The sequence below is a fragment of the Erpetoichthys calabaricus genome, chromosome 5, assembly GCF_900747795.2.
Source record: "Erpetoichthys calabaricus chromosome 5, fErpCal1.3, whole genome shotgun sequence".
Taxonomy (NCBI): Eukaryota; Metazoa; Chordata; class Cladistia; order Polypteriformes; family Polypteridae; genus Erpetoichthys; species Erpetoichthys calabaricus.
In genome coordinates, this window is record NC_041398.2 from 23,423,947 (window position 1) to 23,496,035 (window position 72,089).

General features: G+C 39.8%; 3 protein-coding genes across 8 annotated transcripts in view; 1 reads left to right on the forward strand and 2 right to left on the reverse strand.

The window, feature by feature from the left end:
* Positions 1 to 10,885: 10,885 nt before the first annotated feature.
* Positions 10,886 to 27,942, reverse strand: LOC114643584 (zinc finger protein 678-like). Its single transcript, XM_028792150.2, has 3 exons — positions 27,714 to 27,942; positions 18,070 to 18,448; positions 10,886 to 14,269 (listed from the first exon to the last, which is right to left on the reverse strand). Exons 2-3 carry the CDS (start codon positions 18,323 to 18,325, stop codon positions 12,315 to 12,317), a joined length of 2,211 nt encoding a protein of 736 aa, XP_028647983.2. The 5' UTR covers positions 18,326 to 18,448; positions 27,714 to 27,942; the 3' UTR covers positions 10,886 to 12,314.
* Positions 27,943 to 41,852: 13,910 nt separating this feature from the next.
* On the forward strand, positions 41,853 to 48,011 carry LOC114643576 (uncharacterized). The gene is made up of 2 exons (XM_028792141.2): positions 41,853 to 42,299; positions 46,814 to 48,011. The coding sequence occupies exons 1-2, from the start codon at positions 41,923 to 41,925 to the stop codon at positions 47,037 to 47,039; spliced, it is 603 nt and encodes a 200-aa protein (XP_028647974.1). The 5' UTR covers positions 41,853 to 41,922; the 3' UTR covers positions 47,040 to 48,011.
* Positions 48,012 to 59,909: 11,898 nt separating this feature from the next.
* The window catches only part of LOC114643575 (oocyte zinc finger protein XlCOF6-like), a 19,261-nt gene continuing 7,081 nt past the window's right edge, over positions 59,910 to 72,089 (reverse strand). For 2 of the 6 annotated variants that reach the window (XM_051927425.1, XM_028792140.2), the window contains exons 2-3: positions 70,152 to 70,510; positions 59,910 to 67,353 (exon numbers count right to left, since the gene is read on the reverse strand). In XM_051927425.1, coding sequence (XP_051783385.1) covers positions 65,621 to 67,353; positions 70,152 to 70,440 — 2,022 coding nt within the window. In that variant the 5' untranslated portion in view covers positions 70,441 to 70,510 and the 3' untranslated portion in view covers positions 59,910 to 65,620. The remainder of the gene's footprint in view (positions 67,354 to 70,151; positions 70,511 to 72,089) is intronic. The other 4 variants (XR_003714827.2, XR_003714825.2, XR_007934889.1 and 1 more) reach the window with 4 other exon arrangements.

A 72,089-nucleotide genomic window follows, 5' to 3' on the forward strand; every position in this document is an offset into this window, starting at 1 on the left:
TAGGGTGTTCTATTTGACAAGTCTGCTGATCAAACCCGATACAGTTACTTTTCTGTTTAGTACTTTTTCAGAAAGCCTATATAGTTATCTGAATAAGGAAAACAAATCAAAAGTCTGTGTTGGTTACAAGTATGTATTGCTGAGACCTAAACATAAGCTAAACCTAAAGCTCAAATTAAATTTTGGTCAATTTCAAGGGGCTGCTTTGACCATGTAGGGTCATCTGGATCAAATGTTTTAATTTCGTCACACACTATACCAATTAACGTACCAGCCTGCTCAGTGGTTTATGGACTTCTGAAATTTCATGAAAAAATGAGGCCGGATAAAATCGACACCCCACTCTCCTCCCAAAATTGGCTGTACCTTGAAAAGTATTGATCTTACATTAAAAAAAAAACAAAAAAAACTTACAGGGTGTCTCCTTATTAACATGGGTATACCTGGTCATTTTTCCAGAATTTTTCAGTGTGTGGGCCATTGGTTGATTTGACATGGAATGACCCATTTCGTTTTGCCGATCACACTTCTCTAAGAATAACAAATATGTGTCACACACGGGTGAACAAATGGAATTAAGCTGCAGTGTGAATGTCGTCTTGTTTATCCTTTCAAAAATCAAACACAAGGTTATCTGATCCTCTCTGCAGACGCTGTCGGGTTCTCGCGGTTACTGTTCTCATCAACACAGGGACGGGCATATACTGTAAATGGGAGTGACGTCACCACTCTAGTAAGGCGCTGAGGAAAGAAAATCCGCGTTGATTCTTGGGACTTTGAGTTCTTACATTAGCGCAGTACTAGATCAGTGATGTCACCGGTCAGAACTTCTCCAGTGATTTATATTTCTTATGATCGAGTACATTTTGCTATTAAAAGATAGAAAGATTCCATATTGGAAGACAGAAAAAACGTGACAGTTACTGTATGAATAACAAAAAAAAAAATGTGCTTGTTAAACGGGGACATCTCGACTTCATTTTTACCAGCACACTATTAAATGAGACAACGAGATCATATGTAACATTTACGTTTATAATGTGTTATTTAGTAACAGTTTATAGTGCATCCGGAAAGTATTCACAGCGCATCACTTTTTCCACATTTTGTTCTGTTACAGCCTTATTCCAAAATGGATTAAATTCATTTTTTTCCTCAGAATTCTACACACAACACCCCATAATGACAACGTGAAAAAAGTTTACTTGAGGTTTTTGCAAATTTATTAAAAATAAAAAAACTGAGAAATCACATGTGGGCGGCACGGTGGTGCAGTGGGTAGCGCTGCTGCCTCGCAGTTGGGAGATCTGGGGACCTGGGTTCGCTTCCCGGGTCCTCCCTGCGTGGAGTTTGCATGTTCTCCCCGTGTCTGCATGGGTTTCCTCCCACAGTCCAAAGACATGCAGGTTAGGTGGATTGGTGATTCTAAATTGGCCCTAGTGTGTGCTTGGTGTGTGTTTGTGTGTGTCCTGCGGTGGGTTGGCACCCTGCCCAGGATTGGTTCCCTGCCTTGTGCCCTGTGTTGGCTGGGATTGGCTCCGGCTGACCCCCGTGACCCTGTGTTCGGATTCAGCGGGTTGGAGAATGGATGGATGGATGGATGGAAATCACATGTACTGTACATATAACAAGTCTTATTTGTTTTCACCAGGTTTTACCCGTGACTCTTAATGAACTATTTTGGAGCTGTACGTTATAATAAATTCAGAGATGTCGTTATACCATTTATCGGTATGCTGATTGGTGTGTTTGAAATGCTTTGTAGTCATTATATGTAAATGAACCTGAATGAAACAGAATAAAGGAAGCTTTATGATTGATAAATAAAAGGTGCGAACAAAGAACATCCATGTTTGGAGTTCATTTATGACAATAGTTCGAGGCTCTTCTTTATTTAATGAGCATTTTTTTCAAGAGTTTACCTTTTAAACACAGTGAATTCACACCTGTTCAAATGGGGTTCTGACAAATCGGCGCAATTTCCTTCATTTAACACATTTTTTGTATTTAATGTTTTTAGTCAGTCCCAAGAAAACAGCTAAATGGGATTCTACTGCATATGGCATATATGCAAAGTGAAGAACAATCTAAAGAGCATGAGTTATACAATACAAGTAAGCCCGTGATTCTCTAGAGAATCGTAAATCCAAGAATGGCAATCAGTTTCTGTTCCGTCCGATATTTGGATGGATGACATATCATGGAGGGTGGGTGCGTCTGGGGAAATGTCATTTAATTAAATAAGCATATCTGCACTAAAGCGATTTCATTTTGTGGAGACGTGATTCCGTTGCCTTTGCTGACACCGACTGCTGGCAGAGTGGAGCACAGCAAGTTTAGTTTACAGGTTGTGGTGTTCGTGCGTCAGCCACTGAGTCTGGGAAGCCGCTGGGTTTGAGTATGTGACCGTTCTGTGATCTATATTACTGGCACAGTGGATTAGAGCAAGTGTAGTGAACAGGTTGTGTTGTGTGGGCGCCACGTACTGACTCTGGGAAGCAGCTGCGTTTGACTCTGGGGCGTACGCCATGGCGCAGTACATATGAGCCTCGGTGGGAAGCCGCTGCGTGATGAAATATCATGGAGGGAGGGTGCGTCCTGGGACAGTTCATTTCAACGCGCTTCTGTTATATTTTTTCTTCATGCAGTCTCGTTTTTGTTTTTTTATGACTGTGTCGTCGTATATGCGGTGGTGTGGCCGGTCGCGTCCGGGCAGCTGTACAACCTGGTGTGCACGCTTTACCTCAGGTTTAGTTCACAGGTCATAGGCATGGTAAAGTTTCCATTTAATTCAATAACCCTATTTGAACTAAAGCGGTTTCTTTGTGTGGGCGCCTTCGTTCATTGTTTTTATCCATGTTGTTTGGGCGCCACCTACTGACTCTAGGAAGCCGCTGCATTTGACTCTGGGGCACCGCGCCGCAGTGCGCATGTGCTTCGGTGCGTCCGCCGCATCCGCCGTGCATAAATTAACTGTCGTTTAGTAATATAGATGTGACACACCATAACTCAAATGAATAAAAGATCACTTGGACTCAACTTCTTCTTCTTCTTCTTCTTCTTTCAGCTGCTCCCGTTAGGGGTTGCCACAGCGGATCATCTTCTTCCATATCTAAACCGGTATGGAAATTTGCATTGTTGTACGCATATCGCTTTGGCAAAATTTTACATCGGATTCCCTTCCTAACGTAAACCTCCCCATTTATCCAGGCTTGGGACCTGGCACGAAGTAACACTGGTTTGTGCATCCCCTGAGGCTGGGTTATCACTTGGACTCAACTGCAGTTTGATAAAAATAGGAGAGGAAGATGCAGTTATCTACGGTACCTTCTCCACAAGACTTACTACCATCTGAACCAAGCTGGCAGCTCTGTAAAGACTATGCCTTTGATTTCTCCAATGTCTTCAATACCATCTGTGTTAAGGAGTAAACTCAGGGATATGCAGGTGGATCAGTCTTTGGTGTCTTGGATAATGGAATATCTGTCAAGCAGACTGCAGTGTGTGAGGCTAAAGAATTGCATGAGCAACACTGGTGCAGCACAGCAAACAGCCCTGTTGCCTTTTCTTTTCATTCTGTACTCCACAGACTATAAGTACTGTATAACAGCAAGACATGTCACTCACAGAATTCTCAAATGAGTCTGAGGTGTACTGATAAGGGGGATGAGACGGAGTATATTGTCTGCAGTTATTGACTTTCACTGTACCAAAGAGCATCAACATCTGGTTACCATTCAGAGAGTGGATGTAGAGGTGGTGCATTGCTACAAAAACTTGGGGGTCCACATCAATGGCAGGCTGGACATGTCTTGAAATATAGAGGAGCTATATAAGAGAGAGAAGAGCAGACTGCCTTTTCTTTGGTTACTGCATTTTTTAAATGTGGGTAGTGACATCCTTCGCATGTTCTATAACTTTGTGATGGCCAGTGTGATTTTCTATGATGTGGTGTGCTGGGCTGGTAACATCACTTCAAAGGAGACCCACCAAATCAATAAACTAATCTAAAGGGAAGGCTCAGTTATGGTTCGCACTCTCGACAGCCTCAATTTAGTAACTGAGAGAATAAAGACATCCACTGTACTGCCAAAAGTATTGAGATGCCTGCCTTTAAACACACATGAACTTTAATGGCGTCCCATTCTTAATACATAGGCTTTAATCATGGAGTTGGCCCACTCTTTGCAGCTCTAACAGCTTTAACTCTTCTTGGTAGGCTTTCCAGAAGGTGTAGGAGTGTGTTTATGGGAATTTGTGACCAGGAGAGCATTTGTGAGGTCAGGCACTGATGTTGGATGAGAAGGCATGGCTCACTCGCTGTCTCCCAAAGGTGTTCTGTCGGGTTGAGGTCAGGGCCCTGTGGAGGCCAGTCAAGTTCCTCCACACCTAACTCACTCATTCATGTCTTTATAGACTTTGCTCTATAAACTGGTGCGTGCACAATCATGTTGCCATCCCCAAACTGTTCTCACAAGGTTGGAAGCATGAAATTGTCCAAAATGGTTTCATATGCTGAAGCATTAAGAGTTCCATTCACTGGAACTAAGGGGCCAAGCCCAACCACTGAAACAACCCCACACCATAATCCCCCCCTCCACTAACCTTTACATTTGGCACAATGCAGTCAGGCGATCCCCGTTCTCCTGGCCAGACTTGTCCTTTTGATTGCGTGATTCGTCACTCCAGAGGACACGTCTGCACTGCTCTCGAGTCCAGTGGCAGGCGGTGGGCTTTACACCACTGCATCTGATGCTTTGCATTGCACTTGGTGATGTCAGGCTTGGCTGCAGCTGCTCGGCCATGGAGACCCATTCTCTCTCTACACACTTTTCTGGAGCTTTTGGAGGTCTGTAGCTATGGACTCTGCAGAAAGTTGGTGACTTCTGCACACCTCAGCATGCGCTCTCTCCGCCCTGTGATTTTACGTGACCTACCACTTCATGGCTGAGTTGCTGTTGTTCCCAATTGCTTCCATTTTGTTCTAATACCACTAACAGTAGACCGTGGAATATTTAGTAGCGAGGAAATTTCACGAATGGACTTATTGTATAGGTGGCATCCTATCACGGTACTATGCTTGAATTCACTGAGATCCTGAGAGAGACCCGTTCTTTCACAAATGTTTGTAGAAGCCGTCTGCATGCTGAGGGGCTGGAATTTATACACCTGTGGCCATGGATGGGATTGGAACTCCTGAATTCAATGATTTGGAGGGGGATCCTAATACATTACCTATACAATATCTATACAATGCTGCACATCCTTTCTCTGACGCACTAACATTAAGGACTTTCAGTCAACAAAATATTTAGCAGAAGTGCGTCAAGAAACACAATGGGGACTCCTTTATAACAACGACAATATGTCTGCAAAATGCCTCACTGGGTCTGCAATTGCTTTTTTTTGTCTTTTGCCAAGTCAGAAATTTACTTTCTTTTTAGTCTTTCTGGTGCATATTGAGAGGGGTGTTGTTGTTTGTCATAATATTTATTACGCTTCTGTGAAAAGCCAAATTTTTCCCGGGGATAAAGTGTTAGGGTTAGAGTAATAAAGTGCTATGGATCTAATCTAATAACTATTAACACCACATTATCCACAGTGTAGGTAAGTTTGATGGCTATGTGTATTAAAACTTCAAAACATTCGCTGTGTGATGGAGTCTGAGGACCTTCACATTTGACTTGATGTTACCTTGGAGAACTTAAATGAATGCGACCGGCCTTTTTTTTTTTTCCCCCCCCAAAATAGTTATATTGCTTAAATCCAATTGCATGTTGTACTCCTTGAGAAAACCTTCAACAGTAAAACAGTAAAATAATTTAAGAAATGATCAAAAGAGACAGCATACCCCAGTGATTTCCAAGTCCAATTCCCGGGGGCCGCTGTGGTAGTTTTTTTTCTAACCAATTTCACAATTAACAATCACATCATTCTTCTTTTTAATTGATCTCATTGTTTTGTGACCAGCTGTTTTCTTACTCACTTATTTTAACAACCTCTGAATTATCTGTATTCTTGCCGAGGCCTTAAGTGCTCAAGATTCCTTTGCCATTTTCTTTTTTATTCACCCATTCTTTCGGATAGCCAAATGCTGGCAGCACTGAGAGCTGAAGGGAAGCTGCAGTCACTGGTCTGCTTATTTATAAGGAGCACTAGGGGGGCTTTGCCCCCTGCTCACTTCGCTCAAAAAAACCGCCCCCCCCCAGCACTATGCACCATTATGAAAATGGGGGCTGAACGCACCCATGGGAGACACGGCCGCTCCTCCAAAACCCATTAAAATGGTGATGGTATGGGAAACAAATAAAGTTTTTTATTTTTTACCTCCTCTTTACTCGATCAGCTGCTGGCTTGCTGCTTCTGCCGTGATGTGTAATCTGCACTTCACTCACCTACCCCCACCCCCAGCACTGCACGCCATTGTGAAGAGGTGGGCTGAACGCACCTTCTTTAACGGTGATACAATGGGATTCAAATAACAGTTGTATTTTTTACATCCTCTTTGCTCGATCAGCTGCTGGATTGCTGTTGCTCCTATGCAGTGTGATCTGCATTTCGTTCAGCGCTTCGAACGTTTTACAGTCACTGCCTTGTCTCTCTTCTCCCCCCACACATCCTCAAACACTGATCTCTTTTTGCTGTTCCGTTATTTCACCGAGTAATATTCTCCGTTTGTTTGGACTAATGCGATCTTTACTCTCATTTTTTTGAGACTTTCCAATTTTCCTACATCCATTATCTCTACCCTGCTCTGCATGTGTATCACAGGACTTGCTTCAAAAGGTTGTATGACATGACCTGTCCATCTCGTGGAACACGAAAGTGTCTGTCTCTCAAAGATCTCTCTTCAAAATATCACGTCTCGTCAGTCTCGCTCCAAGTTTTTTTTTAAATATAGGGATTTCTGAAAGAGCAGGCTTGTGAAGACAGCTGTGAAGTGATGGCTCCCATTCAACATTCACTGCTGTCTGCACTGCTCATTGCTAATCATCAGCATACAATGAAGGGAGCAAACACTGCAGAAATGGAAAATGAAAAAGAAAATGGCAAAAGAAACACAAGCAGTTGAAGTTACAACAAAGAAAGCATTTCTTACAAACACATGTAGGCCAGACAACCACACAATAAGAGTAAAGTAAAAATAATGCACCGATTGTGAAGTTTTTTGAAAGCAAACGCGTCTGCAGCTATGGGGGTCTCCCTGGGCCTGAACTTAAAAAGCACCGATTCACACGATTAGTGTCGTGAGTCCCACTTCACATTCATGCCACATCAGGGTAAGTTACGTTTAGAGCAGCATCTTAGAGGAGTCTTTCCCACCAGTACTTTACAAACTATCACACCGACTCAAGGAACTCAGCCTCTTGAATTTCCATTTAACAATTTATTCATTAAAACAATGTACAATGACAGCAGACTGGCAATTTTCATGGAGGGCATTTGGCTTCTGTCTGAAAGTCTCAACAGAAAGATTTGTTGATAATCCTTAAGTCGGTTTGACACAGTGCATTTATCGTGTGTGCACACTCATATTACAAAATGTATATACGATATTTACATATAAATACAAGGTCTTTAAGAAACCACATAATTACAAGAAAATTTGACAGGATTAGTAGGTAGCTCGCAGTGCCACAGCAATATAAGTACTACACAAAGAGAGACAAAGACATGTGCAAACATCACAACATCCTTGTTACTCAGATTCACAGTTTCCCAGTCATAGCCTTTACCTGCCTTGAATCCTTCAGCATAACACAATCTGACATCAGTGCAGGAAGAGACAAGGAAAAACTGCACGGGTCTGGCCAGAAAGAATTGGAACCAACAGGAACATTGACTCCTCATAACTAAAAGATTCAGAGTCCAATGGCAGTAAATAAAGGGGAGCTCAGCACACATTTTGGAATTGATCAGAAGGTAAATTCAAGGTGTTTTCCACAAAAGCTGCCTCTTCCAGTAGAGGCATTCACTTAAAGTTCACTCATATGGACTGTTCACACTGAAAAAGTGGTGAAGAAAGCACAACACTGCCCTTGTTATCTCGGGCTGCTGAAGAAGTTTGCGATAATCTGCACCACTGACAGCATCCCAAGTGGTTGCTTCCTGTATGGGAACTCAACCAAAAAAGCCTTGCAGAGAATAGTTGTGTTCTGTTCAAAAATCATTGCAGATGCATTCTGAGCCTGCAAGACACATGTCGAGGGAAGGCCAGGAAAATCAACAGTGACCACCATCATCCAAGTCATGAACTGCTCACATCATTACCTTCAGACAGATGATACTGCAGCACTCAGATCTGCACCAGCAGGCTCCATAACAGCTTCTTCCATCAAGGTGTTAGGATGCTTAAAAGTGACAGGTTACCTTTATCAACGTCCTAACCATCCCTCACATTCGTGCAGCTGCTCCTTCATCTCTACATTCCACTGCACTACAACTATTTTGTGTTATTTGTATGCACTGTATAGTGTAATTTGTCGGCATGTCTGTTTATGTATGTAATGAGTTCACTTTGTACAACGTATTTATTATTTGTACTTGAACTCAAGTTAATACTGCTCTACCACTGTGGATCTTGCACACAAATTTTCACTCACCGGTACATTTGTGTTAAGCGAGATGACAATAAAGTGACTTGGCATGACACACTTTTGAGGTAAGGACATCTCAAATGAAATCATTATTGTAAAGATTATGGTCAGCTTTGATGTTTCAGGCCAAAATGTTCAACCCAAATAATAAAACTACCATAGAAAACCCTTCAGTGTATTACCTTAAAATTTTTAGAGCTGTCATTCCATTGGTCCTCTCTATTTCTTCTATCCCTGCTGTGCAATTATACATTACCTTAGGTTGCTGATAGGTGTTGCATTATTTGAATAGTAAATTGCAAATGTCACAGAAGATATATTATAATTGACCTTAGAGCTTCAGATAGAGGTCTGAAACATGGCAGCTACCCATGGTCAGTCATTCATCCATCCATCCATTTTCCAACCCGCTATATTCCTAACTACAGGGTCACGGGGGTCTGCTGGAGCCAAACCTAGCCAACACAGGGCACAAGGCAGGAACCAATCCCGGGCAGGGTGCCAACCCACCGCAGGTCAGTCATTCATTTAGCCAAAATACTTTTTTTATTTTTTTTAATCACAGTCTTTGAGTTGTGCATTTGAAAGTGGGGGTGTTGTTTGTTATACAGTAATCCCTCGCTATATTGCGCTTCGCCTTTCGCGGCTTCACTCCATCATGGATTTTATATGTAAGCATATTTAAATATATATCGCGGATTTTTTGCTGGTTCGCGGATTTCTGAGGACAATGGGTCTTTTAATTTCTGGTACATGCTTCCTCAGTTGGTTTGCCCAGTTGATTTCATACAAGGGACGCTATTGGCAGATGGCTGAGAAGCTACCCAACTTACTTTTCTCCCTCTCTCTCTTGCGCTGACTTTCTCTGATCCTGATGTAGGGGGATTGAGCAGGGGGGGTGTTCGCAAACCTAGAAGATACGGACGCTCGTCTAAAAATGCTGAAAGATTATCTTCACGTTGCTACCTTCTGTGCAGCTGCTTCCTGAAGCGACATGCTGCACGGTGCTTCGCATACTTAAAAGCTCGAAGGGCACGTATTGATTTGTGCTTCTTTGTTTTTGTTTTTCTTTGTCTCTCTCTCTCTGCTCCTGACGGAGGGGGTGTGAGCTGCCGCCTTCAACAGCTTTGTGCCGCGGTGCTTCGCATACTTAAAAGCCAAACAGCCCTATTGATTTGTTTGCTTTTCTCTATCTCTCTGACATGCACTCCTTTGAAGAGGAAGATATGTTTGCATTCTTTTAATTGTGAGACGGAACTGTCATCTCTGTCTTGTCATGGAGCACAGTTTAAACTTTTGAAAAAGAGACAAATGTTTGTTTGCAGTGTTTGAATAACGTTCCTGTCTCTCTACAACCTCCTGTGTTTCTGCGCAAGTCTGTGACCCAAGCATGACAATATAAAAATAACCATATAAACATATGGTTTCTACTTCGCGGATTTTCTCATTTCGCGGGTGGCTCTGGAACGCAACCCCCGCAATGGAGGAGGGATTACTGTACTTATTTATAGAGCTTAGATAAAAAAGTAAAAATTTGCCCTTATGAGATCTTGGTATAGTATGCTGGGTGTTCCATAGGCTCTTTCTTCTGAGAGTCATTAAATCAGCACAAAACATCACCACCACCCAGTTACCTTCACTAGAGGATATATACAGAACTCGATGTTTACAATTAGTTAAAAAAATCATTAAGGACCCATCACGCCCAGGCTGACACCTTTTCATTCTGCTGCCTTCTGGAAAGTGTTACAGTTCAATTAAAACTCACACTTCCAGACTACTGAAAAGCTTTTACTCAAACACTATCAGAGAACTACATTTTGTTAAATAACTGTTTACTGCATTTAAGTGCAAGGTTTTGATCTTGTGTCTTTCACCGTCACCTATATCATCAATGAGGCAATATCTCAGAAACTCACTGCAATCACAGTAAAATGGGACTACTCCACTATTTACTATTTATATTTTTCAACTTATGCTTTCGCATACAAGGGTGCTAAATGTTTTGTTTTATTGTTTATTGGTTTATATTGATGCATGTGGGTAATGTAAAATGAAGAGCATAAGTCGAATCTGTTGATGATTCTATTTTAATTATGTTGTACATACTATTCAGGGAAAAAAATGTAAATTTGTGCAATGACAATAAAAGCCATTCTAATTCCAAATACAGTGTTATCTATCTATACACTTTGCTGCAGACCCATACTGTACATACAGTATACAGCCTGCAAAAGGGCTTACCACAAGGAGATCACAATGGAAAATAGGCAATAGTAGAATAAATGCACTTAATGGGGTCCCATTCTGATACAATCATAATTCTGTTATCTGGGGCTTATTAAAAGTGCCAGCAACACTTCAAAAACAAAATACTTCCAAGTATCGGTATACCATTTTCATATTGATTTGAAACATTAGTGTTTGTTTTTACAGAATTACATTTTCTTAATTTAAAATGTTACAAAAATGTAGACTTGTGCAAGGTGGATGACAGACTTTGATTCCTTTAAATTTCTGTAAGGAATGAGCTGTGGTAAAGATAGTTCTGCAAACCCATATGTAAATGACAGTATGGTCCAAGTATTTAATTGCTCACCTGTCAAAGATCACATTTCTTAACTACGTAACATTTTGCTAGTCAAATTTTGTCCATGGTGCACTGCCAAGAAAGGTATCAACCTCACCAGTAGGTCTTTTAACATTCTGCCATGTGAGTGTCTTACAAGGACAGATTTATCAGGACACCGGAGGAACTGGAGTGAGAGATTACATCTGTATATGACGACAATCTCCATTTCTGTTTCCAGAACTCAAAAATGGACATCACATCAAGTCCTTCCTAATTCCTCCTCTTTTGGTATACAGACAATAAAATTACATTTAAACAAATTCCAAAAACCATCAAACTGGGGCCTCAAGCCTTTATCATCTCCTCTGCATTTTGTTACAGCTGCTTGTGTTGCATTTTGTCATTTGTGCTGGTCATTCTGAGAAGTAATTTAAAAAGCCTTAAGGAACTTGCTAAATAAGTAAATCTAAACACAATTTTTACTCTCCCATTTAGAAATCACATTGTTTGAAGGCTTGGTTTTACATTTCTGTCCACTTCAAACTGACAGAGAAGAAGTTTGCAATTATTTTTTATCAATATGTACGTATACCAAGAATACTTTTTTTTTCTTAGAGGAATTTAGGTTAATGTGCTTTTTATGCATTTTGGGTACTGTACTTGTTCAAAAATAAATAAGATCACATAAATGGCACACTCAATTTTTTACGAACCTTTGAACAACTTTGGGTGAAGAGTATGCTTCCAAGTCATCAGGAACTCTTCCTTCTTGCATTTTTCTCCCAGGGTCTTTTAGGTATCACAGTCATGCACTTTTGACAAAATCTGCACTGGCGAATTGGGCTGCTTTACTATTTTCTCTTGCATGACACAACTGTGCACCCTGATCATGAACAACATTTTCACAGAAATTAAAATTTACCTGTTCTTCGACTATTTTTATGAAGGATGCTTTTTTTACCTTTACTTTACTCTTCACAAAAGCCTTAATAAAAAAAAAAAAAAAAAAGATTGGGAGTATAAAGCCAGGAGACATACCATTTGCAGTCTTGTCCGTTGTTATTGTTATCATGCAGGCTATGTTGACTTTGTTAGTTCACAGATGTAACAGATTTGTAAAAGATGCACTCCTTTCCAATGACAGTTTAAGCGCGACTTACAATAGAGGACAAATTCATTTTTTCCATTTTGTTTTCTTCAGCATGAATTTTTCTGTGTCTATGAAGACTGTGTGTGTGCAAGAAGCGTTTACCACACTGAGCACAGCAATGTGGTTTCTCTCCAGAGTGAATTCTTTCATGTGTATAAAGATTGCTCATTTGTGAGAATCGCTTCCCACATTCAGAACAGCAATAGGGTTTCTCTCCAGTGTGAATTCTTAAGTGAGTTTTCAGGCGGCTTGAGCAGGAAAATTTCTTGCCACATTCAGGACAGCAATATTGCTTCTCTCCAGCATGAATCTGATTCTCTCCTGTATGAATTTTTGTATGTGTGTGAAGATTATTCCTTTGTGCAAATCGCTTCCCACATACAGAACAACAATATGGTTTTTCTCCTGTATGAATTCTCATGTGTTTATTAAGACTATCTAGGTGTAAGAATCTTTTACCACATTCAACACAACAATGTGGCTTTTCTCCAGAGTGAATTTTTTCATGAGTGTGAAGATTGCTTATTTGTGAGAATTGCTTCCCACATTGTGAACAGCAGTAAGGCTTCTCTCCAGTGTGAATTAATGCATGTGTTTTAAGATAGCTTAGTCTAGAGAATTGTTTATTGCATTGAGGACAGCAATAGGGCTTTTCTTTCAAATGATTTTTTTCATTTGTGACAAGATTTCTTATTTGGGAAGACTGTTCACCATAATTTGCACTGACACGTGATTTCCCTCTGGAGTGAATTTTTTTGTGAGTATAAAGATTGCTGATCTGTGAGAATCGTTTGTCACATTCTGAACAGCCATAAGGCTTTTCTCCAGTGTGAATTCGTTTATGAGTTTTAAGACGGCTTAAACAGGAAAAGTTCTTCCCACATTCTTGACAGCAGTATTGCTTCTCTCCTGTGTGGCTTTTAATGTGTGTGTAAAGACTGCTTCGTTGGGAGAACTGTTTTCCACATGTAGAACAACTATATAGTTTTTCTCCTGTATGAATTCTCAGGTGGTTTCTAAGCCGATCAAGGTGAAAAAACCCTTTGCCACATTCAGTACAGCAATGTGGTTTGTCTCCAGAGTGAATTCTTTTGTGTGTGTATAGATTGCTCATTTGTGAGAATCTTTTTCCACATTCAGAACAGCAATAAGGCTTCTCTCCGGTGTGTATTCTTGTGTGTATTTTAAGATAGCTTATGCCAGAGAATTTCTTACCACATTCAGAACAGCAATATGGTTTCTTTCCAGAAAAAAATCTTTGATATGGACTTAGATTCCTTATTTGTGAAGATTGCGCACCACACTTGCTGGTGAAATACTGTTTAACTTTAGAGTGAATTTTTGTGTGTGTGTAAAGATTGCTTATTTGGGAGAATTGTTTACCACAGTCAACACAACGGTACGGCTTCTCTCCAGTGTGAACCCTTGTGTGAGTTTTAAGACGGCTTAAATAAGAGAATTTCTTGCCACATTCAGGACAAGAAAACTGCTTATCTCTGGTGTGAACTGCCTTCTCACCAGAATGTGTTCTTTGATGTGTGTGAAGATTACTGATTTGTGAGAACTCTTTTCCACATTCTGAACACTGATATGGCTTCTCACCCGTATGAATTCTTGTGTGTGTTTTAAGGTGGCTTAAACTGGAGAGTTGCTTACCACATTCAGAACACCTATAGGACTTTTCCACAGTTTTTTCTTTCTTGGAGGAGCATGATGGAGATGTTCTCAAAGTCATCGCTAATGGATTTGTATTGTTAATCTGTTCTTGACAGTCTGTTCCAGTCAGCTTTAGAACAGGCAGACCGGCGTCTTGGAAATAGGCCACGTACACACTCTCTTTAAGAGGTTCACATTTCCTAGGACTTTGCATACAGTCCATCTGAGGATCTTTGCATTGAAGAGGGTTCTGGTGGTCTGGTGAAACAGCCGAGATGATGCCTCCTTGAAAATCTACGTCAAAAAAGAAACCTGTGATTACTTTAAATTTTAAAAAAGTGTAGATCAAAGATTAATAGCACATGCTATAAAATTCAAAACCAAAAATAATTTCTATTTACACTGCTTTTACAATTCAAAACTAACTATAAACTGTTGCCAATTTACAGGTAGTAAATACTCAGTTAAAGCCATACTTGTGATTTAAAAGGATGTAAATTACCCTTTACATTGAAATATTTGAAAATGTTCTTCCACTGGGCTTTTTGCTTATTATGAGAAAAGCAGATCTATTCAGTAATATTAGGGGAAAAAAATCTGGCATCTATTTCACCAATGATGTTTGTCAGAGTGGCTAGATGACGCATGAAAAGCCTGCTTGGGGTTTGAGAGTCCTTTAGGTGTCTTTTTGCAAACTATGAGAAACAAGATTCTCTGGTCTGACGAAACCAAGATTGAACTGTTTCTCCTTAATTTAAGTGTAATGTCCAGACGAAACCATCAATGAATCATCACCCGCGCAATACCATTTCAACACTAGAGCATGGGGTAGCAGCAGTGGGGAATGGAAAACTAGACAAGGTCAAGGGAAAGCTGAAGAGAGCAAAGTACATAGATATCTTTCATGAAAACCTTCTTCATAAGTTTTCTGGACCTCAAACAAGGCCTAAGTTTTACTTTCTAACAGGAAAAAGGTAGGGTGATGCAGGAGTGGGTTAGGAACAACTCTGGCAATGTCCCTTTGTGGCTCCGCCAGAGCCCAAATTTGAAGCCAATCCAAAATAACTGGAGAGACCCAATAAGATGTCCACCGATGGTCTCCTTCCAAACTCCCCAAATCTAGGTGTGCAAAACTTATTGTGTCAAAAACAAGATGACTCCAGGCTGGAATTGCTCCCAAAGAGGCGTCAACTGAATGCTGAATAAAGAGTCTGGACACTGGTATCAGTGTGAGATTTCAAAAGTCTTGCTTTCATTTTGGTATTCTGGGGTACTGAGTGTTGCTTGATGCAGGGAAAAAATAATTTAGATGATTTTAACACAAGGCTGTACCATAACAAAATTTGCAAAACGTGAAGGAGTCTGAATACTTTCTGAAGGAACTGTATTGATTCACACTGCCTATAAAAAGTATTCAACTCCTTGAAAATGTTCATATTGTTGTAATTTTAATTTCAGTGGATTTCATTTGGACTTTTTGACACTAATCACAAGAAAAGGACTCTTTAATGTCTAAGTGAAAACAGATCTCTGCACTGTGATCTACATTAATTACAAATATAAAGCCCTAAATAATTGAAGGTATTACAATTACAAATATAAAGCCCTAAATAATTGAAGGTATAAGTGCTAACCCTCTTCATGTTGTTATTTAGAAGAGATCACCATGATATTGTTAAGTTTGTGTACACAGATTTCTCTGTACTAGCGCTACGATTTTTCCTTATTCTTCTTCGACACACTGCTTGGGCTCTGTCAGGTACCATATTCATTGTGAGTGAACAGCCTTTTTTCAGGTTCAGCCACAAATTCTCCATAGGCCTGAGCATCTTCACAGCCTGATGCTGCCACAACTATGCCTGATAGTGGCAGTCTGATCTGGCAGAATTACAGCTGTGCCATGCTCTTTCCTTTTTTAATGATTGACTAATTGCACTGTGAGGGGTTGTTGTGATGTGAAATTTTGCATACAACTTGATAAATATTTTGTATGTCTTTATTTATAACTTAGACAAAGCAATGTAATATTAGTGTTACATTATTGATAACAGCAGAAATGGTTGAAGAACCCCCCCCCCCCCTTTTAGGAATGAGTCTCTTTGTAACTTTATAACAGGGTTGGGGAAGTGCCTCAAACAAGTTTTGGCAAGTGATTCTCTGCTAAAGTCTCTCAGTCAACTCCCACAGGAGAGCCTGGCTGCCTAACTGCCAAGCTTTACCTTAACACATGGTTTGGAGGGCAGGTGAGAAGGTGTTCTATGCCCCATTGGTCTGAAGTATGGCTGTTTGGAACTGGCTTGTACCAAAAGCCTTTAAGTACCATGACACCCTATTGGCTGTAGCGGTTGGACAGAAAATCTATAAATTTGCTTGCTTTACCCAGCTCTCTCTCGCTCTCTTACCAAACTGATGAACATGAACTAAAAAGGACAACATAATGGAGAGCACAGCTCAATAGCCATATTGAGACCGGCATGTGGCCTGATCTAAAGAAAGCTGACCACTAATGATGCCTTAACTAGAGACATTTTAAATAACTAACAAGTCTGTGTGCTGCCTGAAACTACACATCGACATTTATCAGGTTGTATTGTTGTCAATATTTAAATGTACTTTGCATATTGTTATTATTTATAAATATTATCAATAATACATTATTTAAATTGTAACTTAACTCCTGCTTGTCTTTTACTACACCTAATTGCCTGAGGTTATACATGTAGAAGGGAAGGTGGGGAGAAGTTATATGGTACAATACCTTATAAACAGTGGTAAGTCTGTGAGATTTGAGGCATTCTGACAAAGGCTACATCATAATAATAGAAAAGGGGAAAGTAGAGTAATATATTACTCTACCAAGACAAAACAGGGGTATATAGTAATTTGAAAATGTACTTGTGTCTGTCCCCATCTGTTCCTTTTCAATATCGCTGTCATGGAGTTGTCACAAGTGTTTCTTTGTTTTCATACTCAAATATTTGCCAGCTGTTGAACCTTCCAGATATAAAACTGTTTTTATACTGCAGTTATGTGAAACACCTAAACTGAACTAATGACAAGACTTTCTAAAACTGACTGGTAGAAACAGTGATGATCTAGGGGAGCCATAAGAAAAACAATCATTCATTAGGTGTCCAATAAATACAGATCAATGTGTAGAGCAGTGCTTCCCGAATTTAGTCCTGGGAACCCACTGTGGCTGCAGGTTTTTGTTCCAACCAACTTGTGTTTTTAATTGGACTCCTAACCCAATTAAGTGAGCTGTTATTTCCCAGTTTCTGTGTTTTGGAGTCAATGGAGAAATAACAAAACTAAGTTTGGTAAATTGATATTAAAATGTACTAAGCACTTATAAAGACATAGTTTTTTATTATTATTGTTTAACAATTTTCAGATTGATTTTCTGCTTTTCTAGGTGTTCTGATTGTTTAATTTTTTATTTACTAATTAGTGGGTCTGACGCTAAAGTTATTGCAGCCTTTCATCATTCAGTGTTGTTTGCCTGGCTGTCAATTCTGTTTGTTTTAATTGTCATTATTAGGATACAATGAAGTGTGCAAACTGCACAAAAAATAAAACAATAGGACAACAACAAAAGAGAGGTAAACGATTAAAGCAAAAGTAGAAATATTTCTAAATGACTTATAAATGTAAAAATCTTACTGCTATGCTTTTCTAAAGTCAGAATAAGAGAAGAGAAAAAAGACCATCTAAATGAATGAGATCAAAAAAAAAGACCATCTAAATGAATGAGATCAATTATTATCACTAATTGTGAATTTGGCTGAAATAAAAACCTGCAGCCACAGTGGGTCCTCAGGACTGAGTTTGGGAACCACTGGTGTACAGGTTTGTTTTCACTCTGACATTTAAAGGTCTTTTTTCTGCAGGTCAGTCACAAAAAACCCAAATTAAATCCACTGTGATTCAATTTTTTTTTTTTAAACAATAAAACATATAAGGTCCACTTTGGAAATACTGTTTGTATGCACTGTACCTAACCCAGCTTTCAATATTTCCCAATTTAAATAAGACAGAAAAGTTTGACAAAGAGTGTACATTCTCAATTTGTTAAGAGCTGTTTTATGACTTACCCATTACAGTGTGTGTCTCAGGTGACATCTGCTCATTTCTCTCTTCAGTTACCTCCTTGAACTCAGTCTTCACAGTTATTGGTCTCAAAACCTCCTCTTTCACACTAACAGTTTCCTCTTCCTCTTCCTTCAAACATGGTCTGTGCTGTAATACACTGGCAGCCTCACAATCCTCTTCCTTAATGAGACTTGACTGCTTTCCCATGAAATGTCCCAGATAGGATTTCATGTCAAAAACAGAGGTGTCTTTCTCCATGTCTCACCACTTCCTCACATTTGCAAAGTTCTGCTGTTGCCTACCTTAAGGTAGAGCCCTCTACATTAAAAAGGCATCCTCCAGTTTCTCTCAGTGGGGATGAAAAGTGTGATGTTGACACAACTGCAAACAAATAAATAAAAATTATTGAGGTAATAGAAGCAATAAAGCAGCATTAACAGCATCACAAGTGCAGATGCTGCATTTGTCACATGGCAGAACTGGGGAGTCAGAGGCTGCAGTTGCCCCATTTGCAACCTCTGCGCGTTTGTATTACCCAAGTGGCAGAGTAACACTGGATGTCCCCAAACACTAACAATTTGTTCTATAGTCCAAATCGAAGAAAAAACTAATCAGTAAAAACGGCACAAAAAGTATGTTATCTCTAAAACAGATTTTTATACTCATGGCCTTGATCAATAGAATTATTTCTGCTTGGAAGGTGCAATTAAAACTCTCAAAAAGCAACCATTTAGTGCAACATATGAACAGTAACTTGTATCAAATTAACATTGGTTAATCCGTTACTGTTCTTTCTGGTAATGTTAATGTTTAATTTCTCATTATTCAGTATTATTGAGGTGATTCATTTAAATTATTCTAATAAATTAAACACATAAAGTATTACTGCATGCCCTGATCACAGTGTACATTGCCATTCATAATTCAGGGTAGGTTTTCTTTCCATTATCCGAGTTTTAGTTGAATGACGCATTAGTTATAGTGAAATCCTTACTTACATGTATGGCCAAAATATGTGAAGGTGAAGTTTATAGTTTTATATGGTCAATAGCTGATACCTAACACTTCGCAATAATTTCACTAAAAAGTTGTCACATTAAGTTTACTAAATAAAATGTATAAGAAAAAAGAAAAAAATACGTTTACCGGATGTTTTATTTCAAATAAAAAAAGATTATTATTATTTTTTTTTTAAAAATCAGTTTCATACTAAGAACTCACCCCTTCTCAGGTTATTTCACAACAAACTGCAGTCTCAATTATCACTAATTGTAAACAGATAGTAGAAATCTGCTCATCAATGTGAGCTAAATAAAACTTATTAAAACACATTTTTATTTATTAGCATCTGCTTTTATATCTCATAAAACATTCATTAGACATCTTTCATAATAACCCAACAATGCTAATATTAATTAAAATGCTACTTTTTATATCTTTTTTAAATTGAATTTCTTTAATAGACTTATTTTTTTTAATTATTAAATAAATACTCACATACAGTAGTATATTTTTAATATTTAAAAACATATCAGGTCTTTATATTTCTGGTTATATGCGGTAAATCACATATTTGATTGCAACTTTTCCATAAGGGCCCTTTTATACTTTTTATTATGAAGATTAATCTTTTTTAATTGAAATTTGCATATCTCAAATTTCATCAATAAATGTTTATTAAAGTTGCTTCTTATATTTTCTTCTCCAACAACTTTGAATTACAGTGGAACATCGGGTCATGAAAGTCTCGGAACACATACAAATTGGGTTACGACCAAAAAGTTCGCCAAACTTTTGCATCTGTTCACGACTACACACTCGGGTGATGAACACCCGGTTTCCCTTCCGGTTCGTACGCACCGGTGATTTATGCACGTGTTCAGTCTCTCCCTGTACAGTACATTGTTCTTGGTCAGACGTGCATCGCGCAGAGGGACTTTACCTCAAAACTGTAATCTCCTCTCCACCCAGCTTCCTGTTCTCTTCCTTCATGCCAGAACTCGACTCATGCAAGGTTAGTTTTCTTGGTTGTTTATGGTTAGTTTTTGTTTAAATTAAGGAGTTTTCAAATGTTCACTTTTTTCCTGTGCTTAAAAGTCGTTAAAAAAAAAAGTGTTTACAGTGAGCGGTTCGTAAGGCTGTAGCGTGAACTCTTGCAATGTTAAGTTTTCTCTGTTCAAGGTTTTCTCAGTGTTATTCAATGTTTTTACATTTAGTTTATTATTACACTGTGCATTCTATGGCATAATTAACTATTTTTGTGCTTAAAAATCTTTAAAAAATATATATATATACATACAGTTTTTACGGTCTGGAACGGATTAATTGTATTTATATACAATCCTATGGGGGAAATTACTTCGGGTCACGACCAAATCGGGTTGCGACCAGAGTTTTGGAATGAATTACGGTTATGACCCAAGGTTCCACTGTACTTTATTATGTATGATGACCAAATTTGTAAAAAAAAAATACTTTTCCCTTTTCACCCCCTCAGGGGCAGAATTTGGAAAAATTCTTAGGGTGTGCCTACATCATAAAAGGAACATATCCTCCAAATTTCATGGTTCTAGGACCAATGGTTGAGGCTGGGCGTTAATATGTCACCCAGTCTGAATGGATGGATGGACAGACAGACAGATGACTTTGGTGGAGTACAAACAGAAAAAGGAAAATTAAAAAGAAAAAGTAAATACAGGCAATTATACAAAATCAAAGGTTCATAAAATTAAAGCTCTGAATGAATTAAAAAGAGTAAAGAATTTAAAATTGCAAATTCTGTACATAAAAATTATACCCCTTGGACATTTTCACATTTTATTGCTGTACAACCTTGAAACGCAGGGGAAGTGTTTGTTTGTTTTTTGACACTGATCAACAGAAAAAGACTTTTTTATGTCAAAATGAAAACCGATCTCTGCAAAGTTGTCTATATTAATTACAGATGTAAAACAAAAATAAAGACATAACTATTTAGCCCATTTAATATGACACCCGTAAATCATCAGTGATGCGGTCAAACAGTTTTAGAAGTCACTTCATTAGTTCAATGGAGATCAGCTGTCTGGAGTTTCAGTTGATTGTAGTTGTAGAAGAACATATGCTCAGTTTGTATAGGTCTATTCAGGGCTTGTAATCTACTCTGTTAACTTGAAAATCTCATCACTAGGAAAATATATGTTGTTGTTTAACAATAAGTAATGAATTGGGTTTCATGTATATTAAATAGTTTCATACTAGTTATTTTCTTTTAGTTGTTACCAAATCTGTATCTTTACAGGTACACAGTATATTAGAATTTCAAGGACAGCAATTATTGATAAGGCAATTGATGACCTCTGTAAGCAATAAAGCAGATGTTTGCTAACTAAGGGTCACCAGACATGACCTGACTGTTGGTTCAAATGAAGATTTATGGAAAGAGTGGGGGGGAGTTTCAAACTATAACGACTGGAGACTGCTTAAACTTGGATTCAGGACTTTAAAGTAAAGTTTTGGATCAGCATTAATAAAGACCTCCTTTTGTTAAATTAAAATATTGTGGCTTATTTTCATCCACATATTCTAAATGCACCCAACTATAGGTGTAAGATTCATCATGTCAAGAGTTAGTGTGGTATGCTAAACTACACAAGACAAAAGAACACTCCAAGCCACTCCATTAAAGGGGAATTGAAAAGCACTAGTCAGGAGATGGAGACAAGCAAATATCCAAGTTGGTGAATATCCAGAGAAGTCAAACATGAAGAAAGAGTACGATGCAGTTGTAAATCTGCTAGAGCAGGATACACAAACTGAAAAAGACGAGTGAGAAAGGCCACCAAGAGGACCCTGACAACTCTGAAGGAGTTATAAGCTACAGTGGCTTAGACTGGTGGAACTGTGTACACAAAACATGCTGACCAAGTGTTGCACCAGTCACAGTCTTATGGGAAAGAGGCAATGAGAAAAAAAATGCACAGGAATAAAAAGCACATGGGAGTCTCTGAAGTCAGATGGAAGAAGGTTCTATGGTCTGATGAGACCAAAGTGAGCTCTCTGGCCATCAAAGTTAATGCCATGCTTATACACTGCATATTATCACAAATGCACCATTCCTGCTGTGGCCCCAGAAGGCTTATGAGGGGAAACTGAAAGCAGCAAAATATACAAAAATCCTGGAGGAAAACCTGATGCAGGCTGCAAGAGGTCTGCACATCAGGAGAAGACCAGCAAGACAATGAAAGTTACATAGGAATGGCTTGTAAACAACAATGTTAATGTCCTGGAGTAGCCTAATCAGAATCCAGGTATCAGTTCAATGGAGAATTTGTGGCTGGACAAAAAAAGACACCTGACAGAGTTTGAGCACTTTTATATAGAAACAGCCTCTTTGCGGTTGTGCCGTTCGCATATGGGGATGCGGATGAACAATTTAAACAGATTTTTATCTTCATGGGAATTGTTACACATGCATTAATGCAACAGACAACTGCCAGTGATTGAATTTTGTTTCTTTCTTTCTTTCTATTAAATAAAATGACTTTTTTGAATGTTTGTCTCTGAGATTTGTCAATTATCTTTGCAAAAGCTATTCTAATGGGAAACTGTTAACATTTTAATATGAATGGCATATAAAGATCTCCTTTGTTGTCTAATGTTATCCCCTGAAGATGTACTACATTACCTTTCTTGGATACATCCTTCTTTCTACAGTAATTCCGCTGGTGGAAGACCGGACGGTGTTAGCGGTTGTAGATATTCTAACATGATATTGTAAGTTGATGCCTTCATCTTCCGCACCATCACCACCAACTGTTTCAGCAGAGTCTATTGATAAGCATTTAACCAATTTGCCGTGTAACCGATCGACATTTTTGCCATTAATTCATTTGACATCACCGTTTCCTGCTGCTAGGATTGCACATGTACTCATTTTTTCTGTTGATAACCCTTCGTGATGAAATTCTTCAATAAAATTTGGACATAATACGTCTTCTTTAATTGGGAACTTAAAGTGAGGAAAACACAAAAGTTTCTAAGAGCTGAGAGTGCAGGAAGTGTGTCTGACAAAAGCATCCACACGAAGGAGAGGTGAGAAGACTGTAGTCTTGATTGAAAATGTTTAAGAGGAGGGCGAGACTTGAAAAAATCTCAACGCAAAAGTCTCGTCTTGCGGGACTGGGGAAAAAAAAACCTCTCTTCCAAAAAGTCTTGTCTAGTCGAAGGATTTTTTTTTATATAATAGAGATGTTAATTTAGACCATTTTGCAGGGATCTGTTCTCACTTTGACATTAATTTTTTTTTTTTCTGTTGACAAAAAGCCAAATTAAATCCCCTGTCATTTTATGTTGTATAGCTATAAAACTTGGAACACTTCCAAGGAAATGAATACTTATTATAAGAACTGCATCTTGTATGTTCTCATTTTCACATGTACTGAATACTCTGAAGTTTTTACTTGCATGTGCTAATCATAAATGTAACATATCACCCCTCTCTGGCACCATGATAAATGAGTCGACCTGTCTTACCTCCAAACTTCTGTCTCCCTTAATTGAATATTAAGAACATTTAAGTTTAAAATATGTTACACATGACAAAGAGTTTAGCTTGCATGTTTGAAGAAAATGCAATATGCACCAGATACCAAGGCTGCATTCATATACAGAGATTTTCTGGAGTTCCAACTTGTGATGTTGCATCTTGCCCGTTCAGTGCATTTCCAGTTGGAATTCTGCGAAAAACGTGGGAGGTCACCGATGATTTGTTACTTGGTACCCAAATAGAACTCAAGAGCAAACTAAACACGTTCAAGGTGTGTGGGGTTACTCCTAATTTAATTACACCACAAAAAATGCCAAATCTGACTAAACACTTTATATTTTTTATTCTATTCAACTGACAAAGGTGAAAGGGCATTGCTGTTGCACAACTCTGAGAATTTGGGTAGCATTGTTTTCATGTGAAATTTCAGACTTGCAAACTGATAGCACAAGAAAGCAGTAGACTAATGTATCCAACTTCTCAACGTGACCTGCTTTTAATATCTGTACATGCAGTCCCTCAACTTCTGCAACTGACACAAGTTCACACCAAAAAATGTGATTTTCTCAAGATAAAAAAAGTTTTTCATATATATCACTATTGAATCTTAAATGTCCTTTTTTAACAGGAAAAAAGCATATAATTTTATTAAATCTAACACTTTCTAACCATAGGATGAACTGATTATGTAGGGTTATAAAGTAGGATAAAATGGCAGAACACTGGTATTGTGAATATCTATGCATAGGTTATGTAAAATATAAAAACAATGAATACAATTAGCCAAAAGCAGCCTGAATGCCAGTGCCAACAAGCGCCCAAACCCTCGATTATAGGATTCATGAAACAAGTGAAAGTAACATACATCCCTCAAATCATTTCACACTGTGATTTTTCCCCCTACATACTGACATGCAACAGCTGTGCTCACCTTTTTTTTTTTAAATTCAAATCATAGGAATAATAAATTCACCTGAAGCTGCACTAAAATGAATACACAAAAAAAGAATTGGAGGTATGAGAAATTAGTTTAGGACACTGAATACTCATTCCATTGTTAAAAGTAAAAAAAAAAAAAAAAACTTATTATACAACGAAGGAAATAGTTCTGACATACGAGGACAATGCACAGAGTCATCCTTGTTTATTCACATCAGGCCTACATCCTATGACAAATTTGCTAATAATGATGTTAATGACATTATATTCACAAAATGAAAAGCTCCAGGGTAAACCACACTGAAGCATTGTCAAAGCTGATCCTAATCATCAACTCCAATTTTAATGGCTGTAAGAAAACTGTGAATATTGTTAAAGCAAAATATTTAATATGAAATATCAAAAATATTTAACATGTGCATACATAAATACATATATATTAGCTACCCTCCATGTGGATCTTTAAGGAAGGAAACCGTGGAATGTGTAAATAAGAAAAAAATTGAAAGGTTCATTCTTCTTTAACAAGGGGGCTTCGCCCCCTGCTCGCTTCGCTCGCCTACCCCCGGCGTTTTGAACCCGTGCCCGCTGGGCAGCTACGTGTCCAGATGACGCACGTTTAATACGGAGCGTTTGCCCGTGTCATTCTGGAGTCCCCCACCGGTAATACAGAGCTTCGTCCGTACTATTACGTGGTGCATTGTGGACTACTGTGGACCCCGTAGTTTTTCTCGTTTCAGTTTGTATCTGTGGTCAGTTGAGCTCATGTTTTTCAAGCTTTTGAATTCCGGTCTTCATTATCTGTAACCTGCTGTCCATGTGCGTGGCCCCCTTGTTCAACCTGTTTATGACGTTTTACTTTCCTTTCTACTCTGTCTTTAATTTCTGACTGTGCTTTATTCTGGTTTTGTTTCAATGACACTTGGTCCGTGGTGATCATATGTAAAGGAGGCAGTCTAATTTTCTCCTTTTGACAACAACGTGTAAATTCATTATTTGTATTGCCAGTTGTTTCCTGTGGGAAGTTAAGTGAATGACAATGATTGCAAATAACATTCATTAATCCCAATGAATTTTCCTCAATAGTGGACTCATTATTGAAGGCGTTGTCAGCCAACTGGCGTAAGCATTTAGCAGGTGTCTGGCGTTGATGTCCGCGACGGGCATGTTTTGCTTGTGGCGTTTGACTACCGCGTTGTTGCATGTACATTATTTGTGACGCGCTATTTTGTAGTTTTAATTGATTTGCCACCGCTTTGCGAAAAGTCCGTTTCAGTCTACGTCGTGCATTGGATAAGTAATAAGGAGGATCGCACTCACTGTTAATATGTAGCCTTTTCTGCAGTTGAACGGTTAATAGTGCTTTATTGTAAGGAGATCCACCTATGCTCACACCTATGCCGCCTAGTGTGAAGGTGTTCAGATGACGTATGTTTAACATGGACGTTTCCTTTAGAAATGTGGTTTTGGGTGTCACTTCTTATTGATGGGGGGGGGTTGAGGATTGTTGTTGCGCGAGCGTCTTCTTTTTTTTTGTGTTCCTGTGTCTTGTTTGAATCCCCCTCTTTGTGTGTGTCCCGTCCCTTGCTTGTAGGATCTGTGGGGTGGTTTTGTGTTCTTTTTTTTTTGTCTTCCATGGGCTTGTTGAATCCCCCTCTTGGTGTGTGTCCCGTCCCGTCCCATGCCTGTGGGGGGGGGGTCGTGCCTTGCTGTTGTGCGCTCGTCTGTTCTTTTTTTTTGGTGTGTTTAGTTTCGTGTGACTCCTTTTTGTATGTGCTCACTCCTTTTTTCTGTGGTCTTGTCTGCCACTCGCGGCCCCTCATCCGCCTTTGTCGCCCTCTTTTGTCCGCCTTTCTCCGACTCTCGCGGACTCTTTTTGTGCCTGCGCCTCTCGCAGACCCTCATCCGCCTCTCTCGCCCTCTTTTGTCCGCCTTTCTCGGCTCCTCAGCCGACTCTCGCGGACTCTTTTTGCGCCTGCGCAGTACGTCTTTTTGCAGCTACGGCCCATGGCCGGATGTGCCTGCGTCCATCATCCGGTTTAGCATTCTCGGTTAGTAATATAGATAGATATAGATCATACGGGACATCAGTATTTACGTTACAGTATCTTCTTATATTACAGTGAGAAAAGAGAAGCCACACCTATGTACATCCCTGACTGCTACTTCGCCATTGAGAACATTCTCTGATTGCCGCTTTGGTGTTTCCCTTGGGCCCAAAACAAGCCGTTTAGCTATCTTGATTTGCACCCTCCTGAACTTTTTCAGTCCTGTTTTTTACTCGTTGACTCTTCCAACCCTGCAGCCTACGCCGCCTCCCCTTTTTAACTATTTCGTCTTTTTGCACAGAGCACAGCACGAAGACCTCTCTTGTAAAATTAATTGAGATCAGACCCGAGTTTCTCCCAGCAGTTTCAATTTGCATAATCTGAAGTCCGCAGAATAAACGCAGTCTGCCATTTACACTTCTAGACGTGCCAATACACAGCCGTGACACTACGATTTATATACTGTAGCATCTCGGTTGTATGCGCATGTGACGCGGTATTCACACTCCGCAAACAGAATGGAGAGGTTTCCTGTGACCTGCAGTCAGTGCAAGCAAAGGCCGCTAAGAAAATGTGCTGGCAGAGTTCAATGAACTCTGTGTTGACTCATTCTACAAACAAAGCAATGAGTTACAAATGGGAAGATGCAGAGGGTGGGGGCTGACGGAGACAAGCGAAACTAAAACAGCAAAAACGTGAGTGTTGTGGCGCTTCAGAAAAGTTGTGGGAGCCACAAAATTTAGCAAAACGTCGGAGTTAATTAGGACGTCCTCCAAGGCCACGACATCGTAGACGTATTAGTTAGGAATGTAAACCGTTCAACTGCGGTTTAATTTTGTTTATTGCCAAGTTTAATACACCGTTTCCCTTTTATTTTTATATTTGAATTCATTCAGTAAATTTACCGATCTTTCTATTACGGATATTGTCCATTGTGCCCTCCTTTCTTCCTATAATCACAAGGTGGGTCGGTACAATCTTATGTTTGCCTACTCAAGAAATGCACATTAAAATTTCATGTATATACTGTTGATTATATTTTGTGTAAATGTATCTGATGGATACAAAGATCCCCTAGTCTGTGGGCTCCTCTGCCTTTTGGCATTTGCTACAGGCTCTCCTTTAGCCTTACCTGCGGTTCAACCTAAACGCCGTCCTTCTGTAAAAACAGACGTCCTGTCTGCAGGTAGCCTTTCCCGTCGCTGAGTCAGTGTGTCTCTTAGAAAACGAGCTTCTTCTGCAGCTTAACGTCAATTTAATCACACACTCTCCATGCCTTTCCACTTCAATACAAACCAACAGTGTGATCGGTCTCTTTCCTCCTAAGCTTCAACAACACGGCAACTTCTTCTTCCGGGTTATGACCGGTGGCACGTGTTTCTGAATCATGTGACTGGGAAGCGTGAAATAAATAGAAAAGCGAGCCACAGTTCAGTAGAGACTCGGGGAGAATATATGTAAACTTTGAACTAAAGTGAAATCAAATGGGGAAAATATTGTTGGTTGCATAGATAACGTGTAATTTATAGAAGAGCTGAAGATATATTGCATATTGTAATCTTTTTTAGTTAACCAATAAAAGGTGTTATTTTACTTGACTTGTCACTAGAAGAGCTGACAAAGGCTGTCACTGAAGTTCAATTAAGGGCATGTTCAGTTCCATTGATTCTCAGTTATTTAAGTTTATTTGGAAAGAAAAAGCTGAATATACTAAACTACATTCTTCAAAAGTAAAAATGACGGTGACCCAAATGCTATGGATTTCCAGAGTGTTCAAATTTAATATTTGCTAGGCCCCATGCATTATACTGCTCTGGAATATACTGTATGGGGGTTGAGGTCACGGCGTCGGGGAAAAGGGGGTCTGGATGTTGAGCATATATTAAAAAGTGGTGTAATTTCTACACGGTGTGACCGAAATGCATGCAAATATCCTTAAATGAAAGTCTGCAATGTTAACTTTAATCTCGTCTCAACTGTTTGATTTGCAATTTTATACCGTGGAGCAGAGGGGAAAATCAAGCGAAAATGTGTCTTTGTCCCCAGCATTATTCAGGGCACTGTATGTAGTGGTACCGAATCCCAAGTGTGGTATATGAGAGTTGTGGTGGCTTAAAATTCTTACTCTCTAGTAATTTTTAAGTATAGTAAACTCCCACTCAAACTTTCTAGAATTTCAGAAACAAGCACTCGATTCATGGAAAATTGCATTTAATCACAATTTCTCTCCCCCACTTGCATAATTTGGAACAATGAATACATATTATCAGGCAACACATCTATATTAATAAAGGAGTGGGCTCACCAGATGTTTGTTTATGTATCTGAACTTCTTAATGAGCAAGGGAATTTTTAAAATTTTGATGATTTTATAGTTTTGACAGGGGCAAGTGTTTCTCCAAAAGATTACTTAAAGGTGACAAAGAGTATTTTTGTTGTTTAAAGCCCATTTCGGTTATTACACTTTCTGTATTTGTACTCCACTTTTTTTAAATCAGTGGGATCAGTATTATGGACAAGAAATGTAATAATTACTTATTTAGAAAAGCTTTTTTCTCTGATTACGGCACTTCTAAAGCTTATGCTAAGTGGAAAAAGTTATACCCCAAATTTAACTGGAGTAATATGTAAACTGCCTCACATAAGAAAGTGGATAAATGAAAGGAGTCCATTCAGTCCATCAAGCTTGTTTGTTCAGCTAATAGCTAAGCATTCCCAGTATTTCACCCAGATACGTCTTTATGGTTGTCAAGGCTTCCACTTCAACTACATGTCTTGGTAGTTTGTTTCAGATTTCCTCAACTTATCTGTGTAAAGAAGTGCTTCATGGCTTCAGTCCTAAATGCACTACCTGCTGATTTTTGCTGGTGTCCTCAGAAACATAAGAAAGAATTCTGTTGGACTGAAGACCTGACTTATGTTCCTACAGAGTCTTCTTTGCTCAAGACTAAACCGGTTTAAATCTCTGAGTCTGTCAGAGTAGGACATGTCCTTAAGTCCTGCGATGCACCTAGTTGCTGTCCTCTGCACAGCTTCAAGTGCTGTCATGTCTTTCTTGTTACATGGTGGCCAGAATTTCACACAATATGTGGTCTCACTAATGCATTATATAGCCTGAGCATAACATTTATTAATTTATATTCAACAGTTTTTACAATATAACGTAATGTTTTTTTGTCTTTTTAATCACATCTGCACATTAGTTAGAGGCTGAAAATGTTGCATCAACATAAACCCCTAAATCATTTCAGAGGTTGCTTCCTGCATGATGTTCCTTTTGCTCGTGTGTAGCACTTTTTCCGATAAGTAACAGTAAAGGACAGACCCTGAGGGACTCCACTGATGACCTCACTTGACATGGCTCATTCTCCTTTTATCTGTACTCTTTGTCTCTTGTCAGTGATCCAACTTGAGATCATTTTCTTGTCCCTAACAAAGTCACATAAATTCATTTAAAAATCTTTTACACTTAATATCCTTGTAACAGGTGGGTGAGTAAATCTCCTAGCGATGTGTATCCCTTATGGTCATTCTGCAAAAAAGAAGACAACACCATTAATCATTTATTTTATAGCTGTGCTCACTCAAAAGTATTTTAGTTAGAGATTATCATTCTGTTGTTTGTAAAGATCTCTGAAAACGTGATTTTTATTTTGGATACTCCAAAGAGTGATATTAATTTGGATAACTCCCTAAAGTTTGTTTCTTGAGAAAATATTATATTCTCCAACCCAGAGACATAAACTCATAACTTTAGATTGTTCTCTTGTAATATAGGATCATTCTTTATGTCTATAAAAAGAATATTAAAGACACTAGACAGCAAAGCTGATGAAGCATATTCTTTACTTAAAATCATTGTTGACAAGCTATTTACTGTACTTTGATTTTAATAGTGTATTTTTATTGTATACATAATGTCTATATATCCCCCTGACAAGTCAATGTTGTTTAGTCTCATTGTTGTTTATGTATGTATTTTTCCATCCATCCATCCATTATCCAACCCACTATATCCTAACTGCAGGGTCATGGGGTTCTGTTGGAGCCAATCCCAGCCAACACAGGGAGCAAGGCTGGAAACAAACCCCGGGCAGGGCACCAGCCCACCGCAGTGTATGTATTTTTCATCTTAAATAATTGTCAATAAAGACAAGGAGAAAAAAAAAAAGAAACTTCTTCAGCATTGCCTCTTGGTTATAGTGGGCCACCATTTGCACGTGCCTCTCACAAGATATAGACACATGGAACAGATCGCTAAGAGTCATAGTTAGAATTTAGAATAAAGCCAAAGCCAATAAAGCCAACCTGCTATAACCTAACTACAGGGTCACGGGGGTCTGCTGGAGCCAATCCCAGCACAGGGCTCAAGGCAGGAAACAAGCCCCAGCCCACTGCAGGGCACACACACATACACAAAGGACAATTTCAGAATGCCAGTGCACCTAACCTACATGTCTTTGGACTGTGGGAGGAAACCGGAGAACCCGGATGAAACCCACGCAGACACAGGGAGAACTTGCAAACTCCATGCAGGGAGGACCCGGGAAACGAACCCAGGTCTCCTTACTGCGAGGCAGCAGCGCTACCACTGCGCCACCCATATCACATAAACAATCTCATAAATAACTTCATGAACACTACCACAGTTGAATGTCATTTTAATGATTTAAACTGAGCCGGTCAATGGATGTGATCATGACGAGGTAGCGATAAGTGGCAGAGCTGCAAAAAGGGAGGCTTCAGGGACTCATGCAATACAACACTGTGATTTGAAAGTCAGGCTGCACATGAGTGTTGTATGTGCTAGGAAAGAAGGACACGAATCCTGGTCAGAATAAAGGAAGAATTCGTACCTGGCCAGAAAGCCATAATGGATAGACTGGGTGAACAGGCTTACCAGGAGCAATTCATTCCCTCACATGACAGGTGTCACTGTTCCTCAAGGCTGGACCAGATTAAGACACCTGCAGGGTGGCATGGAAGTTGGAGTCCAGAAGCACAGCCCAATCAGGGTTTTTGGATACCACCAGTGGGTGCTGCTGGATGAGGACAGGAGACTGGAAGCAGTTCTTGGGTCTATTATAAACCAGAACCCACTACCTCATTTAAATCAAGTCAGAGTCGGGAGGCAGTGGGCAGCGCTCTCTTGGAGGAGGAAGGAGGATTATGCATGGTATATTTTGCTGGTGTTTTTATGAAGAAGGTGTTTTGTAAAATAAAATCCTTAGTTGAACCTGGAATTGTGTTGGGTATTGCTGTATCTGTGGTTTGGGGCTCAGTGGCGCCCCTTGTGGTTACAGTGTCTATCTGAGCTGTATCTGCTGCCTGATTTAAACTGTACATGTGTAGTATTTTCATTACATTTTAGGACTTCTGTCTTTTTATTGGCAATGATACATATACAACAATGAAACTTGGCATGCAACTAAATATAAAATGTCAAAAAGAAACATAATTGTTGATTATGATTTTAACTTAAGGAATAAGTTTTAATAACTTTGCTGCTCAGCTGCCATTACATATTTTAAAAACATAAAAATGGCTTGGACATTACATGGTGACATGGTACAATGCCATGCGTAGAATTCACACTAAAACATGGCATACAAACAAAAGTGGAAATGTGCTTGTGCACAAAATAATCTAGATGCATAAATCTGTGCATACGCCAAGTTCCATATACTTCTCCTTTACAAATCCCAACAAACAAAAAATGTAATGCACATGCACATGCGTACAGCCTCACCCCGACTCCTCCCAGAATTTTGAATATTTTAAAATGCAAATAAATATAAATATCACCTTTCGTTCAATGTTTGGTTAAAAAACCATGGAAAAGGCAAGTGAAAAAAGAAGAATTTCAGTGAACGCAAGGAAAAACGCACTATTTGTTGGCTTATGCAGTGGTATAAGCAACAAAAGTGTGGTGGAGATGCTTGAAAGTTCAAGTTCAGAAAGTCACACAGTTCCCGAAAGAAAAAAAAGAAGTGGTCAGATATCACAGTTGATGTGAAAAGGCGTGTTGCAGCCCACTGCCTGTTTATTCTGTTTCAGATAATATTACAAAAGCTGACCCCCATGCGATGCTCAGGCCGAGATTTTGCTTCTGTACTGAGTACATCTTCAGGCGCTGGCTGCACACACACCTCTGCCTCAGAAATAATTGGGAGGCCATCTGGGTGTGTACAGCAGATGCTGTTCTGGAGTCACAAAGTGCAATCGTGGATGTGGTAAGAGATGTGGCCAACGAACTAAGGAATAAAATGGCTGTACTATGTAATATTGACCACAAATATCTGATTACCTGTTTTTGCATTCTGCTGATTACATTCAAACGAGGATTTGGGTGATCATTTGGTGGGTCAGGGTCCGGTTCGTCATAGCACATCTCTTCAGGTACATACTTGCACGTTGTGTCACACATTCTGTGCACTATAGAGCAGCACATTAATGGAGTGGAAATGCTTTCTATTTACATAAGCAAATTCATTCTCAGAAGGTGCCTTTATAGCATAGCAATGGCACAGAGCGCCACAACGGATTGATTTTCTGCTCTTTACTTTGAAGTAACTCACTGTCCTTAAAATGACTACTTGCCTTTTGCAGCACTAGTTGGAAAAAGCACCTGCAATTGTGCAGAGCTGCCATTTTTATAGGTTGTCCACCTACATATGATGTAATGTTAGCTCATTATTTTGGTGATTTATCCCTGGCTGATGTAACTTGTCCAGCGGCGTTGCAATAGCAATGTGTGTGCAGTTGACGACTCCAATTACATTTGGAAAACCGGATGTTGCTGCAAATTGCACTTTGATGTGTTCCAGTTCAACTACAGTGTAAGGAAATTTTATCTATCTGGATGATAAGCGGATAACACCATCCTATACAGATGGCATGGCTTGACTCAGTAATGTTTGTGAAATACCCGATCATCAGCAACTTCACATTGAGAAGGTCCTGTGGCTAAAAACCTGAGAGTGGGAAGAGCTTGCAAAGGAGCAGGCAGAGCACAAGTCCTCAAAGTCTGCCTTTGTAAAGCCAATGCCAGTTCAGCACACAGTGCCAAGAGGATAGCTCTTAGAATTCAAAATCGACTTAGAAGCCGGTCATCATCATCTGTAAATATGCGCTCTCTTCTTATTCTTCAGTTTGTGGTGTCTTCTAGCAATGCTAAAGTAGTCATAGTAGTTGAAATAGTTTGGCCACTCCATGCACCATTATATTGTTACAGAATGATTACAATCAAGTGAATTAAATTTGTAAATGATATGCAATTAATTTCGGTGTATTTGATAAAACCTGCATTATAGATGTGAATCTAAAAAAGAAAAGTAGACCACAGAAACAGTAGCACTGCTTTGACGCTGGGTGCCACCAGTTTGCAAAACCAAGCAGAAAAGTGCATACGCAAGGGAGGACCCTGCCATGGAAATGTGCGTGGCTTTACACCAAGTTTAGTTTTTATACATCTCAAAGTGAAAGTGGAAACGCACAAACGCAAAATTTTTGTGCTTATGCACCGTTTATACATGAGGCCCCAGAACTGCACAAAATACTCCAGATTTGGTCCTATCAGTCGATTGTATAGTATAAGCATTTATATTCAACAGTCTTTATGATATAACCTAAATTTTTTTTTTTTCCTTCTTAACTGCATATTCAGTCCCATTAGCTGTAGGTCTTTGTTCTACTCAGTTTCAAAATCAGCCGATCAATTTACCTCTAATTTATTTAATTGTTTAATTAGCTCTTCTTCTTCTCTTAGACTGTATTCAGAAATCACAGTAGTGTCAGGTTTACCTCTATAAGAAATTTAGAAATGGCAAAAGTGTAAATATCACTTTAAATGCTTATCTCTTATTTGCCATTTTTTTTTATTAATTTACTTTGCAGTGAATTGTCTCCCTTAATTGTATTTTAATATAATGAGGATTAGCAAGGAGTGGAGTAGGCAGAGGGTCAAACATACATGAATACTAAAATCCTGCAATTACTTAATTGACTAGCCCACTAGGTCTTTAGAACATAATGGGTTAACTAAGCAAAACCCCTGAAATAAAGGAAATTAAATCATGAAAATTATTATTAAAACCTAAGATAAAAAACACTAAACTCTTCCATCACACATAATAATGCTTGCTTAATACTAACTAAATTTTTGGATTGAGTCTAAAACACAGAAAGTGAGAAATGATAGCTTGTTTAATTAATGCAGTAGGTTAATTAAAATTCAAAAAGGATTGGAAAAGGAGTACCCGAGGAATTAACTTGAGAACCACTGCTGTAATCTGTCAAGCACCAGGCAGTTGCTTAAGATTTCTGCTGCAACAAACACGAAAATTCCCAGGCTTCTACGTAGAAGAGGCTAGTTAAGAGACTTCACTTCCCAGACGCCTTTGCAGCAGCTAGATAGCGCTACTTCCACTCGTAACTAATGCGGCAGCGGGCACAGCTGAACTGGAATGGCACTGTAATAACCAAAGAGTTCTTTGTAGACAGTTAGATGAAAGTGGCAGCAAGAAGTAAAAGTTGTTTCCGTTTATCAAGGTGAGAGGGTAGGGTGACCACCGAATAAGGGGAGTCTTTGGGGAGGAAATAAACAAATATCAATAATTGCAATCTGAGATGAGCCAGATTTGCAGTAAAATAACAGAGATTGTGCCAGTGATGCTGGGATCAACTGGTCTTATAAAATCTGAATGCCCTACCAATCACCATCTCCCCATACAAACTATATAAGAAAGCATTATTAGGGACAATACAAGTAGTACCCTGAGCCTGGGAGTGTTCCAGAAGACGAGATTAGATAACCCTGGATCCCAGAATGTGTTCTGGATTGCTTTAGCTCAATTTCACAACAGTGGTTTAGCCAGTTACAGAACACTGAATTTCAATCAATCCCAGATAGGTTCGTCCAGATTAATGCATGTTCATGGCAAAATTTATAATCTTTTATGAGCATTGAACAGCTGATCAACCACGGACTACAAGTTTTAGAAACAGAGGGAACAACCTTCACACCTGCAGAGAAAGAGGTGCTGATGGCGGTGCATTAAGGTTATCTGCACATCTGACAAAACAGGAGCAACACAGCAGCAGCCAAGGACAGAGAGATTGTGTGAAGGAATATAATTTACAGAGTGAATGCGTAAAAGAAATCTGTGTAAACATTGTGTGGTAAATTGTGCAAAATGTACCCCTGACACTATTACTCTACTATAAATGTTAAAAGGCCTTGAGTTGGATTACTGATGCCTCAATTCTACATTACTACCATGCACTACATCTGGTGAGATGCTAATCCATGTATTTTTAAAGGTTCCTGTCCCAAACAGAGATCCTTCCTGTCACTTAGTATGAGCTTCCAGCAGAAAAAAAAAATCATTGATTGCTAAGGGCAACAGAGAAGCTTTATGGAATGTTATGTGGAAGAAACCCCACTGAGGAAGACAGGAATTGTTCAATCAATTCGATTTTTATTCAGTCACAGATAAGTACTTGGATTCTACATTGCAAGGCAAAAGAGCAAAGTTACATTTTTTCTATTGGCTTTTTATAATTTCTTCTTCCTTCCCCTTCCCCTTATGTATAAAAAAAAACATAATATTGTTTACTTAAGCATTTTATTTTAGTACGCTAATGGGCCATCTGTTCTTATTTTTTTCACTTGTCAGATAGACCCTAAAGAAGGAAAGGTCATCTTTCCTGTGTCAAATAAACGCGGTGATCCTAAAGAAACTGGATATTTTCTTTGGTCAACTTACTGCACCCTGTCTTATGACAGACGCCTGTATGAATAACCTGCTGTTATAGAAAATTAAAAATAAATGAATGAATGAATGAATGAATGAATGAAAAGATGCTTTGATTACACTGGATATGGAATTTTTAAACAAACTACAATTGCCTTTACTGTACTATTAGCACGTAGACTTATCTTGCTAACTGGAAGAATCTTAACTCACCAAGTCAGTGGGTAACTGATGTTATATACTATTTGAAACTGGAAAAATCTAATTCTATCTTAGAGGATCTGTTTAAAACATTTTTTAAACCTGGCAGGATCTAATCAATAACATTTTAGAATAAGCATTTAAATTGGGGAGAAAGACTCCTTTCTCTGTTTACTCCTCTCAAAAGGTTTACTCTGGCTGTTCGCCTTCCTCTCTTTCACATGAGTGGGGGTTCAATTGAATTTAGTTTTGTTAAGTGTGACTTGATTGTATGTAATGTTAAATGCTTTTAATAAATTCAATAAAAGATAAACTACAATGTCAAATTCTTACACACACTGAAAACTCCTAATAAAACAACAGTGCCCCATGTATTGAATGTGAGGCTGGTTTTAGTCACATACTGGATGACTCCTTGTTGTATTAATTTCTTTGCAGATATGTTACGTGTGAAAGAAATCTTCTATTAGCTTTTTAATTCTAGCTATTTGTTTTTATAACTTGGCGTACTGTATATCTGAAAATTGCTGAACCATACTGACATTTCTGAGTATTTTGGGAAAAGTCCTTATAAGACTGTTGTGCAGGTCAATGTGTGAATAATAAAAAGCTGATGCCCATTAGACTTATAAACAGGGTCTGAGTGTATGTAAGTGACCTTTATTTATACTTACTGATATTGAAGTACCTTATTGAATCAGCTACTTGGACATTCTACTTTTTGAAAAGGAGGTGCATTTGTCAGAAACTTCTGTTTAGGGATTGTCATTTTATATGTAATGTCCAATATCTGCACATGTTAATAAAGAACACTGAACAACAAAGATTTTGCTTCCTGGGTACTTTTGGGTGTGTCTTAGGGATTTTGGCCCACTGAATTAAAAAAGCTAAACTTCCACCTTGGAACAAATAAAGTAATATCTATCTATCTATCTATCTATCTATCTATCTATCTATCTATCTATCTATCTATCTATCTATCTATCTATCTATCTATCTATCTATCTATCTAGTACATACATACATACATACATACATACATACATACATTCAGTTTTTTAGTTATGTTTACAATTTATCATTATTATTATTATGGTTGGCTGCTCAGTGACATTATGACTTGTGGATAGAAACTGTTCCTGGCCTGACTAGTGTGAGTGTTGATGGTCCAGTAGGGAGGAGTCAGAAGAGCAGCAAGCTTTTTCTATTCATGCCAAATGCCTGAGGAATGTGTCAGTCCCAGCTCAATGGCACTGGTGTTGATTCTGATCAGCATGTCAGAAACTGTCAATCAATTACAAAATGAAGTATGTTAACATGAGCAAATTAGTCTGGCTACAAAAACAAAAAAGGAGACTACTGAAAGAGCAGGATCTGCTTTGGAATACATTGTGCTCACTCAGTTACTGAGGATGATAATCCACCAAATCTAAGTCATCAACTCATTGATTCCACTAAAAACTTTTATTTGCTGCAAGCAACAATAGACATTGAGAGGTTGGCTCCAAAACAAAGCTGGTACAGCTGCATCTAGACCAAACCGAGACTGACCAGCAGTTAACGTTAGAAGGTGAAGACATTTCAAATGATCTTGGCAGTGTACTGACACGGCATATGGTTAATGGAATGGCTTCAATTTCCACTAAATGTGAACTGGTGCAGACAATGAATATAGAAGCTGCATTAAAGACATTTTCAGCCATGTTTGAATGTCCAGTATGTACACTTTTAAAAGCTAAGCTTGATTAATTAAATAATATTAATTTATGTAGTACATTGGTCTAAGATGGATGTATCAAACTGACGTGAAAGTCTGCCTATGTATCATAGGCAACTGTAAGAAGTAAACATGGGACAATAAATTGAGTAACAATAGGGTATGAAGTACAACAAGGCCATAAGTCTGCATTATGCCTCATTGTGGTCGTGACAGACAAGTCAGAATTTTTCTATCTATCTATCTATCGTCACCCTACTTATTATGTGTGTATCATGCAAAATGTTGGTCTGAAGAACTTGGATGTTGGAATCAAAAGAAGAACTTTCAACAAATTTAGATATGTAGATGATACTACTCTCAAAAGTGAAAGTGAGGGGAACTTGAAACTTTTGATGAAAGCGAAAGAAGAAAATACAAAGGCTGGCCTGCGGCTCAACATCATGAAAACCAAGATTACAGCAATCAATCCTGTCAAATATTTGTTAATAGATGAAGATGAAGTGAAAGCAGTGACCAATTTTGTTTTCCTTGGCTTCAAGATTTCTGTGGATGGAGACTGCAGCCATGAAATTAAATGTTGCCAACTTCTAGGATGGATAGCTATAGCAAATCTAGACAAGATGAATGCCAATGTACAATCTGATGTTACAGAAAGGTATTTTCCTTCCATAGGGTTATATAAAGACAGAGACATCCCATTGTCAACAACAGTCCACATTGTTAAAGATATGGTGTTTCCAATAGTAAAGTGTGGCTGTGAGAGATGGACTATTGCTAAAGCTGAATGTGGAGGAATTGACCCCAATTTACACCCTCTGAGATAATAAACAACAACAACAACATTTATTTATATAGCACATTTTCATACAAACAATGTAGCTCAAAGTGCTATACATGATGAAGAAACAGAAAAATAAATAATTAAAATTAGGGAACACTAATTAACACAGAATAAAAATAAGGTCTGATGGCCAGGGAAGACAGAAAAAAGAAAAAAAAAAAACTCCAGACGACTGGAGAAAAAAATAAAATCTTCAGGTGTTCCAGGCCACAAGACCACCCAGCCCCCCCTAGACATTCTACCTAACATAAATGACCTCAATCATTCCTCAGGGTTCTCATGGAAGAGTTTGATGATGATGGTCATGTGAACTTCTGGCCTTTAATCCATCAATGTAAGGACATCACGGTGCTTTAATTAGGTGGTGGTGGTGCAGGTCGCCACCACAGAAAACCGGAAAAAGAACAGAAGTGAAAGTAGGGGTTAGTATGGATTTTGGAGCCACCATGAATAATAATGATAATTAATTGAATATAAAGAGCATCAGGATTTAACTAAGATGAAGCTATGAGAAGGCCATGTTAAAGTAATGTGTTTTCAGCAGTGTTTTAAAGTGCTCCACTGTATTAGCCTGGTGAATTCCTATTGGCAAGCTATTCCAGATTTTAAGTGCATAACAGCAGAAGGCCGCCCCACCACTTCTTTTAAGTTTAGCTCTTGGAATTCTAAGTAGACACTCATTTGAAGATCTAAGGTTACAATTTGGAGTGTAAGATGTAAGACATTCCGAAATATAAGATGGAGCGAGATTATTTAAGGCTTTGTAAACCATAAGCAGTATTTTAAAGTCAATTATAAATGACACAGGTAACCAGTGTAGTGACATCAAAACTGGGGTGATGTGCTCGGATTTTCATTTCCGAGTTAAGATTCTAGCAGCTGCATTCTGCACTAGTTGCAATCGATTGATGTCTTTTTTGGGTTGTCCTGAGAGGAGTGCATTACAGTAATCTAGTCGACTGAAAACAAAAGCGTGAACTAATTTTTCAGCATCTTGCAATGTTATAAGAAGTCTAACTTCTTTTTCACTTCTTAAGTGAAAAAATGCTGTCCTAGTAATCTGATTAATATGTGATTTAAAATTCAGGTCAGAGTCAATAATTACCCCTAAATTCTTTACCTCTGTCTTGAATTTTAATCCTAATGGATCAAGTTTATTTCTAATAACCTAATTATATCCATTATTGCCAATCACTAAAATTTCTGTTTTCTCTTTACTGCATTTAGTTTGAGAAAATTACTACTCATTCATTCGGAAACACAAGTGAGACATTGTATCAGTGAATCAAGAGTGTCGGGGTCGTCAGGTGCTATTGATAAATAAAGCTGTGTGTCATCAGCATAGCTGTGGTAGCTCACGTTATGCCCCGAGATAATCTGACCTAACGGTAGCATGTAAATCGAAAAGAGCAGCGGACCCAGGATAGAGCCTTGTGGACCACCATATAGAATATCATCTGTCTTTGAAGTATAATTACCACAACTAACAAAAAATTTTCTACCTGCCAGGTAGGATTCAAACCAATTTCAGACACTGCCAGAGAGGCCCACCCACTGACTAAGCATTTTGAGTACTGAAATCTGCATCTTGTGTGGCTCTTCATTATCAGCTCTCTTAACAGCAGACCTTTTGATGGAGTGTGACGCAGTTTACTTCTAATGTATATTTTGCAGTTCATTTTTTCATGAATATAGCTGCCAGCTATTTCAAAATTACATCATCTCCTACATTATTGTTGCACAGCACCTGCGACAACATTTTATTCACATTTGCCATTCATCCTTTGATGCCGATGAAAACCAATGTACAATCTGATGCTACAAAAAGATATTTTCCTTGCATCGGGTTATGTTTATTTTTAAAGTGCGCAATATAACCTCTGCACACATCACCCACATTTATATATTTAATAGGGATTTTTGGGGAGACTTATCAACTGTAGACAGTTCATTATAAACAGAAGCTTGCTGTCTGTTGGACCAGGTTAAGAAGAGCACTTCTGGAATAATAATATTTCCAGCTCAACATGCTCAATAGCACTGAGCACCAGTCCATAGAATGACACTGTTGACAAACAGAGGCAGTTATGGGGTTGTAGATGTTCAAGTTGGGTTCCCCTTGACATTTTGCTGCTATTGATGTTCCCCCTTGGAGTTTTACTGCTATCAATGTTTCTGTTCCCCTTCGAGTTTTGGCGTACAGGTGACCAAACCTAACATTTAAAAATAGCACCCGCACACTACCAAATCAAAGTTTTTACCCACACAACACTTTCAAGAACAGCCAGATTAAGTCCAAAAAACACACATCTGGCAACCCTGCCTCTGATCTTTGTGGTTCAAGAGGAGCCCCCATGAGGCGTTGGATTGGTTTAGAAATGTGACACTCAGTGAGCCGTCAAACTGTGCCCACCTACTTTCAAGTACAATTCGGTCATGGTGGTCTCCGGATTATACATCTGATTTAAACGAGATTAACAGGTCACAGGTTATTAATAATCTTAAAGTGTACTTGTGTACTTCCTTAGATTTACGAGTTATATGAAAAGAGAAATACATTGTTGTAATACAAACTTTCTCTTATTTAGAATAATTATTGAGAATATGTTCTACTTAATAAATTAAGAAAGAGTTTATTTATTAGAATTGTTCTCATAAAAATCTCATATTTCTAATAAAGAAAAATAACAGTGAGAGACAGGCAAGGACTAATTGTGACGCATGCGCAGATTTCCCTCCTGGCCACGTGACGCTCCCCGGCTCTGCATGTTTACTCGCGAATCAGGCGGCAGTGCTGAATAAAGGTGTTGTTTCCTTCATAGTGATGATTTTTTCCATCCCAGAACGAGTCGCTATTGTGGAACTGTACGTGGAGACTCGGTCCTTCAAAAAAACACGTACGTCATTTGCGGAGAGGTACACCAATTCCCCTGTGCCAAGTAAACGCACAATTCAGAACTTAGTGAAAAGGTGGAAAGAAACAGGCAGTGTAGCGGATAAGCAACGTGTTAGACAGCGAACCGTCCGGACTCCGCAGCTGGTGGCTATAATTCAGGAGCGCATGACAAATAACCCTGAAACGTCAACGAGGCGTCTGTCACAGCAAGTTGGGGCATCGAGGAGATCTTGTCAGCGAGTATTGCAAGATTTACGTTCACAGTGTCTCAGTTTGGGGCAAGGTTCTTCTGAAGTCTTGTGCAGGTAAGAGAAGCGGGTAACTTTTTAACCGCGGGCAGTAATGTGATGACGCGCTTTTCTTTGACGCATGCGCAAAACGCATCAAAAGCGTCGCGCTCATATCGCGTCTTCATTTGGCGCATCATAGACATATATATGTAGTTAGACACCGCATTCACTGTGTTGCCCAGTCGACACGACACGTCAGCGCGTCCATCCTATTGCGAGTGGCAAAAGTGCCATTTAAACTAATACAGGTAGACGTGGAAACCGGGTTTTCTGATGAAAAAACAATAACGTTTAGAACAGTATCGTTTACATACAACAGATTTTGGCGAATCGTTTACATGCAATTATTTATATCCATTTATACACTAATAATGGCAATTATTAAATAATAATAATAATTATTAAATAATTCCTCCCATATAAGTAACATTTCTCGGACTGCCTTCTTCCCATCTCCGAAACATTTCTAGACGTCCTTTTCTTACGCAACACAGTACTGAAATATTGGTTAATGCCCTAGTCATCTCACGTATTACTGTAATGCTATTCTATCTGGTATCCCACAAAAACCTATCCATCACTTACAACTTCTTCAAAATTCTGCTGCCAGGATAATAACCTGCTGTTCTAAATCCACTGAACATATTACACCTCTTCTCTCTCAACTTCACTGGCTCCCTGTTAACTACAGAATACAATACACAATACTGCTCTTAACATTTAAAGCTCTCCACAACCTCACTGATCTCCTACAGACTTACACTCCCTTTCGCTCACTCAGATCCTCATCTGCAGCTCTACTTTCTGTACCGCACATCAAACTCTGTTCTATGGGAGCTCGAGCGTCTCATTGTGCTCCTCAACTTTGGAATTCTCTTCCCTCCCATATACGTCAGCTCGATTCAATAACACATTTTAAAACTGCCCTCAAAACTTATCTTTTCAAACTGACATACCAATTGTGAATTTTTCACTGTTACTACCAGTTATCTTTGTTTGTTTGCTAATTATTGCTTTTTGATTTATCATTCTCTTGTTTTAATTTTACTAATGTTGTTTAATTTTATTGTAAGGTGACCTTGAGTGCTAAGATTATAAAATGTGATTTTCTAATGGCCAAATATAACCAAAACAATTGTTCAGCCTTACCTATGAAATGTAATCCCCCGGGATCTGGTTTGGAGCGTACAGCGGTTTGTACAATCCCAAGCAGCACATTATTCATTACTTCACTCCACAGCAGTGCCACTCGCAATATGGCGGCGACGTTGACGTACGATGCTGCTGGTCATACAGCGTCTAGTAATTCTGTGTCTATGTGGTGCATGCTCAATGTCAAAAGCTGCGCAGTCCCTTCATTGCATATCTGGATTATATCTCGCCTGACTTCTTCAGACAGTTTGCACACCGTCTTCGGACGGTTCTTTTTGCGATGCTATTTTATAGGTTAAAGACTACAACTTTACCCTAGTGCAGTGATTGGTAGTCTTTATTTCTCCAAGGTCTTCCGGTGTACCATAAGAATTTGTGAGCCCCCAAAGCAACAGCCATTACAATTACACCCTCTTGTACTTTTGCTGCAGTGTGGACAATGGTGCTTATTTTTGAACTTACATTTATTAACAAAAAGATATGTGCTGCCAGTGGTGCTACACTCCTGTGTTGTTTTAGCATTGTTGAAAATTAATATGCCATTTCAAAAAAAGCCTGTATGTTTTTTATTAATGGTATCTTTAATACTGCCCGAATTTCTTAATAATAATTCAATCTGGGATTTTTAGGGCTAAACAATGTCACTGCAGATATCTTGGATAACAGCAAAATCTACTGCGTACTCACTTGTCTTGAGTACAATAAGCATAAACTGAAAAAAAAATGTAAAATAGTTTTTAAAATTTAGAATTAGTCACTGCAGGCATTTTTTTCATAACTTTACAGCTGGATTCAGCCCTGATGTGTTTCCATCAGTGATAGCCATATTGAAATGTAAATGTGTTTTCTAACCACATACAACAGGTCAGTAGAAAACAAAAAACAAGGGTCATGTAGGGTGGTGACAAGCAGGTAAACACCAGCTCTGATATCTGTGCAGCTTTAACAAGTGAGCAAAGTGGCAGCAGTGGCGTGCGTGAAGTCTGACATCTCCTTCATTAGACTCTCAAATCTTTGGTACTGTCATAAAACACTAAAGTTCTTTATGGCAGTGTGGTATGTTATATTTTTTCACATATTCCTAGTTGGGTCATTAAGAGCAGCCTAAGTATGGGTTGGGAACTGTGATGCATCATGCTACACAGATAAAAGCAGGTGACCTTAACCCCAAGTTGCTGTGCATACTTGTGGAGTCCTTCAAATTTCTCTCTGAACATGATGCTGATGGTGAGGGCGCAATATTAATGCCAGGTGTAAGTGTAACACAGATCAATTATACTCTGTTTGAATACAAACAATATATGAAATGTGCTTTAAAACACTGAATGCAGCAGTTTAAGATTGAAATAAGCAATTAAGGTTGGAGAACCTTAACAAGCGAGACCACTAAAATGAAGCATTAAAATGTCACTTAAGCAATATGTGCTTCATCAGCAATAATTGAGTTCTCGTTATTGAACTGGGTTGGAACAAAAACCTGCACATACTGTGGCACTCCAGGACCGACGTTGCCTACCCCTGTGTTAGATCATTTCACTCCCTGTTATTATGACCTTTTTTTTTTTGTTTGTTTTTTTGACTGTATCCTGTCAACCAATTCTTACCAAATCTTAAATCAACTGTCACCCAGTGCAGTTCAGTACAACGTCAAGTAGGAATAGAGGACAAGCACTGCAGTGTCTGGTGGCATAAAATGTTTGGGAAATATTAGGAGAGAATAAAGTGCAATATGGTGGAGTTGATTCATTTTTCACTGTTGAGATACTGGGATGAAGACATAATCCTTTAACCTGCAATGTTGAGATTTCTTTCTTTCTTTGGTGAATGCTGGTCTCCACAAACCTCAGAAAAGGTTTTCAGGTCAAAAACTGTGTCTTTTAGGCTCTACAAACATACAATAAGCTTAGCCCTAAAACTCTTCACCTGCACCTGCACCCTCACCCTTAGGCCAAGCCTAGAAACTCTAAAGGAAGAGGGGGAGCCGTAAACTAGGACAAAATAACAAAAAGAGTAGAGTTATTCCTATAAAATAAAGCTTATTCAAAAACAAGAATCCCAAATCTAAACCAAAAGAGCATTCAAAAAGATCAAAGGTAATGACAAAATAATGTTTAACATTTTCAAACAGACAAAACGTTGATCTCAAGAACTACAAGGTGAAAGGTATTGCGTTCACTGTTGCATTTTACTTGTTTATTATACAAAGTTGTATTGTGTTTTCATTTTGATGGCCTCGTCCCTCTATTAAAACCTGCCAATAAATCAAATTCTTTCTTGGAATTACTGATTCAGCGGGTTGGAAAATGGATGGATGGATGAATTACTGAACTTTGAAATGATTTTATATAGCAACACTAATGCTGTGAGTGCTGTGCAGAGTGGAGGCAGAACCTCTGTGGTTTTTCCCAGTTGATTCTGGGGTTCGTCAGCGGTGTGTTTTTGCTCCTACTCTGTTCCGTGCTTGTATGGACTGGGTGTTGGGCAAGGTCGTGGGGTCCAGCGGCTGTGGGGCATCTGTTGGTGAAGAAAGATTCACAGATCTTGACTTTGAAGACAATGCTGTGATCTTCATGGAGTCAATGAAGGCTCTGATCGGGGCACTCTAGAGACTGAGCGAGGAGTCTGAGTGTCTGGGCTTGCGAGTGTCCTGGATAAAAATCAAGATCCAGCACTTTAATGACCTCTTGGGCACAGCCATCAGCAGTGTGTCTGTTTGTGGAGAGAGTGTTGACCTTGTTGAGAGGTTTACTTACCTTGGCAGTGACATTCATGTCTCTGGTGACTCTTCCTATGAAGTCAGTAGATGGATTGGGAGAGCATGGGGTGTCATGAGGTTGCTGGAAAGGGGTGTGTGGCACTCCCGATATCTATGCAAACGGATGAAGGTCCAAGTCTTTAGAGTCCTAGTGCTTCCTGTGATTAAGACTGGACTCCTTTGGTACTGTGTCTGTTCGGAAAATCCTTGGGTACCATTGGATTGACTTTGTGTCGAATGAGCAGTTGCTCATGGAGTCCCAAATGAGGCACATTACCTGCATTGTGAGGGAGGTCAGTTACGGCACTACGGCCATGTGGCACGTTTCCCCGAGGGTGATCCGGCTCGTAAGATCCTCATTGCTGGGGACCCGAGTGGCTGGACCAGTCCAGGGGGTCACCCACGTAACACCTGGCTGCGGCAGATAGAGGGTCATTTCAGGAGGGTGGGACTGGACCGCGTGTCTGCCTGGGGGGTTGCCAACTGGGATCCTGGGTTGTTTCTTTATGTAGTGGATGCGGCAACGCACTGCACCAGTGCATGCTCCCCAACTAGACTTGACTTGACTACTTTAATGGAGGTGACTGGATAGATGACTTAAAACTTTGCTTTTCTTTTGTAGTTCAGAAGGCATTTACGAGGTGCAGCTCCACAAGGAGAAGATGCAGCCTATGAATCAAAGCTTTAAATGTGAGGTTGGGAGCCCAGAAACAGTCCTGATTTACAAGGAAGAGGAAGACAGCATCGATCCAGATGTAAAGTTTAATGTTGCCGAGCAACGAATGGTGCTCATCAAAGAAGAACAGGAAGAAGAAGACTGCAAATGGGAGTCTGTGCCCCTTACGTAAAAAGACTTGACAAAAATTTTAAAGTTTACCAGAGAATTAAGTGACGCTACATTTGGTTTGTTAAGGTGGGAAACCAGCAACACACACACATTCAGGCTGGAGGAAGTGAGTCACTGTTCTGTGTGTTTCAAATTCATTAGAAAGTGTAACAGGATAGCAATACAGAGTAGTTAACATGATAATGCTGCCATACCGGAATGACATTAAGATGATACATCAAAAAGAATTACAGAGATCACATGGGACATACCAGCCTCTGTCATGTGAGAAAATGTGGCGTGCTGGAGTCCAGATCAGTCAGGTATCAGTTATAAGTGACAGCAGTGCCTGAGGAGTGACAAAACACCCAGCAACAAGCAACCTGAGATCAGCCAGATGTGGAACAAGTGAACTGTAATTATTAATAGGTTTTGGATCATAAGCTTCTTAAGGACAGGCTAGACTGCCAAAATAAACTCTCAGATTAACTCAAAGGGGGGAAATTAAATTATTGCTGAGTTTTAGGCCTGATATGGATAGGCCATAGGATGGAATGATGACTCTGTGGTTAGTCCTGATGCCTCAAGTCCCAGAGGTCAGGACCCGGTCACTGATGGTGTGGAGTTTACACATTGACCAAAGTGTTTGGTGTTTTTTTTTTTTCTAGTTTTCCTCCTGCAACCCCCAAAAAATTGCATATTAGTTGGTTTATTGTCATTCTGTAGAAATGTGCATGACTGTGGCTTGTAATAGCCGGGCTTCCATACACACCTATGCCAATCACTACCATGAACAAGATGAAGTGGGTTTAATAACAGAGGTACAATAGTTTATCCTCAACCCATTCACTGCCATGTAAACACAGCTTAGATGAGATGCTTACTGGCATGTCTCCCATGGTCAGTAGAGTCGGAGGTCATGCAGTAAATTAACCGCTAACAATAAATACAACATCAAGCAATACCTGTACCATCAGACAATAAATTTTAAAAATTGTGAGTCTAATTATGAATTTATGGAGCAGCTCATAAGTATCCTTATGACCTGAGGGTAAAAATGATCATTGGCAGTCCACCTCTTCCTGGTCAATCTGCAGTAAGGCATTTGTGATGGGCCTTCTAATCTGACGACAGAAGCTTTCTGTCTGTTGATTCCAATGCTCCCAGTATAATTTGCAAACCTTCTGAAAACATGCTTTAACTTAGTCATTATGGGTTATTAAGTGTAGACTGATGGGCAGAAATGTCAAATGTATCTGTTTAAAATAAGGTGTCTGCCTGCTGACTGAATAAGCTGTATAGTTTCAATATGCCTACCCTTATGCTGAAGTCAGAAATCATTGAAGTAAACTGATTTTTAAATTGAATCTGTGTTGTATATGACCTTTTTTTTTTTGCATTTTGGGTTTGGTGGGTGAGAACTGTGCAGTTAACATAGTGTCGCTGCTGGCGCATCTCTCTGCAGACGGGCCAGCGCCAGATACACCGTTTCAAGAGCGTGTTTGACAATGAGAAGACGCCATTTCAGTCTCTCCACCGCCAGACTTGATGTGCTCCGTGGGCGACACTGCTAACATTTTGCCAGCTCCTTCTTTTCAGGGGCACAACAAGCTGTTTTGCAATGGATATGCAAGGATTTTGTCCCCGTTGCATGCACCTAAACGGGGTACGTACAGCCATCCCCATTTTTAAAATGGACAATGTAATTTAGTCAGCCACAATCGAGCATTGGCTGTTTGTTAGCTCGTTTGCGGAGTCGCCCTTCGAAGACTGCAGAACGCTGTACTTTAAACTGCCATGACCGGGAAATGACAAGGCCATTCATTGCATTGCATGCCTCAAGCAACGCATCCTCTTCCACCATTTTTGCAGACCTGCCTCTTGCATTGATAATCCATCCATCCATCCATTGTCTCCCGCTTATCCGAGGTCGGGTCGCGGGGGCAGCAGCTTGAGCAGAGATGCCCAGACTTCCCTCTCCCCGGCCACTTCTTCTAGCTCTTCCGGGAGAATCCCAAGGCGTTCCCAGGCCAGTCGAGAGACATAGTCCCTCCAGCGTGTCCTGGATCTTCCCCGGGGCCTCGTCCCAGTTAGACGTGCCCGGAACACCTCACCAGGGAGGCGTCCAGGAGGCATCCTGATCAGATGCCCGAGCCATCTCATCTGACTCCTCTCGATGCAAAAGAGCAGCGGCTCTACTCTGAGCCCTTCCCGGATGGCTGAGCTTCTCACCCTATCTTTAAGGGAAGGCCCAGACACCCTGCGGAGGAAACTCATTTCAGCCGCTTGTATTCGCGATCTCGTTCTTTCGGTCACTACCCATAGCTCATGACCATAGGTGAGGGTAGGAACATAGATCGACTGGTAAATTGAGAGCTTCGCCTTGAGGCTCAGCTCCTTTTTCACCACGACAGACCGATGCAGTGCCCTCATTACTGCGGATGCCGCACCGATCCGCCTGTCGATCTCACGCTCCATTCTTCCCTCACTCGTGAACAAGACCCCGAGATACTTGAACTCCTCCACTTGGGGCAGGATCTCGCTACCAACCCTGAGAGGGCACTCCACCCTTTTCCGGCAGAGGACCATGGTCTCGGATTTGGAGGTGCTGATTCTCATCCCAGCCGCTTCACACTCGGCTGCGAACCGATCCAGAGAGAGCTGAAGATCACGGCCTGATGAAGCAAACAGGACAACATCATCTGCAAAAAAGCAGTGACCCAATCCTGAGCCCACCAAACCGGACCCCCTCAACGACCTGGCTGCACCTAGAAATTCTGTCCATAAAAGTTATGAACAGAATCGGTGACAAAGGGCAGCCCTGGCGGAGTCCAACTCTCACTGGAAACGGGTTCGACTTACTGCCGGCAATGCGGACCAAGCTCTGGCACCGATCGTACAGGGACGGAACAGCCCTTATCAAGGGGGCCGGTACCCCATACTCTCGGAGTACCCCCCACAGGATTCCCCGAGGGACACGGTCGAATGCCTTTTCCAAGTCCACAAAACACATGTAGACTGGTTGGGCAAACTCCCATGCACCCTCCAGGACCCTGCTAAGGGTATAGAGCTGGTCCACTGTTCCGCGACCAGGACGAAAACCACACTGTTCCTCCTGAATCCGAGGCTCGACTATCCGACGGACTCTCCTCTCCAGGACCCCTGAATAGACTTTTCCAGGGAGGCTGAGGAGTGTGATCCCTCTGTAGTTGGAACACACCCTCCGATCCCCTTTCTTAAAGAGGGGGACCACCACCCCGGTCTGCCAATCCAGAGGCACTGTCCCTGATGTCCATGCGATGTTGCAGAGGCGTGTCAACCAAGACAGTCCTACAACATCCAGAGCCTTGAGGAACTCCGGGCGTATCTCATCCACCCCCAGGGCCCTGCTACCAAGGAGTTTTTTGACCACCTCGGTGACCTCAGTCCCAGAGATGGGGGAGCCCACCTCTGAGTCCCCAGGCTCTGCTTCCTCATTGGAAGGCATGTTAATGGGATTGAGTAGGTCTTCGAAGTACTCCCCCCCACCGACCCACAACGTCCCGAGTCGAGGTCAGCAGCGCACCATCCCCACCATATACAGTGTTGACACTGCACTGCTTCCCCTTCCTGAGACGCGGATGGTGGACCAGAATCTCCTCGAAGCCATCCGAAAATCGTTCTCCATGGCCTCCCCGAACTCCTCCCACGCCCGAGTTTTTGCCTCAGCAACCACCAAAGCCGCATTCCGCTTGGCCTGCCGGTACCTATCAGCTGCCTCCAGGGTCCCACAGGACAAAAGGGACCGGTAGGACTCCTTCTTCAACTTGACGGCATCCTTCACTGCCGGTGTCCACCAACGGGTTCGGGGATTGCCACCACGACAGGCACCGACCACCTTACGGCCACAGCTCCGGTCAGCTGCCTCAACAATAGAGGCACGGAACATGGCCCATTCGGACTCAACCCTCGGGATGTGGTCGAAGTTCTGCCGGAGGTGGGAGTTGAAGCTACTTCTGACAGGGGGCTCTGCCAGACGTTCCCAGCAGACCCTCACAACACGTTTGGGCCTACCAGGCCTGATCGGCATCCTCCCCCACCATCGAAGCCAACTCACCATCAGGTGGTGATCAGTTGACAGCTCCGCCCCTCTCTTCACCCGAGTGTCCAAGACATGTGGCCGCAAGTCCGACGACATGACCACAAAGTCGATCATCAAACTGAGGCCTAGGGTGTCCTGGTGCCAAGTGCACATATGAACACCCCTATGCTTGAACATGGTGTTCGTTATGGACAATCCGTGACGAGCACAGAAGTCCAATAACAAAACACCACTCAGGTTCAGATCGGGGGGGCCATTCCTCCCAATCACGCCCTTCCAGATCTCACTGTCATTGCCCACGTGAGCATTGAAGTCTCCCAGCAGAACGAGGGAGTACCCAGAAGGTATGCCCTCTAGCACCCCCTCCAGGGACTCCAAAAAGGGTGGGTACTCCGAACTGCTGTTCGGTGCATACGCACAAACAACAGTTAGGACCCGTCCCCCCACCCGAAGGCGAAGGGAGGCTACCCTCTCGTCCACCGGGGTAAACCCCAATGTACAGGCTCCAAGTCGGGGGGCAATAAGTATACCCACACCCGCTCGGCGCCTCTCACCGGGGGGCAACTCCAGAGTGGTACAGAGTCCAGCCCCTCTCAAGGAGATTGGTTCCAGAGTCCAAGCTGTGCGTTGAGGTGAGTCCGACTATATCTAGCCGGAACCTCTCAACTTCGCGCACTAGCTCAGGCTCCTTCCCCTTCAGAGAGGTGACATTCCACGTCCCAAGAGCCAGCTTCTGTAGCCGAGGATCGGACCGCCAAGGTCCCCACCTTCGGCCACCACTCAACTCACACTGCACCCGACCTCCTTGGCCCCTCCCATAGGTGGTGAGCCCATGGGAATGGGGACCTACGTTGCCTCTTCGGGCTGTGCCCGGCCGAGCCCCATGGGTGCAGGCCCGGCCACCAGGCGCTTGCCATCGAGCCCCACCTCCAGGCCTGGCTCCAGAGTGGGGCCCCGGTGACCCGCGTCCGGGCGAGGGAAAACGCCGTCCAAAATTGTTTTCCATCATGGGAGGTTTGTTTAACCGCTCTTTGTCTCATCCCTCACCTAGGACCAGTTTGCCTTGGGTGGCCCTACCAGGGGCATAAAGCCCCGGACAACAGAGCTCCTAGGATCATTGGGACACGCAAATCCCTCCACCACGATAAGGTGGCGGTGCTAATTTATATTGATAATTAAATTGATTAAATTGATAATTTATTTTAAAAACATGTATTACCTTTAATAGACCCCAGCAACCCTGTTCAGGTCTAAGCATGTTAGAAAATGACTGACTGACTTTTGGGTGTCCGCATGGGTTTCTTTCCACAGTCCAAAGACATGCCGGTCAAGTTGTGTTAGTTATTCTAAATTGTCCCCAGTCGCGTATATGCGTGTTGACCCTGTAATGGACTGGTGTCCTGCCTTGCGTCCTATACATGCTGGCATAGGCTCCAGCGCTGCCCCTAACCCTGCTCTAGAAAAGCGGGTTTAGAAAATGGATGTTATCTCTAATAGTTTGACAATAGCTTGCTTGCAGCACGGGCCACGTTGTCTACTATCTAACTTACGCAGATTTTAAACAAAGCGCCAGACAACTCGTGAAGTCCGCGTGTCGAGACACTTCACTTTCTCACTTTTGTTTTCCTAAAATGCACAACAATTATTTCTATTTTTCAAATATTAAATGTATACTGTAGTTTTGTGGCGGTGTGGAGGTCCAATTAGAGTAAACTCTAGGCAATCCTTTACTGTAGCGGGGTTCACGCCCAAAAGACACCGGCAGGAGACCTGCAATGCGCTGCGGTGGGTCACGTGGTTAATGTCAGCCTCGAGAAGCATCGGTTTGTAGAGCCACAGCGCCGTAATATTAGTTCGGATTTCGGATACAGCTAAGGCAGAGAGTAGAATAAATTTATTTAAAGTACCACATAATTAAAGGAAACCAAAAAGAAGATTAATTTTCTACGTTTTAACAGGAAAACTAAAGGGGCGCTTATCTTGATAACGGCTTACGAGTCCAACGAGTCCTAACAAAATAGTGGCTTCGTCCTGAGAAGTTGGGTGGCAGATACGCGCCACTGTTTCGGGCTCAGCCGATCGGCTCTTCAGGCACGGTTAAGACGGCCAGCCCCAACTAATTCCTTAACACACGCACTGCAGTCCACTCCGCTCCACTCTCCTGGAGCACTTAAAATCTGGGCTCGCCTGCACACGTCTTTTACTGATCCAGGTTCTGTCTAGCATCCAATATCCCATTCAGAGCCAGCATTAATCAGACAAAATCGCACGAGTGCCGTGCGGAACCAACACCCCTTCGTGTACAGACAAAGCATCTGGCAATTTCCCATTGCTAAACGCCGTTTATCATAGACGTTTAACATACGAGAACAGAACAGCAAAAACTGCACACATGTCATGGTCCCACTGTTCTGCACAAGTGGCCCTGGCTGCGGGCGGGGCGGAGATGGAGCTCGTGGGGTAAGGGGGGGTATGGGAATGGGCGTGGACACACAAGGGATATCTGAACTCCGATCCCTAGGAAGACCTTCTCGCTCAGCAAGCAGATGGTATTGTACCATGTCGTTGTCAACGTGTGTTTTGTTCCAGTGCGTCGTAAGTAATTGGATGGTTGGGAACTCGGTAACGCCCCTTCCCAACACAAAGCGTGGCGTTTTCTTAACCCTTTGTCGCGTTTGGCTAAATTTTTACACGACTTCTGTGTTACGGCGACCCTCACCAGAAAAACCAGACGGGGCGATGAGATGAGACTTTTGTCCCAGGCCCTTGACGTGTATGCATAAGCATGAACATAAAACACTCATGAAAGCGTGACGAATAAACAGAGGTGCGTGCAGTAAGAAGAAACTACTGAGAAATGAAAGCAGTGAATTGCACGGCGCCGCTGTCAATGCTCAGTAGTTTTTACTTGTCTTATTTCCCGTTTTCACAAGTAGATATCGGTATGATGTTGGCACAGAGTTGTCATTTTTTAACATCTATTCAGTTTTTCATTCGTACATCGGAGGTACGCCGAATAGGCTGAAGCAGTAGCTTATTCAGTTAGCTTACTTTTATGTCTAAGAGAGAGCAACACCCTAAAAACCTTTTTTATTGTCTCCTTCTCTTTTACACCTCTCAGACCAAAGCAATCAAGCTCATCTCACAAAAAGCAGACCTACAGCACATGGCTGCATAATCGAACCCCGTAATTAATATCAGAGTGCACATATACAGTATAACACTGACAATCAGCAAAACGAGTGCTGGTTAAAAAGTGGAGGGGAGAGCAGCAGGTGACGAAGGGCTTGGAGACAAAAAAAAGAGGAGAACACGGAACACCACCGGCCTCCGTTATACGTCCGCTATATACAGACATAGGATGGCCATTTTCAAAAGTAATTTCCACGTCCACAGACGTCAGGGTAACCATGATTTACTTATCAGTTAACTGCGATACGTTTGCTACACCCTTTATCCAAGAGAAACGTAGGAAATCAGAATACGGTAATGCTGTTTCACACTTTTACACAGGGAGGTAAAAAAGATATAGTGAGTCAAAGCAAAGAAATGAAGCTGCACCTTTGCGATTTACGTTATACGCCACACATCCATTCTTTGATCCATCCAGAATTTGCACCCACCGTATCTGGAAGCATGTCACATGGAATTTCCAAACCTGGACATTGAACATTAACGTGTATCTGTGTGAGTGCTTCACAGGCATTATCTGTATGGACATGGTTCTTAATCAGCCTTAAACTACTAAAGACAACAGTTTGAAGAGCAGCTGTCTGTCAGAACATTTGTAATATACAGTGGTGTGAAAAACTATTTGCCACCTTCCTGTTTTCTTATTCTTTTGCATGTTTGTCACACAAAATGTTTCTGATCATCAAACACATTTAACCATTAGTCAAATATAACACAAGTAAACACAAAATGCAGTTTTTAAATGATGGTGTTTATTATTTAGGGAGAAAAAAAATCCAAACCTACATGGCCCTGTGTGAAAAAGTAATTGCCCCTTTTTTAAAAAATAATCTAACTGTGGTGTATCACACCTGAGTTCAATTTCCATAGCCACCCCCAGGCCTGATTACTGCCACACCTGTTTCAATCAAGAAATCACTTAAATAGGAGCTGCCTGACACAGAGAAGTAGACCAAAAGCACCTCAAAAGCTAGACATCATGCCAAGATCCAAAGAAATTCAGGAACAAATGAGAACAGAAGTAATTGAGATCTATCAGTCTGGTAAAGGTTATAAAGCCATTTCTAAAGCTTTGGGACTCCAGCGAACCACAGTGAGAGCCATTATCCACAATTTGCAAAAACATGGAACAGTGTGGTGAACCTTCCCAGGAGTGGCCGGCCGACCAAATTACCCCAAGAGCGCAGAGACGACTCATCCGAGAGGTCACAAAAGACCCCAGGACAACGTCTAAAGAACTGCAGGCCTCACTTGCCTCAATTAAGGTCAGTGTTCACGCCTCCACCATAAGAAAGAGACTGGGCAAAAACGGCCTGCATGGCAGATTTCCAAGACGCAAACCACTGTTAAGCAAAAAGAACATTAGGCCTCGTCTCCATTTTGCTAAGAAACATCTCAATGATTGCCAAGACTTTGGGAAAATACCTTGTGGACTGATGAGACAAAAGTTGAACTTTTTGGAAGGCAAATGTCCCATTACATCTGGCGTAAAAGGAACACAGCATTTCAGAAAAAGAACATCATACCAACAGTAAAATATGGTGGTGGTAGTGTGATGGTCTGGGGTTGTTTTGCTGCTTCAGGACCTGGAAGGCTTGCTGTGATAGATGGAAACCATGAATTCTACTGTCTACCAAAAAATCCTGAAGGAGAATGTCCGGCCATCTGTTCATCAACTCAAGCTGAAGCGATCTTGGGTGATGCAACAGAACAATGACCCAAGACACACCGCAAATCCACCTCTGAATGGCTGAAGAAAAACAAAATGAAGACTTTGGAGTGGCCTAGTCAAAGTCCTGACCTGAATCCAATTGAGATGCTATGGCATGACCTTAAAAAGGCGGTTCATGCTAGAAAACCCTCAAATAAAGCTGAATTACAACAATTTTGCAAAGATGAGTGGGCCAAAATTCCTCCAGAGCGCTGTAAAAGACTCATTGCAAGTTATCGCAAACGCTTGATTGCAGTTATTGCTGCTAAGGGTGGCCCAACCAGTTATTAGGTTCAGGGAGGCAATTACTTTTTCACACAGGGCCATGTAGGTTTGGATTTTTTTTTCTCCCTAAATAATAAAAACCACCATTTACAAACTGCATTTTGTGTTTACTTGTGTTATATTTGACTAATGGTTAAATGTGTTTGATGATCAGAAACATTTTGTGTGACAAACATGCAAAAGAATAAGAAATCAGGAAGGGGCAAATAGTTTTTCACACCACTGTATCATCAATTCGTTTCATCATGTATTAAATGATATAAGAAATCTGACAAATGAGAGGAGAGCATTCAGTTCATCAAAATTGTTCAATAACCCATAATGGCAATGTGGAAACATGTTTTCAGAAAGCTTTGCAAATTTAATGCAAATCAAAAACTGAAATCTCTCATTTATAGAAGTACTCAGACACGAGTGGTCAGGTCATTATGTTTGCTTCAGCCCCAGCTTCAGCTGTCCCAACATCGCATCCAGATACTTCATGAGGGTTTTCAAGGTTTCTACTTCAACTCCATGTCTCGATAGTTTGTTCCACAGTCTCACAGTTCTTTAAGTAAAGAAGTGCTTCCTGGCTTTAGTCCTTAATGCACTTCCCTTTACAATTCTATAATTTCTCTTTCTATACAAACTGAACTTTCCAACTTCTAAGTGACTCGGCGTGATCGCCAGTTAGAATACACGAGCTGGAGAGAAGTCATACTGTTGTCCTGAATTTGGAAAGCGATTCTTACATATAGCATACTTATAAGCAACGCTCGAGAATTCACAGGTAGGGGAAAAAACACATTGCCGTTCTGAATATGGAAAGACGTTCTCTGACAAAAGTGTTGTTCAGAAAGACACAAGGATTCACACAGGGGGAACACCATACATATATCCCAAATGTGGCAAAATCGTCTCTCATCTGTATAATCTTCAGAGACCCATTAGAATGCACATGGTAGAGAGACCGCATGGCTGTCTTGAATGTGGGAAGCACATTGCAGATGTCCGCACTCTTCATAAACACGAGGACTCTTATGGAAGAGAGCTGGAGATATAAGTAGGAAAATATCAAGAAATACAACTGGAAATACACCAGATGTGGGACAAAACTGAGGGTGCTGGAACTATAGGACAAATCAAAAAGAAAGTCCAGGCACATCTTTGCATCCTATCAATCACTGCAGTTATTAGAAACAATGAAGGTGCAATGCCGAGCCTGCAGAGCATGACAAGAGAAGTGGTACAGAGGTCACTCCTGCTAAGCCAGTCTTGAGAAATTAATATGAGAGAAGCCACTTGGCTGTTCTGAATGTTGGAAAAAAAAAATCACACATTTCAATGCTCTTCACAAACACTAAAGAATTCACAGAGGAGAAAAGGGACATGTTTACTCTAAATGATGAAGACGCTCCTGAGATTAAATGCAGCATGGCATGGCTCAGCAGGGCATGTAGATGCATTTCTGCATTAAGGGACAGCGTACAGGCCACAGTGTTGGGCCAAATAAGTATTCAGTTTCCTACAGTCGTTCAATTTATTATTAAAATGTTAGATCAACCCTCCATGTGGATTCTTCACCAATTCTTTTTTTCCACCAATTGCACAGCACTCTGGGTAATACTATTAAAAGAGTAGGTTCACTGTTACACACAGGGCCGGATTTTCCTATAGGCTAACTAGGCTTCAGCCTAGAGCCTCAAGATCAAGAGGGGCCTACATTCAAATTGTTAGCAAAATTAAAATTACACTATTCTAAAAACAGTGAACACTAAAACACTGAACCGAAAATAAGGAGAAATTCTATGCATATGACTAATAAACAAACATAAAAATGTATTGGTTAAGATCAACGTGTTAATTTTCCACACAGGTTAGTACCAATCATAGATAGATAGATAGATAGATAGATAGATAGATAGATAGATAGATACTTTATTAATCCCAGGGGGAAATTCACATATTTCAGCAGCAAAAAATATTAAAGAGTAATAAAATGCAGGTAAAAAAAAAAAAAAAACAAACAGACAATAACTTGAATAATGTTCAACGTTTACCCCCTCTGGTGGAATTGAAGGTCGCATAGTTTGGGGGAGGAATGATCTTCTCAGTCTGTCAGTGGAGCAGGACAGTGACAGCAGTCTGTCGCTGAAACTGCTCTCTGTCTGGAGATGACACTGTTTAATGGATGTAGTGGATTCTCCATAATTGATAGGGCCTGCTGAGTGCCCGTTATATCACAGTAATGATGTATTTTATTATCTCTCATGTAATTTACAAACTTAAAAATGGAAGGTGAAAGGGCCTCATTAAGTAGAATAGCCTAGGGCCTCTTTTCATATAAATCCGGCCCTGGTTACACACAGGTCACCTACAAGTTCACAGAAGTTACACAAAGTCTCCTACTCCACTGACTAAGAATATGAGAGTTAGGATTCTTCCAGTCGAGCAAGATAAATCTACGTGCCAATAGTGTAGTGAAGGCCATTACAGTTTGTTTGTCCTTCTCCACTTTAAGCCCATCTTGGAGTGAACCAAACAAAGCTGTTAGTGGGTTAGGAGGCATTGTGACACCAAGACTGTCTGAAAGGCATTTAATTTAAAGATTTTGGTCCAAATGATGTTAATAGGCATTTAAACAAAGGAGAAGCTATCTCTAATCTATCCTTTTAATCCCTATAATTATAAGCACCAACGTAACAAAAGGCTTCATGGCAATAACTCCTGTGAAACAAACTGTAATTGCCTTTACTTCACTATTAGCACGTAGACTTAACTTGCTCAACTGGAAGAATCCTAGCCCACCTCTATTAAGTCAGTGGGTAACTGATGTTATATACTATTTGAAACTGGAAAAATTCAAATTCTCACTTAGTGGATCTGTTCAAGACTTTTTAAAAACCTGGCAGGACCTAATCAATAACATTTTAGAATACGCTTTTATATGGAGAAAAGGACCTACTCTTTAGTGCTTTTATATTGGAGAAAAGGATTCTCCTCCCTCTTTTCTACTCAAAGTTTTACTATGCTGTTGGCATTCCTCTCTTTCTCTTGGGTAGAGATTGAACTGAATTTAGTTTGTTGTTTGTATGGTTTTAATAAATTCAATAAAAAAGTATTATCTACTGTATATAATATAAACAGATTTCTGTCTTTCTGGCAGTTGCAGTCTGTTGGGCATATTCAGCACTAACATTTGTGATGCAACACATATTGGAATGTATTTTGTAATGCATGTAGTAATAAACTAAATTTAATTTTTCATTTCAACAGATGGCAAAAATTAGTAGAGAATCATATAGAAAATGCCATATAATTGAGGAAACACACAAACAATTGACACTATAACTTTATAATAAAGTGACATTTAAGCTTAAAAAATGTAGGAACTAAATAAAACCATTCCATGAACAGTTATAAAGAGGGCACTCTGGCCATCCATGACCCAAGTTTGAGACCCCTAACATGACATACTGTATATATAAATCCCTCTTATTATGTATGCTATTATTCTTGGTATTGTATCAATGTCACTCTCCTGAGGAGACATGAATGTAAGAATCTCATGTCACTTGACTTTGCCTCGTGAAGCAGATCTGTTCTGTGCTCCACTTTGACTATAACTTCTGTTTAACCCCCTATTTTTATTTTTTTTTAAACACACATCATTTGTTATTTTTCCTATTTTATTATAGGTTGGAGCGACCAATAGGAGGCATCTTGTTACAATGCCAGTACATTTGTAATGGCAACAATACACACAATTTTTACATATGAGAAGAATAAAACAATCACGTAAATACACATATACAAGCATATTACATTTATACATTCCTTATATACATATTTAGACTTTTGCATGCCAAAAAAAATCAAAACAGTCACTTAAAGTGATTACATCATGAAACTGGGTAATTTCAGGAAAGCCAAAAAGTTCATATTGTATATTCAGCCTTAAGGTGTCTCCTTATTTGGTGGAAAAGGGAGACAAAAGTTCATCTGAGGTGAAGCTGCACTCGTCTCTTAAAGAAGCTTTTAATGTTTTTTATCAAACCAATGTGATTAAGTGGTGCTCCAGTTTAATGATCCAGCATAAAGCCTTACGGACTAGCAGCTTAAACTTCTTTTATTACAGCCATGGAATCATTTCACAAGAGAGGCAGTACACAATCTGGCACTGGAGAGGAAAATGGGGCAGATAAAGGTGATCACGTCCATTAAATTTAGCCCATATAACCTTCCGCACCTCCTCCTGACAACACTGCAAACAGTAATGTCGTGAAGCCCACTGATGCCATGTTTCAACGGCCTCCTAGATGAAGCTGTCCATCATCCAGAATTAGTCCATGGATTTGCTAAGATGTTCTTCCTGTACAGATGCAGTCTTTTCTCAACAGGTTATATCCAATCCATGGTTCCTGTATTTCAATGCTTTTGTTACACACAACTGCATTTCCAGCTGCATATATTGAGAGATTATTTTATGTGCTGGCTGGGTACTTTGTCTTCATCCCTATTTTATTTTTTTTGAATTAATGTCTTTTTTGTTTGTAATGTCATACTTAGCTGCTTCAGTTCTAACCAATTTTCAAACCATCCCAGTTATCCTCAAGAGGGTTACTGTGGCAACACACTGAGCTGGACAGACTAGTCACCCTATTCTCAGCATACCCTTCTAGGGAATTTTCAAATAAATATTTATTTTGAACACCATATTTAACATTAAGCACCATTACAATGTAATTTAAGCAAATTACAATAAAAACTAAAACTAAAATTATGTGGACTGAGAGAATAATTCAAGCAGGCAGAGAGTCTCTGGGTAAGGAGACATTATAAAATAAAAAAAAAATTAAATGATAAATTGAGGACACATAGGAGATGAATTAAAAAAGTATTGCATAGCCAAATGCAAATTAATTCAGCAGAAAGAAACACTTTCATTTTAAAAGAATTAAATAATTGAACAGAACACCAAAACCAAAAGAGAGAAAAAGTAGTCTTTCTTTTGAAATTTTCACCAAGAGTTTCCTTCAGTCAAACTCAGCACAGCAAGAGATTCACTTAGCAGGAGCCACCAGGAGTTGCATAGTGACGCTTTGGCATAGTAAGAAGGCTGGTGTGAGAAGATTGCAGGTCTCTTTAAAAGTTTACAGTGACTGCGCTGTGGAAATCGCCTCCAAAACCTCGAGGTATTTGCTGTTTTCATAATATTACAAAGAGTGAAAGAATGAAGTTTTAACTGCTTCCAGGATGGAAGAACACAAACAGGTTTTTCAGGACATAAGATCCAGTCATGCAATTCAGCTCAGTTAGTGTTTAGTTGTCTGTTCCTCTCCTTAATTTAATTTCTTACTCAGAATCACAGTACATAATACTTCATATTCATCTTCATGTTATTTTTCATCCTCTTTCCTGTTATTCAAAAGATTATTATGCAGTTACAGCTTCTGTCCATTTACATTTATCCCTTTAATTTTACTGATCAGGTATATTATGTGTTTTTACTACTTATACTTAAGTTTGCTTCTTCAAGACTTTTATTACATGTGGGCTCTATTTGTATTCAGATGCACTGAAAAACAGGATTAGCTTAGAAAATGATGAAGTATGATCCTTATTTAGGTGATCAACGATATTTTTTAAATATTTGTAAAAATATCATTTAACTTACAGTCTTGTATTAAATTGTCTGTTTTTGGTATTGCACCACTGCACTGCACTCTGTAGGAGACAGGTATTTATTCATTCATTTTCTGAAACTGATACAGGTTAGGGGTGGGCCTGTAGCAGTAGATAATTAACTGACTCACCATGGTGACATGCACCTTATTTGTATAAGATCGGACTTTCTGCTATTTTCATTTTTGTAACCCAACATTTGAAATATGAATCTGAACACCCTGTACTGGCAAAATGTTAATCAATTGATGGGGCTTAAAATGTTAATTTCAGAGATGAGCAGGGCTACGGAGAATACATGAACACTATGACAACAGCTCCCAGGTTCAGTCATTAGAAACTCCATGGCAGCGGGTTTTTATTCACACCAATTTCCTAGTCAAAGTCTTTTTATTTTCAATTAATCTCATTGTTTAATGAGCTGACCTTTTCATTCCCTAATACTAGAAAATTCTGAAGTAGGTAAGCTTTCTTTGCCATATTCTTCTTAATGGACCCTTTGTTGCAGAGTTTGCTCCCTTTTTTGCACCCAAATGCTGACACCACTGAATGTTAAGAGGGCATAAAATTGTTTGGTCATTTGCAAGGAACACTTCTTATTGAGCAGATAAGTGTAACAAGTCATTGTGGTTTGCACCCATGCCTGCACTGCTCACTGATTATTAATTTAAATTTTTTTTTTTGCATTTGGTACACTGTATGAATCACAAAGGGGAAATTGTCTTTTCACATGACTTTTGGAGATAAGAGTGCAGGGTCAGCCATTGTATATCACCTCTGGAGCAATTTTCAGGTAAAGAACCCTGCTGAAGGGCCCAACGGAGTAGGATCTCTTCTGGCAGTAAAGGGATTTGAACTGGCAACCTTTCGGATACTTGCACAGTTCCTTAGCCGCAAAGCCACCAATTTGCCTTATCAGCAATTTAGATGCAATTAAGGGGGCACACTCTACAGAAAAAGGTAAATTGAAAAGAAACATGCTTCTTAAATGGCAAATAAAGCAAATGTTTATGAACTTCTTAGAAATATACACAAGACAGATGATTACACAATGATATCAATTAAAAGGCAGAATCTTGTACTTCTTGTGAAATTGTTTGGATTAAAAGTCCTGCAACTATGAAAGTTCCAAAGGACTGAACTTGAAAACCACTGAACAATAACACTAAATAGCCTACAGGACTCACCAGCACTACCTGGAAGAAGCAATCAGGACCAAGAGAGCTGTGCCAATGCTCTGCAAGCTTCCCAACGTGCTGAAAAATCAATTTCATTGGACAGCAGCCTTTTGAGTGATGACTGAACAGCTTCTGCACTTCATTACAGTGGTTTTGGTATAACTGTCTTGGGAAAAAAAAGATGTTTCGCCATTAGTGACTTTAGGTAAGAAATAAAAAGGAATGACATTAAAATAATACTGCACCTAAAAAATTATACATATTTTATAAATAGTGGTTTGCAAGGCTATGTACCCGATTTTACGTACGTTACCAATGGGTGAAACACGTGAACTCAATAATTTGGAGGGTTGTGCACATAGTTTTGCCTATATAGTATATATTTAATGACTATTCCAGCACAAAATTATAATTTTAGTATCTGTTTTTCTACCTCATGCACCTTGTACTGATGGCTGAGAAAAAAATCTTACATTTTAATGGAGAGCAAAGTTCCTAATGTAGTGACCAACACTAGACAACTGCAAACAATACTCAATACTTCCATAAAAAAAGCCTCCGACTTAATTGTGTTGCATAATCCACACATAGTCATCTACTGGTATGCTCACAATAGGCAAAAAAACACATGCAGTTTTTGTTAAAATACTTTTAAATAAATACAATTAGAAAATCAGAGTTGTGCACCTCTAGACAGTTTTCTTTTAAGTTGTCAGAACTCTTGACCAATGAATGAGGAGGGAGGTAAGTCTTTAATTTATGAATATTTTTCCTGTTTGTGCATTGTTTGGATTTTCAGAAAATATAAATAAAAAAAATGCTTGTAATTTTGTATGTTGTGAGCATACGTCTGGATGACTAGATAAGTGATTGTGGGACAGAATTAATGTGAAAATTTTTAAAGGATGTTTTTGATGTTGTTTGCTGTTTACAGCACTGGCCACCACAGACACCAATTTTGTTAGAAGATCTGTTCTCCATTAAATCAAGGGATTAAACAATATCTCAGCCATTACTACATACTACATTAGGTAAGTAACACACAAAAAATATTGAGTGGAGTATTCCTTTAAAGATGGACATTGTTTTAAAGCCAGCAGCACAGACTAATTTCAGTTTTAAACCAACTGATAAAAGGGAGCCTGAAAACTTAAATCAGGATATCTGTAAAGCATTGGTTTGAAATGTTAGCTGTTAAATTCTCAAATACAACCAATATGTGGATATAAACTATATGGCCAAACGTACATAGACACTCCTCCATATGACTGGTTAACAGGTGTATAAATTAAGGCAAACAGCTATGCAATCTCCATTGACAAACATTGTCCTGGCCAACTGTAAGTGCTATGATTCTGAAGTAGAAGTGTCAAGGAGCAAGAACAGCACAGCCATGAAAGTGGCAGACCCTGCACTCACAGAACGGGGCGACTAAGTGCTGAAGTACATAGTGCTTATGAAAAAAAATAATGGAAAACATCAATTGTATCCTCTAACCCCCAGGACAATATAACCAGCCACTGTTGGTATTTGGTTTTAAAATAAGCAGCCTACCAGAAAACTTCTAATGAAGTGAGGCATCAAGCACCATGACAAAAACAAACTCAGGAGAGGATGTCATCCTATCACATGAGCTTGGCTTAGTTTTACTCTACATATCCCTTGATTGTGAGAGCAAAGTGGCGCACACATGGAGACAATGAGAAAACTATGTATAGTACACGTATACTACACTTAGTCGCTATCTGAATGTGGAAAGTAGCCAATGATGCTGAAAATGGTAGGCAGTAGCACCAACAACCACACTTAAATTTCCGTTTGCACAGCTTTGTGTCTTGCACTGTGGTCGAGTAATGAATTGTGATACAGTAATGACATCACACATAGTCTTTCACAATTTGCCTGGCCTAGTTCAGGGGAAAAGCTAGGCACCTTCTCATACTAGGAATTTTGAGATATTCTGTTGTACTTATGCTGTTCTGAAAATGTTTGCCTCAAACATTAGTATAGGTGCACTGCACTGAAACCCACCCAGCAAAAAGCACGTTCAAGATTCTCATCCTTGTGCAGGTTAGCACAGGTGATTATGGTCAAAGTGTTATTGTACCTCTTATGGCTTCCAGATTTGATTTGGGTTCTGTTGCCAGTAGAGCTTCATAGTTGGATGGACTGTCCCATCAAAGCCATTTAGTCTTTTTACACAGGTTTTGTTTCATTCTCTTGAAGTTGTATTCTCCCCTTTGAACAGCAACTGTTGATGGCACCAAATTTTCAAAGTGGTTTTCTCAATAAATGCTGTAAATCTAGGAGAGCTTTTGACACATTTTTGTCCCCTATCAAGATATTTTGCAAATTATCTTTTGTCACCTGTAGCACAAAACAGTTACACAGGACTGAAGACTCAATCATCATTAGAATTTATCTTCTCTTGGACCAGTATACCCTGTTTACTGTCTGTTGTAGATGGTATATTTTAGATAACAAGTGCTTCCTTATTCCTTCTGGTGTATGACACCAATATCTGTCACATACCAGAATTTTGTATTTGATGCACAATCCTGTGTGGAGTCTGTCTCTCCACTGTGAACTAATGAGTGTTTTTTAAGATTGCTTAACTGGAAGAACTGCTCACCACATTCTGTACAGCAATAGGGCTTCTCTCCAGCATGAATTTTGGTATGCCTCTGCAGACTGCTTTTATGTGTGAATGGCTTACCACATTCAAAACAGCAAAATGGTTTCTCTCCAGTGTGGATTCTCTGGTGGATCTGAAGAGTTTTTCTCTCTGAAAACTGTTTGCCACATTCAGTACAACAAAATGGCTTCTCCCCAGTATGAATTCTCATGTGGGTCTTCAGATGGCTTATCTGGAAGAATTCTTTGCCACACACAGAACAGGAGTATGGCTTCTCACCGGTGTGAATTCTCGTGTGTTTATGGAGACCACTTATGTGTGTGAATCTCTTGCCGCATTCGAAACAGCAGTGTGGCTTTTCTCCAGTGTGTGTTAGGATATGCTGCTTTAGATTTCTTATATCTGAGAATGGCTTACCACACTCGGAGCAACAATGCGGCTTCTCTCCCGTGTGAATTCTTGTGTGTCTCTGGAGATCTCGCCTGTAGATAAATCGTTTCCCACATTCAGAACATGAATGTGGCTTCTCACCACTGTGAATTCTTGCATGTTTCTTAAGACTGCTGAAGTCTGTGAACTGTTTACCACATTCGATGCAGCAGTATGGCTTCTCTCCGCTGTGAATCCTTGTGTGTGCCTGAAAACTTCGTACTTGAGAAAACTGTTTTCCACATTCAGAACAGATGTATGACTTTTCCCCATTGTGAACTCTCTGATGTATCTGAAGTGATTTTTTTTCTGAAAACCATTTACCGCATATTGTACAACCATGACAATTTTCCCCACCGTGAATTATGGTGTGTTTCTGAAGATCACTTTTGAGTGCAAATTGCTTGCCACATTCAAGGCAATGGTGTGCTTCCGCTCCAGAGTGAGTCAACATGTGCTCCTCAAGACCTCTCAAGTCCGAGTATCGTTCTGAACATTCAGCACAACAATACGGCTTCTCTCCCATATGAATATTCTGATGGATTTTAAGGGATTTTCTCTCTCGGAACTCTTTGCCACATTCAGAACAAGCATATCGTTTCTCTCCAGCATGTGTACACTCATGATTCTCAAGTTTGTTAAGATCTGTGAAACACTCATCACATTCAGTGCAACAATAGGATTTGTCATCTCCTGTGTGAACTCTTAGATGTTCCTGCAGATCACATCTGTGTGTGTATTCTATGCCACATTCAGGACAACAATATTTTCTCTCTTCTGTGTGAATTCTTCTGTTTGTAAGCAGATTACGTATTTGAGAGAACCGTTTGCCACATTCAGCACTAGCAAAAGCCTTGTGTGCAGCATGCATTTTAAGATGATGCTGAAAATAGGATTTGTTCTTAAAACTTTTTCCACAGTCATGGCAGATATAATACGTCATGTCACCTCTGCAATACACATGTCCTTCAGATATCAGGGAATCTCCCCCTGTAATCCCTGCATCAGACAGAGAGCTGCAATGGAAAGAGGAGACTCCGGCTTTCTCTTCTCCAAAAGTTGACTCCTTCACATTATCATTACATTCTTCTAGCTCTGTGCTGCACTGAAGAGAGTCCTGATTAAGTGAAGATGGGGAACAGCTACCACTGTCTTGAAAACCTGGGATTAAAAGACACATACATTAGTTAAAGAGATGTGGCAAAACAATGTAATCTAACTTGGACTGCTGTTTGCTCCCTTCGTTGTGTCTAAATTCTGGAGATTAGCAATACACACTGTAGAAACAGGTGCAAAGAACACTTAAGGAGAGTCATTACATTATTAAGATTTCGAGATGCAGGCCTACTTTTTATTAATCCTTGGAATCATAAAAATGGGAGGTTGAACTTTTACTTACATGGCCCTGAAGCTGTGGAATGATCTGCCTGCTAATAGAAGAGATGCCTTTTCGGTGTCAGCTTTTAAATTCAGGCTGAAGATGGACTACTTAATTGTACAAAACCCTGACTAGAGCTTCTGATTAGCTATTCATACTGCATTTCTGTTTGCTAGTCATTTGTAAATATAAGTAATACAATATTTATTAACCATTACAAACCCTCTGTTATGTTTCTCTTCTCGGTATCTTTATGTGGCACTTGGTGCTTTACAATCAAGGTGCTCTCCTGCTTGTGAAAAATTCACCTCAGATAAAGGAGCATTGCAGTCATTGGCTTGAAAGATTATCTTATTATAATGGATGGCTAGAATTAGATCTACTTTAAAATGTATAGGAGAGGGTAGATAGCTAGTGGGTTGAAGGCTTCAGGTATGTGACTGTGTCTGATGTGGTCTTTGATTTTCTCTGTTACAATTATCATCTCCGTCATTGTCAACTGACTATAGTTTAACAGTTAATTAACGGACAGATATTGCTGGATTTTCATTTAGGGGTCCCACTGTGGCACATTTTTTAGGAAATGTGACTGTCACCTGTGCTTTTCCTCAGAGAGAAATTGAAAAATGCAAGGAAAAAAAAAAGAAAAATGTGGTTTGAAGCAAAAGATGAGGAATATTGTCAAAAACAGTCTTGCTGCTCCATGACAATGCCTTTCCCCAAGGAGTGGCCACAACTGTGGAGGCACTGAAACTGCTGCTACTGTTTGAACATCTTCCACATCCCCCTTAAAAGCTTGATCTAGCACCATGCAACTATCAGATATTCGGCCCACTTAAAAAGGCTCTATGCAGCAGCAGGTTTACCTCTGGTGATGAAGTTAAGGAAGCGGTACAAACTTAGATTCGGTAGCAGCTAAAAAGTTTCTTTTCCCAAGAAATGAAGAACATAATGGAATGATACAAGAAGTGCATCGACCTGCAGGGAGACTATGTAGAGAAGTGACAGAACTGTTAACAGCTCATAGTTACCAGTATTAAAAGGTAAATTGCCTTCACTTTTTGATTTCCCTCATACTAAGACAGAGAGCCACATGGTAGCCTAAGCACCTAAGATAAACTGCTTATTAATTAGGCTGTATTATTTTGCCAATGCTCAATTTATTCTGCTTATATTTTGGTAACAACTCCAAATCATAAGCTAATATGTGTATGAATAAAAAGTGCAACTTTCTCTACTGACTGTTCTGTTCTCTAATTGATTGGAGTTACAGATATAAAAGAAAAAGATGAAGAGGTTGGGAGCATGCACTGATACAGGCGTGTTGCCGCACCCACTATATGACAGACCATCTCAGGATCCCAAATTAGGACGCGAGGGCCGTGCAATGGGTGACACCTCAGCATCACATTAGTTTGAATGGAATGGAACAGTGCAAGGTGGGTTTTTTTTTGGTTTTTTTTGTTTTGTTTTTTTAAAAAAGAAAGTGACTGGAGTGCCAATCCTGCCACAAACCCTAAATTTTCCTTTGCAATTTGGAGGATCTGCTTGCTTGTAGGGCTGGATGCAGGTTAATGTTATACAACAGAGTGGGGAGCAATTGCAGGTTAAGATGCACAAGCTATTGAAATAATACTCTTACAACAGTAAATAAATACTTCGAATACATGAAATATATGCAGTATAACTTTCCAAAAGGAAAAATTCAATACTAAATAGGACAGTGAAAATTTAACAGATAATAACCAAGTAAAGCAAATCATGTCCAGGTTTTCCCAAGTATTTAAAACTGACCTGATCTAGCTCAAGAATGATAATGCGAGTATACAACAGGAAAATGGCATTTTGTTTAATGGGGGATTCATGTTACAAACATACCACAGCACTAAAAGAGTCATATGGTTTTTAAAATAACTTTTTGAAAACTGTAAATCAAATTTAAAATTTTTACATAAGTAAATTCTAGCTCAACATTTTACGACTGTTGTCAACAAAAGCCAACATTAAGGGGTAGATGGCTAAAACCACTGCTAAGTGTTAAAAAAGGCTGCCATTTTGCCATATTGTTTGATTTTATTTGCTGGATGGAAACAAAGACCTACAATATTAACTGAATTTCACTCACTTAGAGCCTCCTTTTTACATGCCGTACACTATCAAACGAGTATGGATGATAAAATACTCATGTGAATAAAACATTTGGCAATAATATGAAAAAAACAAACAAGATCTAAAGACCCCAATTCTTTCCAGTGTAAGGAGGGTTTGATTTTCTCAAATTGAGTGAATGGCAAGAATTGGAAAATCAAAAACAGGCCCTCACATTAAGAGAAATATTCCATTTAATACCACACACTGGTGTCCGATTAACACATTGGTTGAACCTAAACAGTTTGTTGCCACCTTGGACTGCAATTTGACAAGAGTAGGTTGTCTACCCTGAATGGTATACATTTTGCACTTCCATAATCAACACGAAAACTGACTACAGAATGTACAAATGGCACAATATACTGTAATCCTTAGGTGCATGCCGATGTCTGAAACACACAAGAGGATTTACTTCAATTAAATCACTTACAGGTTTCAGGCTGCTTTTCAGCTGATGCACGTTCTATACTAGAATCCTCGACTTTAACACAGACAGACTGTTGCTCAAAATCTTCTTCCTCCTCCTCTTCTTTGTCGCCTTCTTTTTCCCTTGCTGCTTTAAGAACAGTATCTTCACTTTCATAATTCTCTGGACCCTCTTCTGTAAGGCGCACAATCTCCCATTCACAATCTTCTTCTTTGATGTGAATTGTTCCTGCTTCCATTTCACCTACTTTTTGAAACTCCATGATCATGGCAGAGTCCATGTCCTCCAACATCTATAATTCAAGCTTCTAGTCTACAGTTCCAACTTGGAGGCAGCCACACATCTTCTTGGAGGATCTCTTCCTATAAGAGCAACAAATATTCAGTCTTTCATAGAAATTCCAAAAACATGAAATGCTGACTCCTGCCTTTCAATACACACTGATGAAACAAAGAAATTAAATAAAATGCACAAGGCAAACAGAACTGTGTGTATGAAAGATATTTTATTATGATGACAAAGAAAATCATGTCTGAAAACCCTGCAAATTGATGTGTCATTAAGAACAGGATACATCAACCCCATACATCACATTTATACTGTTGGTATATTTGTATAGTGATGGAAACAAACTATAATGAAGACTTCTTAAATCAATATTAAAGTCACCGAGTCGTCAATTATAAATACAATACAAGCATTAATAAAGTTAAAAGGATTGATTAACAAGTTACTACAAAGACCGTAAACAGTCAAAAGAATTAACTAGCAGCAAGAATGTTACACACAAGCCATTCTAAAGACTGTTTGCTGAAACTCAAATGCAATTTTAGCTGTTGAGAACCTTAATCTTTCAGCTGTTAGTTATTGACTTAAACTCTGAATTGTTATCGATTTAAACTTTGTACCACTTATTTATTTCTTTATAACCAAAAAAATTAAATCACTAGGCATACATTATCACTCATTATTTTGTGTAACAACGTATTTAAAAGTCAGGGTAAGGATGAAGGCTACACAAAAACAGAGAGAAGATCTTTAACAGACAAGACGTCTACATCCCCACTGAAAATGATTTCTGCAGATCAAACAAACATTTTACCACATTGACTGCCACAGTGAAAATAGGTACATTTGTTTACAAACATCAGTGTAAAAATCAGGGTGTTATTTTAGAATACTATTTAAATGCATTTTGTTAATAAACAAAACTCAAAAAAAAAAAAAAAAAAAACTGAAAAAGAAAATTCTTTCTGCACACCACCTGCATGATAACTCTACTTGATCTAACAAGATACTTCTTGCATAATTCACTGTGATTTGAGTGTCGCTGTTTCAATTTTAACTTCATAGTGGTGAGCCACAAATCACTGAGAAATATATAAATGGTTGTGGTTGTACATATGTAAATTATGATTTTGAAAAACAAATGTTATCCAAAAATATTGATAATAAGAAAAATAACTAGCTGAAAGTGAACTATTCTGTTCTTCAATGCCACACTGATTTTTTATTTTTATTTCAGACGCCCAATATCATCAATTTACATTTGTTATGCATGAATATGCTTGTATTTGGTGCTATAGCCCCAAACACTTTTATAAAATAACTCATTGGAGGCATATGTCAATAGATTGACTGCTAAATACATGTTAACTTGTAGGAGACAATGTGTTAAAATGCTCTTTAAAATACATCATGGTTTTTGTTTTACTGAGTTTTATTAATATTGATTTACTTCAATAGCAAGGTTATACGGTTTGTTGAGTCAACATGTGGTGGTAAGTGCACCTAGTGTGGATGAATGCCATAATGTTAGCAGCTGAGAAGGGGTGCCTTCAAAAACAAGCAGCGTGGTAAGCGGGGACCTACTTTGGTAAGTGGCACAGGTGTTAAGAGAAACTTGGGTCTGAAGACCAGTGTGGTAAAGCAGGCAAGAAG

Excerpts from the sequence above, each read along its gene's own strand:
- LOC114643576 (XM_028792141.2), top strand. The coding sequence starts at position 41,923 with ATGATTTTTTCCATCCCAGAACGAGTCGCTATTGTGGAACTGTACGTG. Across the intron at positions 42,300-46,813 it reads TCTTCTGAAGTCTTGTGCAG|TTCAGAAGGCATTTACGAGG; the intron begins GTAAGAGAAGCG and ends TTTCTTTTGTAG.
- LOC114643584 (XM_028792150.2), bottom strand. The coding sequence starts at position 18,325 with ATGGAGAAAGACACCTCTGTTTTTGACATGAAATCCTATCTGGGACAT. Across the intron at positions 14,270-18,069 it reads TGAGACACACACTGTAATGG|ATTTTCAAGGAGGCATCATC; the intron begins GTAAGTCATAAA and ends TTTTTGACGTAG.